General features: G+C 40.1%; 2 protein-coding genes across 2 annotated transcripts; both read left to right on the forward strand.

Moving 5' to 3' along the window:
• The first annotated feature begins 29,567 nt into the window (after positions 1 to 29,567).
• On the forward strand, positions 29,568 to 31,803 carry LOC124256985. The gene is made up of 3 exons (XM_046690951.1): positions 29,568 to 30,228; positions 30,695 to 30,860; positions 31,755 to 31,803. The coding sequence occupies exons 1-3, from the start codon at positions 29,568 to 29,570 to the stop codon at positions 31,801 to 31,803; spliced, it is 876 nt and encodes a 291-aa protein (XP_046546907.1).
• Positions 31,804 to 31,810: 7 nt separating this feature from the next.
• LOC124256995 (ephrin type-A receptor 2-like) lies at positions 31,811 to 43,780 on the forward strand. The gene is made up of 13 exons (XM_046690960.1): positions 31,811 to 31,873; positions 32,338 to 32,538; positions 34,958 to 34,994; positions 35,784 to 36,044; positions 37,057 to 37,116; positions 38,670 to 38,839; positions 39,660 to 39,855; positions 40,584 to 40,703; positions 41,129 to 41,283; positions 41,871 to 41,990; positions 42,320 to 42,434; positions 42,945 to 43,038; positions 43,552 to 43,780. Exons 4-13 carry the CDS (start codon positions 35,840 to 35,842, stop codon positions 43,763 to 43,765), a joined length of 1,449 nt encoding a protein of 482 aa, XP_046546916.1. The 5' UTR covers positions 31,811 to 31,873; positions 32,338 to 32,538; positions 34,958 to 34,994; positions 35,784 to 35,839; the 3' UTR covers positions 43,766 to 43,780.
• The last annotated feature ends 9,365 nt before the right edge of the window (positions 43,781 to 53,145 follow it).

The raw sequence follows: 53,145 nt of genomic DNA on the forward strand, positions 1-53,145 counted from the left end.
CCGATTTGACAGGACACTTCACTTCGTTGACAGTCATTTTGCACCAATGAACAATGACATTGAGGTGGTGTCCGTCATCCCTGGCTCTTATTAAATAACTGTGGAATACCTTGGGCGTTGACTATTATTATTTTTTCCAGACATGCTCGACGAGAAAAACCCGTGAAGATCCGGGTTAGAATATTGATTTTCAGTAATCTATGCTTGTCGTAAGAGGCGACTAACGGGATCGGGTGGTCAGGCTCTCTGACTTGGTTGACACATGTCATCGTATTCCAATTGCGTAGATCCTCATGATGTTGATCACTGGCCATGGAGTCCAGTATTTACAGACTGCAGCTGGAATATATTGCTGAGTGCTGTGTTATACATCAAACAAACAAAACCATGTCTGTATGTTTTAGCACGATTACCTCGTTTGACACCCTTCACTGGCTCTGAACAACGGGATCGGGTTGTCAGGCTCGCTGAGTTGGCTGACACATGCCATCGGTTCCCAGTTGCGCAGATCAATGTTCATGCTGTTGATCATTGGATTGTCTGGTCCAGACTTGATTATTTACAGACCGCCACTATATAGCTGGAATATTGCTGAGTGCGGCGTAAAACTCAACTCATTCACTCACTCGACGAGAAAAATATTTCTCTGATGGCGGCCAAGACCAAAGCTGCTACCAAAAAGCTTCAATGTTACACACAGTAACAACACATTTTATTATCTTACCTCACACTTAAACGTCGTTTTCTCAGCGCTCTTCTATTATTTTTCAGTATACCCTGCTTAGAAGCGAGTAACATTTTGTGTTACCCGCAGGGAATGCCGAACTGTGGGAATTCATTTGGTACTTCGTGTTAGTAACTCTGTACCTTGAATAATTAAGTCACGTATGATCTACGGAAATTACCGATGTTATGCGAATGCAGATCTATGGATCTCCCCCCCCCCCCCAATCATGAACGGTGTACAAGTTCTCATGTCAAATAGATTAGAAGTTAGCGGATCTGTTCAGTCTACTTGGCGGGACTGAGATAAAAAACAGTGGTATTGTGCTTCCTTGTTAGAGGGTATATAGTCTCGATCCAGTCACTCATGCGGTCATTCAGTATGGCAGCGTTTGTATTGGCAGTTTTCATTGTGGTTCTCGCTGTGGAAGACTCTGTTCAATGGAGCGGGTAAGATTTATGGTTTTTACGAAAACTGAAACCAGCAGAATTCGAAAAGCAGAAATCATTTTAACTTTTTTTCTGCTGATACAAACCATAGTGTTATTTTGGTTATTGCTAGTGTTTAAAGATAGATTGCTCTCGACTGTCCAAAGAAATGTTTTCATATATGCCATATATATGAATATGACTGTGACTGCTACGGCCAATTCAAAGTTGTTTAAGATTAAATATTAAAGTCAGCCGCCTAACCCGCTCGGCCACCGCGACATCCACAAAACTGGTAGTCTAGACTGCGGACTTTCTGTACCCCTCCTATAATGGTGCTAACGTAGAACATGCTGAAACTGTCCACAAACACCTGGTGTCTTGAAAGCCTTATCCCCCCGCTTCGGCTGATATTGAGGTTGTGTTTTCGCAAGTGTTGATGTTTTAAATGAAATGTTTTATTAGCCGTGTGTACTTGCTATTGTGTACATTTCAGTGTCTGTTGTAATTAACCAACTTCCGTGAAACAGTATCAAAACTGGCATTAGGAAAACAAGGTTTCCACGCAGAGAAATGTTGATGTCAACAGAAAAATTGACGTTTCGGTTGCTGTACATGCCTTAGTATCTACACCATTATCGGCACCATTATCAGTATCGGTAGCTGTATGAATTAAGAAATACCATTTTGTGACGGAACTGACACTGTAATGTGAAATCCAAAAATCATCCAGTCACTGTTTAGCACTTGCCTTCAGCGTAATAAGATATACTAGTGATAATATTTATAACGCGCCTTTCCAGACTTCATATCCTGCTCAAAGCGCACAATCTGATTTTTATTACCCTTGATAACCCAAGTTGTCTGTGAGGAGCTAGAAGGTTAATGACAAACTCACTTGACTAAGGTGAGGCCAAATGTACTCTGTTATGTGGCAGGACTGGAGTCCAAGAACCTGTCAGGAGTTAAGCTGTCACACACGGTCACCCATCCAAATACTCTCCACATGCAACGTTGCCTAACTTCAACTGATTTGTGACCTGAGCTCTATGCACAGGTCCACACACCACCACAAGACATATGGGCGTGCACATTATTATATCTTTGTAAAGCGACAGCTAAGTACACAGATAAGAAGCAGTGGGGATGGGACACGGTTGGAGGAGCGTCATGTCCCATGTGCGTGATATATCAGGAAACACAAAGGAAGGGTATTGTCCCGCTTTTGATGGCAGCTTGGATAAAATACTTTGCCCGAAATTTCGTATTGCGATATATTGCGATACACTCTTCTGTATTGCGATACGTATTGCAATATATTGTGAAAGAACAGTTTTGAGATCTGTCCACTTGGTAATATTCTTTTACCTTCAAATTGAATCACAGTATATGTTAGTAACCATTGTGCATTGTATAGCTTCTTTCAAAGTGAAAAAGAAAATCCAGAACATTCTTCTGCAATATTTTTATTATAAAACAACAGGAATCGACACTCACTAAAGATTTTAACTGGCTCTCCGGGCTCGTGGATTTTGTATGTCACTAGTCCTTTCCCAAATAATTACTAGCCCTACGCTTTACTATAAAAAAACCCCTTTCAACAAGTGTTTCTTTTAATTGTAGCTGCTGTCCAAAGGAAAGTTAACGCAGATAAATGTATGATATCTCATTTCATATATATGACAAATTCAGCTGAAACTAGCTCTTTAAACAGCAAAGGATGTTGAATTTCAAATAATTTAGAGAGTTAAAGAATGTACTGTACACCTCTCTTTATTACTCAAGAAAAATTTAATTGAAGTCACAATCATGTGACATGATCTTGAAGTGCCCATTCTAAGCAAAACGTTTAATTTTAACATTACCTATTTCATGAATGACGTTTGGTACACATTGACATAAAGATATTATTTAACAAAACACTCACGATGGGCAAAAGTCACTCTGTATCAGGTAAAGTACACTTTCTTTAGACTGAATAGAATAATGAAAAAAAAATGAAACATGAGAAACATAACCTTTTAATAAGATAGAAGCCTACGTTTATCAAGGAAAATATCAGCTCGTGAAACATTATTGCTATGTCATACACCATCTAATTTTTTTATGTCTAATCCAACTGTCGATAAATACCAAAGGTATGTTGATCATATTATTCAGATAATACAACTTCAACTTAAATAAGTTTATTTCCAATAGTAATACATATTTACACACTTAAAATGTCCATATAAACCACGAAGGAGACGTTAACTACCGCTACTTTAATCCATTTGTAAGATGCCATAATATCCTCTTACCTATTTCTTTTATATTTTCATTTTTACGTAATCAGAATATTATTATATCAAGATTAATTAAATATTATGTATTGTCGCCTTTTTCCCGATAACTGTGGCTTTTCACCCGGTAACCTGACACAACATTGGGAATTGCCTCCGTTTTCGAAGCTCCGTATGAACAACACTCTAGAAGATTCATTTGATGGCGGGTATTGTTCCAAAGCTCTAATCATCAATTATATCACAGTAACCTTGCCAGGAGTATTTTCGCAGTTGTAAGAAGCGATTTTATTGGATAAAGGTTGGTTTCTAATGACGGTTTTTCCCCACAGTCTGCTATAAGGTTCGTGATTGGTAAAAATCATGCCCGTAAGCCGATCATATTACAGCAATGGATAACGTCCTCATAAATGAAAACTTTTAGACATAAGTTTTTGGTACAATAATGCTTTTCTGAACGTGTTAAGCAACAAATCGCCATATACGTAAATTATAGAACTTATTGGACGTGTCGTGCTAGGTGGCGACCTGTGACAAATATTCTTTAAGCAAATATTTTCTCATTAAACATCGTGTCCAAGCATGAAGATCGAGGTGACGAAAGCCGAGATGTCACTTGACTTGCATAACATGATCAAACGAAAGATGGAAATAGTAACTCAGATGTACGTTTGACAACTTTTATGAAAACTGTTGATTTTATTCATTAGTTTATTCAATTGTAATGATTTCCTCGAAACGTCCATACTTTGCTCTTTGACAATTTTTAAGTGGACCCGTTGCCAAACTTTTGGAAAGACTTCCGCCAATCACCACCCACCACCACCGCCACCGCCACCGCCACCTATATTACCTGAATATACATATATATATTTTTCCTCACCATTAAAATTTAGGGGGTATACGGGCGGAAGTCTTATGTGCGGTGTTGAATGGGTTAACATTAAACAAATAAATCTTTGGCGGTATACGTCATAAAAGTATCGCTAAACCTAATTGTTACAATTTCGTATTGCGGTTTACCGGTATACCGGTAATATCGTGCAGCCCTATAAAATACAACGTGTTTGTAGCATACATTGCATACTACTTGTATTACATACTAGACATAATACTCGACGCCTGGGAGACATTTAATCGAACCAGAAAAAAACCCGTATACACTTCCGATTAAGGTAATCTTAGACATGAGATTAAGGCTAAGACTCTAGGTCATCAAGACAGAAGGGTTCATACCATTCTAGAGAGAGGAATTGGGTTCTCCGTTTCCAAGTTACATTTTGATTGATATATATATATATTTTTCCAATGTGTTTAATGTATACTATCCCAAAAAAGAAACGCATATGCGTTTTGTATTTTTAAAAATCTCTTAATTACCAGTTATGTTCAAACAATCGTCAAAATATGTAACGAAAGTGTTGATAACATGCTCTTACATTCTTGTACAAGTTAAAAATCGATTTAACCTGAAAATGTTGATTTTGATAAGATTCTCACCAGAATTAAAAAGGCATCGCCAAAACGCAACCTTCCTTTTGAAATTGTGCAGCAAAGGGCATGCACTGTCTGGCTCTAAACATCCAGATTAATTTCGGAAATCGGCATTCGTTTTGAAGGAGTTTCAAGGTGAAATCACTACGTCACGTCTTGACGCTGCGACACGGAACATCGCCATTGAAAGAATGCACGCTGGAGATTACCAATCTTCTGTTGCCAGGCGTCTGAATGTTAGTCTGAGCAGGATATCACTGCTTGCAACTCGTGACAACCAAACAGGTATATCAAATGACCGCCCCCATACAGGCAGACCTCGAGTCACCACTGCAACTCAAGATCGGTAAATCCGGGAAGTACATTTGCGTCATCGTACTGTCATGGGCTGAGAGCACAGCAGCTAGGGTACCTGGACTTCGAAGGATATCCGGTCAAACTGTACGGAACAGAATGAGAGAGATTGGACTGAGAGCCAGGAGACCCGGCGTCGGGACCATGCTATGTGGCCACCCTCGCGCTCAACCTCCCCGTTATCTAAAATTATCCACTTGGTTGTATATACATTACCTTTTTTGGAACTTATGTAAAAATGCATGTACTAAAGTTTATTTGTTGACGAGTTATACATGTTTGAAAATACAACATTTTCGGAACATAATTCTGGGGTATGCGTTTCTTTTTGGGAATAGTATATTTAACTTCACATATATTGTATATGTTTTTATTCAGAAATGAAGGCAAAATTCCTACATTACATGTACAGGTATATACAGTGTTCAACAGCAGAGTGGATTTCTATGCTAAAAGCTTGATACATGAACGGAGTTATATTTTTAATTAATACATGGCTAGCAGTAGACAATATCTGGCATAAATTTTGTTTTGACGTTTATTTCGTAACATAGCTAGATATATATTGCTTCGACCTTTTACTGTATTGATCACAAATTAGTAGATCATGGTACTCATCTTCAATGATATGTTTGTTGTTGACAAAGACCGTGATATTACAGCTTTAAGGCCGCGGTCTGTAAATTATCGACTCAAACCAGTAATCGACATCGATCCAGAATACGATGACATGTGTCAACCAAGTCAGCGAGCCTAACAACCCGATCCCGTTTTTCGCCTCTATCGACAAGCATGGGTTGCTGAAGACCATTTCTAACCTGCATCTTCACAGACATATAATTTGTATTGTCTGCACATTGAGGGGTTTGTTTTCGTTATAACACATTTAAACTGAGCGAAACTGGGGTAGAGCTATTCATATATTCTTGAAATTGACATAACGCACGTATGGGTCATTCATGCAAATTTTTTCAAACAAGGAATAAGTAAAAGTACAGGAACTATTTTAAAGTTTTGTTGCCATTCTTGTATAGAATTATCTTTCCTTCTTATTACAAGTAAATCTAATAAATGCTGTTTGTCGCCAATTGCCATATTCCCACATAGCCAAGCCCAAGTCAAAATAGAACCGTTTTCACTTTTAATTCCTATTAAACCGACTCATGCATTTAGTCCAGATTATGTAACATTTTATACGCTTTTGTCGAGTTTAGATTGCATGGACAATAGGTTTAACCAAACAACAATTCAAGTTTAAAGAGTCAATATATGAATAGGATATCTACCAGTTTCTCCAAGGACAATATTATTGGGTGTAGACATTCGCAAACTTGGAAATCGTTTACGTGCATAAATTTTACCCCTTTCAAACAATCGTGCTTATAGGACCCCCATAATGTTGACCAGTACAGTAATATGAGCATTATCTTAAAATATTTTAAAATGAATATCATAAAAGAGGTATAGAATAATTACTAAAAGTTTCTTGGCATAAATTAAATGGTTTGGGGAGATAGGGACAATTCAGAGTTTTACTTAATAATACACCCAGATGTTGGTAGGAAGTGACAGCTTCAATGGTAGTTGATTTATAGGTCCATGTTTTGACAGTTTAGATCCATCTTTAAACATAATATTTTTTGCTTTATCGAGGTTGACGCGTATTGGATTAGTTTCTAATGTATTAATTGGCCTTTGTAGCCCTATGACCGATGACCATTTCATCAGCAAACAGTAAAATATAGATACCAGTAAGATCTTGTTATAACTGAACACGATTCACACATAAACAGTTAATCTCAACCGCTATTTCGTTAATGATAAAAGAATACACAAAGGCTTAGGACACAACCTTGCCTAACATCAACGGGACTATCAAATACTCACTTAAGAACATTGTTATTTGTACGAACACAAGCTTTAACATTATCATGAATTTATTTTAAGCTTTTATCCATTTTTGAATGGAGACGATGCAATTCAAAAACACACCATAGTTTGTGTCTCTGCACTGAATGAAATGCGTATGGGAAATCTACAAAACATGTATATAATGTATCGACTTTTTTATACATATGGGCTAAATACTTCTTGAGTATATTGTCTGTGGTAGAATAGCCAGTTCTAAAACCCTCTTTTTTTTTCATTTACCATTTGTTCACGGCTGATGACGAAAGACTGGAAGCAAAACAGGGCGTAGAATACAATCTCTGTATAGTACGGCATTTAACCATCAGTTATGACAATGGCATTCTCTCGTCACCACAAATGCCTCCCCACACCATGGCACTCCTACACCCAAAGGGGACGAACAACGAGGAGCACGTTCTCCACCTCGACGATAAACACGGTGTCTGTCATTAGAAAGGAACATGCAGAACGTGCTCTATTCGGTGAAGAGGACGCGCTGTCCAATATGACGTCGCCAACGCCTCGCTGTTTTTGCCCGTCACAGTCGTTTATATATTCAAAATTGATGACCCTACCTCCCTAGGAACAAAATGAGTGACACCTCCCCTTCCATAAGTCATCATCACAACAACCACCACCTCCCTCAGGGTATAAACGGTCCCTAACAGTTGCGGAAAGTCTGCAAACTAAAGGCCAAACACAACTATAAAATCTGAATGAAAAACATTATTATTATATACAATCTTTTGTTTAAGATATAGTCACCATCACTTACATTTTCTTTTTTTGTCTTTGGCTGTTTACTTTTTTAGTTGCATGGATTGTTTCTACCCTTGCAGTACTTCATTCTGCACTATCCACTACTGTTGAAATAGTCTGTCGCAACTAATTCTTGTGTCAATTAGCGTCAAGTCCCATCAAATTATTGAAGTTTTAAACAATAACATAAAAACTTCATGACAAACAATAATCTTAAAATTATTGAAACACATCCTTTGGCAAGAAGATACTTATATATGCCTTGAGAAGGAAAGCATTAAAAGATAACAAGAAGAGAATATTTGGTTCAAGGTCAGAGGTGAGGCTGATCTGTGGGCTGCCCTAATAAACAATGAGTATGTTAGGGTGGGCAACTACAGTTGCCAGCAGCAGCAGCAGCAGCAGCAGCAATGGGCAACAATGTTGCCAGCAGCAGCAATGGGCAACAATGTTGCCAGCAGCAAATAGAGCAATCGCATTTCTGCTGAAAAGCAGACAATAATAAGGCAAAGCCAAAAGATTCCTATCCGCTGAGAAGCAGAAGGGTTAAACAGATTCCGGCTGAAGAGCCGTCCTGCCATAATTTTGAATATTGCCTAAGTATTAATGATTGCAGCCCACAAGATCCAGGCCACACCTAACATTTATTGACAAAGGCATATATACATAGACATTACAAGCCCTTTGCCAATAATGTACAATCTGTTAACAGAAAGAAGAAAGAGATGGCTAGCAAGGGAAGGGTCGGAGGGAAGCGAAAATATAACTGAATGCAGGATACAAAGAGGATAGACTAACTGTGTGAATCTAAAAGAAATCAATGGATGAACAAAAGATGACGTCATCAGAAGTCGACACATGACGTCATAGGAATTAACATAACTGGAAGTGACGTAAGCAAACATAAAAGAGCGGGAAGAATGAACTGAAAGTAAGTGTGAATGGTTTCAATAAACGCATTGAGTGTTAAGCACTAAATGAGAATATTGAAACACATCCTTTGGCAAGAAGATACTTATATATGCCTTGAGAAGGTTAGCATTAAAAGATAACAAGAAGAGAATATTTGGTTCAAGGTCAGAGGTGAGGCTGATCTGTGGGCTGCCCTAATAAACAATGAGTATGTTAGGGTGGGCAACTACAGTTGCCAGCAGCAGCAGCAGCAATGGGCAACAATGTTGCCAGCAGCAGCAATGGGCAACAATGTTGCCAGCAGCAAATAGAGCAATCGCATTTCTGCTGAAAAGCAGACAATAATAAAGGCAAAGCCAAAGATTCCTATCAGCTGAGAAGCAGAAGGGTTAAACAGATTCCGGCTGAAGAGCCGTCCTGCCATAATTTTGAATATTGCCTAAGTATTTATGATTGCAGCCCACAAGATCCAGGCCAAAAGCACTAATGTGCTAAGCCCACCTAAGACCATGAACCAGGAATCAACATTCCTTCCCTCACCAGCCATTTAATAATGGAAATGTAATACTTACGCTAATGCTGTACTTACGTTATTAGTTAGGATGCATTACAGATAGGGACACAAGAGCTTCGCGGATGGCCAGAGAAACTTACACAGACCTTCATGGGAGAGGTGGACACCATCCCAACAATACATATTAGGACTACTGGGTGTAATGTCCGGGTGTTTCACGACTTCACCCCCATCTCAAGCACTCTGTTAGAGATCCTCCTGTTGAGCTTCTTTCTTGACATTTCCACCGCGTCGAAGCAGCGTGCCTGTGCCAATGCCTCCTCGGCAACATGTTAGACCACACGATTGTGGTCTTTGGCATCAATAATTTGGCCAGCCAACAGATCAGCATGGATGTCAAGGTAGAGCTGGCTGGCCTTTACCGATCCCAGGTTGTTCGAGCCAAGGTGGAATAGGATGGCCCTGGGATGCTGCGTGGATTTAAGTTGTTGCTCTCTGATGGGAAGAAGTTCCTGCCACTTCATTCCTCCCTGGCCAGCCACAGACAGGATGTCCGCCCCTCCCCTTGAGACAAACTGCTGAGCCCTCGCCAGGTAGCGAGACCCCCCACAAGCCATGCTGAAACATAATTGTACAACGCAGAAAAATTTTGATTGAAGTCAAATAGATATTTGTGGCAAACGTATATATGACTTAAATGAATCTGACCCCAATCTATCAAATTTTTGAATAACTTGCTGACTCAGTCCATTTGCAGCTGCTGGAGGTTGCGGCACCTATCCCTGAAAGAATGAGATGTATAATTATTGGTGGGTAAGCCACTGAAGGCTAAAGCCTTCTTAATGACTACCTGAAATTGATATCTGGTCAGATTAGATTGGTCAAAATGAACAAAGCTGACTCTGCCTGTGCGCGGGATGTATGTTGAGATATTGCTCCATACCGCTGACAGGACACAATGGATGCTGTGGAATTGCCGTAGAAGTGTAACCGCTACCCCCTGGTGGGAATCTGTCTCCTTTTTGAGTGTCGCAGCGTCAAGGTTATGGCCAAGCTCTTTCTGTAATATGACATCTTTCCTTGAAATACCTGCTTGGCCTGTCTTACTCTGTACTAATTCACCTACCCTGAAAAATCAAAGAAGGCAGCGGAAAACTGCTGAGAAAAGGCGTGCTTGAAGGATGATGTACAGACAAATGGCAAATTTGAAATGACGACTTGTAAAAGATCAAGTGTAATGGGCTGGCGAATATCCGTTGTAGTGTTTCCTTTACTCATGCCAGCAAGGAGCTTATGTATCAGGAAATGCTCTGTACAATGTACTATCCCCTTAAGTTTATGATAAGTGGATAAAGCTGATATATATGTCTTTACAATACGTACTGAAAATTGCCTCAAAGACATGTAAGCAATGAAGTGTACCATGTGGTCAATTGGTAACGGCCAAACCTGATCCAGATTATGCGCTGCCCGGAAGGTGTGCAAGGTGTTTATGGCAGTTTCATAAGTTGCCCATGTGTTGCAGGAAAGTGACCGCTGAAGAAGCCTCTGTGCCTCCTGGTCTAGATCTGCCAGATGTCTTGTGGTACTGGTGTTGGTGTTAGATCTGCTGCTGGTGCTACTTTCCGAAAACATGCCCACTGAAATCTCGAAAGAGCATCAGCAATAACATTTTCATTTGTGCTAATGTACTTAGCTTTGAAGAGGATGTTATAATTGAGGCACTACTGGGACTAGTTTTCTCACCAGAGCCATCACTCTCGGGGGTCTGCAAGACTGTTTGTTAATAATGTGAACTACAGCCTGATTGTCACAGTTGAATAGCACCTTCCTATTTGCAATGGACCTGCCCCAAAGTCTGATTGATAAAACAATAGGAAACAACTCCAGAAATGTTAGATCCCTGGTCACGCTTGAGCTCCACCCACTCCTTTGGCCAGGGACTATATGCCCAATGGCCCTGAAAGTATGCTCCGAAACCTGCACTGCCTGCTGCATCTGTGAAAACTGCAATGTACCATTGTCATCCCAATGTGATCTCTGAAAGATCGAAATTCCATTAAAATTAGAAATAAATTCCAACCAGATGTTAAGATCTTCTTTCACTGAGCGTGTGAGCCGAATGCGATGAAATGCTGCTTTCACTGTACTAATTTGGTCAATCAATCTACGGCAAAATGCTCGTCCCATAGGAATGGCTCTGCAAATGAAGTTGAGTCTACCAACAAGTGACTGCAATTCTCTCTTTGTTACCTTCTTTGCATCTGAGGCCAACATCTCCAATATCTGTTGCCTCACTTCCTGAATCTTGTTGTGAGGTACTCTCGCCTCCCCTGCCACTGTGTCGATAACCAACCCCAAGAACGTAATGCAAGTTGTTGGTTGGACAGTCTTTTCAGGCGCTACTGGTACACCTGAGTCCTGAAGGAGGTGTAAACAGTGTGACAGATTGTCACTGCACTCTTGTGTATCCGCTCGGCCACCCGTAAGAAAATCATCTAGATAGTGCATCATTTGTTTGTTTGCAAGTGTCTGCAATAAGCACCACTGCAGAAATGTACTGAACATTTCAAAAATGGAACATGAAATTGAACAACCAAAAGGTAAACATTTGACTTGATGTCAAACTTGGACAGTAATGCACCTGGACCTAGTCTCTGTGCCATTTGCACCGCTTCGTCGAATCGTGCATAGGTAACGCTGGAATCCTGTTGAGAAATATGATCATTAATGGAATTCCCCTGTGGATAAGAGAGATGGTGAATTAATCTAAAGTCATCAGGTGATTTTTCCATTATTACTTTAGAGGTTGCCAACTCCTGTTTCTTCGGCACAAGCCCAATAGGTGATACCTGTATGTTCTTAAAGGGTGGGTTGATAAATGGCCCTGCAATTCTTCCCAAATTCAACTCCTTATCCAGTTTTGCTTGAACAACATGTAGACCATCTGGAGCCTTGGCTGATTTTAAGTTGTCTGCCCACCATACCTGACGCACTTTTGATCCGGTTTTGTTGTGGTATTATGTAGCGTAGCCACAACTCACCATCAATTCTGCCCCATTGTCTCAGTGGATCACGAGCCATTCTGCAACGAAACTGCTTATCATACATGATCCAGCCATCACCCCCAAATGTGACAGCCGCATTTCGTACTGCTTCCATATACGACAGCATTCCCTGCACTGTGGAAGGCGAAGAATGTTTTTCAAGGTAAACAGACATGTAAACATGAAAGCCGGAAGTCCAAGCCCCAATGCCGAGTGGCTTTCGTGACGACAATTTTGCCTGCATCGGAGTAAGTACTACGTTACCTTTGCTGTCAGTCACCATTCGAAAACCTTCCTCCTCGCCGTCGATGTGTTTTGTCAGTCAGCAGAGCCAGGTCCACGTATTCACCATTCCATACCCTCTCCTTCAGTGACTGTTTCACGTGTACGCCAATGTTGTCGGCAGCATAAGGGAGAGGGATTCCCAAATTGACCAATGGGCGAACCCATGAAGTCAGAGGGAACTCCAGCATTGCCAACCTGAATAAGACTAGAGCTAGCGGCATGGTTAGAATTGGCGGGCGTACGAGAAATGCCTGTGAGGAAGACGTTTGAGGCAAATTCGATTTGTTAATTAACTCCAAAATTGCACCAAAATGAGCAGACAATTTATCTGCTGCGTTTTCCTGAAAATTAGTATCGGGAGTGCTATTTGGAACAACATCATCCGGTTCGTGCACCGGGAGAAGGAGTGAAGATTCAACATGAACCCGAGGAACCGTAGACAGGGGTCTATGAAAACATTCTGTGTTTCGTAACTCACCCGACGCATTTGTTGATGAAGCCTTCGTCGAAGACTCAGTTGTTTTCTGACTTTTCCGCCGTTCCGCACCAACCTTCCTTGATTTGTTGCCGCTCTTCGTTTTGGAGGCATACCGAGAGTGTGTAGTCGCAAATTCGTAGTATTCCAAACAATAACGCCAAGAATCCCCACGCTTGAACGATATCAAAGCCTAACACTAACTGCTCGACGAGAAAGCGGAAATATAACTTTTTTGCAAGCGAAAATATAACTGAATGCAGGATACAAAGAGGATAGACTAACTGTGTGAATCTAAAAGAAATCAATGGATGAACAAAAGATGACGTCATCAGAAGTCGATCGTTTCTACCCTTGCAGTACTTCATTCTGCACTATCCACTACTGTTGAAATAGTCTGTCGCAACTAATTCTCGTGTCAATTAGCGTCAAGTCCAATCAAATTATTGAAGTTTTAAACAATAACATAAAAACTTCAAGACAAACAATAATCTTACAATTATAGTATTTACATGAGGGAAATAATACATTTTGTATTTCTTTCAGCAATATATGTCCCTACACGAAGGTCATCTACACATCAAGCTATATCTGCATTTTTCTTGTTGGTGGACGTAAGTCTTTGCTTCCATATTTAACTCTTACATACAATCAAACACCGTTGTGTCGAACATCAGTGTGTCGAACATCAGTGTATGGAACTTCCGGTTGTCTCGAAGTATAAAATACACTACCCCTGCGTATCCCTTATATAGTCATCATTAACTCGAAGTATTTACGTAGATCCTTTCAATTTCAACAATGTTTGACTAAATTGCGGACGGTGACACTCATAGTTTCCAAAGGAGACAGTTCATCCTTTGACATTTTGTATCAGTTGTGCAGAACACAGTCACCGTTAAGCAAACCACACTATGCAATATTGAACACAATAAACATAACATTTTTTTAGCCTGTGTCTATAATATAGTAGGAATTGTAAACATAAGTATGCTTTCAGCAGAAACTATTCCGTTTTCTTTATGGTTTTAACGCTTGTTTATTAGCTTGCAATAATGAGAATCCCTCGACTTTATGCATACCTTGATGTTTATGTGAGGTAGTGTTTATAATATAGTCGGAACCTAAAGCGGGGTATGCGTTCAGCAGAAACCATCCCTTTTTCATTACGGAAATATGTTTTGACGTATTCTTTGATATATTGCAGTAAGGGGCCGTTCATAAGTTATCACTAGGGGGGATGATGATGACTCTAAGAGGGGTCACCAACTTTGTTCTAGGGAGGCGGGGGCATCAATTTTGTACGCATGCATAAGGGGGGAGCAGCAATTTTGTACATAGACATAGTAAAAAATTAGGCTTAAGAATTATGGGAATGGAGGGGTGTCATTGATTTTGTACATGATACGCAAGGCTGGGTCACTTACTTTGTATATAAATTTTAGGGGGGGGAGGGGCATTCAAATTGTACATGCTCCTTCATGAAACTCATCATCAACCCCCCACCCCTAGCTATAAATTCTGAACGGTCCCTAATGAGAATCCCTCGACTTGTGCGTATAAAGCATACTTTGATGTTTGTGAAATCAATATTTCATGTTTCAGTTGCTGTGCTCACGCACTTACACACGTGCCCCTTTATACTACGGCTTACAAGTGTTGTCCCGGGTGGGCTGAAAACGGAGATGGAAATTGCAATATCGGTGAGTATTGTTCTATAGAAAATGTGAATAAGTCAGATATATGCATATTTGCAGTGAATATGGGCTTGACTTCATGACGATTATGTGGAATCTGTACTCCTAAAATATTTTAAGAAGACTAGTTACTCTTATCTTGCTTTTCTTTCCGATTCTTTTGTTATATACTCAATACAGATAGGCATACTGTCTCGAAAATGTCAGCTTGTTCAAAGACTGGAAAAGAGCAAGAGGGAAGAAAACAATTTTTAAATTGATTTTTAAGAAAATGTTGGAAAATTCATAATCATTTTCGTCATGAATTGTATTGTGGTTTTCCACTGGTAATTCCACAACAGACTCTCTTCTGAACTGCTTTCAGCACTGTGTTACCCCTCTTGTGCTAATGGTGGAACATGCTCGTCCCCAGGTAGATGTAGTTGCAGGAATGGATATACTGGAGCGACATGTACTGGACGTAAGCTGCTTCGTGGTTCGTTTAGAATAGGTCTTCAGCAACCATGCTTGTCGTAAGAGGCTTCTGGTGGAAAGGCATGTAATCGCATGTTACAAGTTTAGACGTTGATCACTGGATTGTCTGGTCCTGACTCGATCATTTGCAGACCTCTGACATATATGTGGAATACTGCTGAGTGGGGCGTTAAAGAACTTAAACAAACGTTTATAGCAAATCAACATCTTATTGTGTAAGAATGCATTGATTACTCAAAACGTTATTATATAATATCGTTTAATGTTGTGTTATTGTAAGGGGAAATGTTGATTAACAAAGAGTCACTCGAATAATTGTCCATGTTTTTGGACACGTACCAATTTCACCATAAGAGGCACATGGATTTGTAGGATCTGGTATTTGATCCACAGCATTATGTTCCCTCAAGGAAACATTATACACACTGACCTGAAAGTAACTGTTTCTAGATGACTGTAATACGGAGCGACCATGCTACCCAGGGGACTGTCAAGAGAATGGTGCCAGCGTTGTTTGCAACTGTATGGATGACTTCGATGGGGATTTTTGCATACATCGTAAGTCAACTAAACGTTTTCCAACATTTTAGCTCCTCTTTCTTATTGATAAATGTTCATTGTTGTGAGTGTTTTAAACTAAACAGTCTCAGTTTCAATTAAACTATAATATAGTTATACATGTATGTAACAAGTACAATACAAGTGTGTAACAAATACAAGTATCTAACAAGTACAAAATATACAAATATTAAAATGTTCTGGAAAAGCAATCTATTTTAATATGTCTTGTCTTATGTTCCTGTTTGGAATCAATTAATAACACCTTAAACAATAATACAATTGTCAGTGAAAAGGTTTACACTTTCACAAGTCCATGATTTATTTATAGTCACCACTGGGTCATGGGTCAGAAGTAGTTCCTATGCAAATTAGCCAAGTCTTAATGAGGTCAGGGCTGCTGTCTTGTCCTTGGTTTTTATTGGCTGAAGATGTGCAGCATCTTGATTGGTTGTTGAATTTAGTTGCATTTGGAAAGTGTGAAGTTTGTTCACTTGCTGTCTTTCTCCCAACCTGGCAAGGTGGTTTGAAAGTCATTGGTGGTGGATTGTGACTTTGGTGAATTACAGGTTAGTTACATTTGGCTTTATATAAAAGGAATAAACTATAAAAATATGTTTAATTGTTGAAAGGTTAATTCAGTATTTATTGAAACTGAATTTATGCATTTGGTGGAGGTATATTTGACCTATGGTTAGAAATTGTTGGTGTCAATAATTTCACTTACAATTGATTCAGATTAATGTTTGAGTCCAAACAGTTTGTACGTTTACTTTGCTGGTGAGAATTAGCATTTCAATGCGAATTAAAACATACATATTTTAGGTTCTTGGTGTTTTGTTGGTGCCTCACAACATGTGGCCAGTTTGAAGCAAGTTGTCCCATAGATGGTAAGACACGTTGAAGTTTCACTGTTTTGAAGATGCCCAATGTGTTCCATAAATCATAAGGATCTTAATATGAAACTGAACCATTAATTTTGTGATGTCAATTTGTTTTGAGTTATTTTTTATATGTTCAGTGATAGAGCTGTGATTGTTAATTATCTGAACAATGTGCAATGAAATGAATGAATGTGATAAAATAGGTATTTTGATGGAATGTTATATATTCATATACATTGTTTCAGACTTGTATTATTATATACAAACTACAGTAATAAAAAGGAACTTGCAGCCTCAACGGAGTTGTGTCATTGTAAAAGAGCCACCCCCGTTACAAATTTAGAGCTCCAGTGAGGAATGCTGTGAGCACCTTGTCAACCACCTTGGACCACCGCTGCAGAGTCACCATGTGAACTACCACCAGAGACTGTGAGACCATGACATAACCATGAACTTGATATAATGTGATTGCCACCCGTACTGCCTTTAATTCAGTTGTATTCTGAGTACATTGGTTGAGAGAGACAGTAAGTTTCCAGGCTACCGACATGTTATGCCTGTGAGCTATTTATTGCTCCTGACTGTTTCAGGCATGTGGCCTGGTACCGAATTTTATTCATGTATTAGTGGTATGCTGTATGTGATTTCTTGAAATTGTGATTGCATTTTGAGGCTGTATGTATTGATGTGTTTTTGCCTTGATTTTGTTATATTTTAGTTGTTGTCATGTGAAATCTGTGTCATTCATTTTAGAAAAAAAATCAGACTAAGACACTACTTTGACATGCTTAACTGATTTGCACCATACATTTGTCTAGACACTGCCACTTGCTAGTACTTCTAGTGTGTAGACAAGGTTGACACTCAAGATGTAGGTTATCACTTAAAGTAACGATTAGACTTAGGTATTGCTTAGGTTTTTGGGTAACTTCATGGGGTTTAGTATTATTCTGGTCTTCCTTGCTGCAATATTTTGGCTAGGGTCTGGTGTGTGGTCTAGAAATATGGCATCAATGGAAGAGGAAGATGTTAAAATTCTAGTAAAACCATAGAGATGGGTGTTAAACCTAAGGCTGATAATCCTGATGTATTTAAACGTTGGATGACAGATTATCTGGCAGCTCAGGGAGAGTCTCCTGCTCCATCAGCATCAGTAGTCCCTTCTATCACAGTTAACCAGCCGCCTAAGATCTCGACATTTATGGGTGAGACAGGCAAGGGTGAGGTGTCATATGCTGTTTGGCGGTATGAAGTTGATCGGTTATTACATGACAAAGGTATTCTCCTTCTGTACTTAAGAATGCTATTATTCGGTCGCTAAAAGGAAGCGAAAGTAACATCATGCTTTGTATGAGTACTGATTCCAGTGTGGATGAGCTGTTGTCAAAAGGTTCACAGTATATATGGGACTGTACAGAGAAAACCTCTTTGGTTGGTGCCTTTTATAGTGCAAAACAGAGGAGGGAGAGTCTGTTCAGGAATGGGGTTGTCGTGAGGAAGAGCTGTATGCTCGAGCCATCGTGGCTGGTGCATTGCATCAGAGTCAAGAAGCACTATGCTCTGTATTTTGGGAAGGTATGTTGCAACCTCTTAAAGATGCTTCTGGTCATAAGTTTGATTCTGTTAAATCTTTTGATGATTTGAGAGCCGAGATGCGACGTATCAGCGAAGCACGCTCCTCCACGATGGTTAACACTGACATTCCTAAAGTAAAGCAAACTGCTAAAGCTGCTACATCTTCAGACACTTCCGAACTGGTTGGTGTTGTGAAACAACTTGCTGCTGAGGTTAAATCACTGCGTGATTATGTTTCCACTTCAGGTAAACCCAGTTCTAGGTCACGAGGTTGTTGGTCTCAGGGTCGAAGTTATTCTTCACAACAAAATACAGGCAATGTTACTGTTCAGGGTGATGTTGTTGAGGATGATGATCAGGGTGTTAAGTGTTATCGTTGTGGACAATATGGTCATGTGCAGTATGGGTGCAGAGTGAAGTTGGATCATTTCAGGGGAAGAGGTTTAAACAGGAGAGGGTTTATGAGAAGGGGACGTCCGTAAACCCACATAGTAATCACTGTCCCCACCCGGTTTTTGGTTTGCCAACAGGTCTTTGTGGAGAGCCAACTGAAGGGAGCATTTCTGTTGAGGGAGTTTATAGTAAGGCTTTGTTAGACACAGGCTCTACAGTTTCCACTATGAGTGAAAGTCATTACAATTCACACTTCCGTCATATTCCGCTTCATCCACTTAAGACAATTCTTGAGATAGAATGTGCAGATGGTCAAAGTTTACCTTATTTGGGATATGTCATCACAGATATAGTGGCTCATGGTGTAGACAATATGACTCCATTACCTTGTGTGTTCTTGGTAGTACCTGATAGCAGATATAACCATACTGTTCCTATTCTGTTGGGTACCAACATACTACAGACTATTATAGACATTGGGTGTAGAAATGATAGGGGTCCGAGGTTTTGCAGGATGCAAATATTCATACCTCTTGGTACATCACTTTCCGTACTATTGTAATTCGGAATAAGGAACTGCAGAAACGGAACTACAGATTAGCTCTGGTGAAAAGTGCCGAGTCAAAGTCTATTGTTATACCTGCTAACAGTAGTGTGATCATTGAAGGTTTTATTGATAAAGCGCATTAGTTGTGCTCAGACATGTGTACTGTTGCAGGCTACACCCGTTCAGTCATTCCTAGTGATTTGGACATTGAACCAACTGTGTTTATCTATTCTCAGAACCATCATGTGCCAGTTAAAGTGGGTATTAACAATGTTACAACAAGGACAGTGGTTGTTCCTCCAAAGTCTGTTTTGTGTGAGTTGCATCCAGTTACTGTAGAGGATATTCAGTCTCCCCACTTGTAATACAAGTGAGGAGGTAGTTGGACTTAATGGTGTAGATGGCTTGTCTGTTCCACTTCCTGAGGGCATTGAGATTGAGACAGAGACACTATCACCTGAGGAGTTACGGTTAGGCCAAAATCTCATCTCAAGTTATTGTGACATTTTCTCGAAAGATGATTTAGACTTGGGTCATTCATCTGCAGTGAAACATAGGATAGAGTTGACTGATGATGTCCCTTTTAAGCAGAGGTGTAGACGCATTCCGCCTTCCATGTTTGATGAGGTTAAGTCACATTTGAATCAGTAGTTAGCTTGTGACGTTATCCGCCCTTCTCATAGTCCATGGTCTTCCAATGTTGTCTTGTGTAGGCGTAAAGATGGTAGACTTAGGATGTGTACCGACTATAGACAATTGAACCTTCGGACATTGAAAGATTCCTATGCTCTGCCGAGAATTGAGGAAATTCTGGATAATTTGGGTGGAAATAGTTTCTTTAGCAAACTGGACATGAAATCTGGATATTACCAAGTTGAAATCACAGAGGAGCACAAAGAAAGAACTGCATTTGCAGTTTGGACCATTAGGGTTTTCGAATATAACCGTCTCCCATTTGGCTTTGTAATAGTCCTGCGACGTATCAACGTCTCATGGAGCAGTGTTTAGGGGATTTGCATCTCAGTATTTGCCTGGTGTATATTGATGACATTGTTGTGTTTTCCAAGACATTAGATGAGCATCTTGACAGGCTGGTAAAAGTTTTCCAGAGAATCAGGGATAGCAACTTGAAATTAGCTCCCAAGAAATGCCATTTTTTCAAACGGAAAGTCTCTTATGTTGGTCACATTGTGTCTGAAAGAGGAGTAGAACCGGATCCTGGGAAAGTTGAGGCTATTCGGAATTGGCCGACACCATCATCGCCTGAGGAGGTAAGACGTTTCCTTGGTTTCGCAGGTTACTACCGTCGGTTTGTTCGCAATTTCTCCCAGACCATTGTGTGATGTTCTTCCAAATCCCATTCCAAACAAGAGACGAAAGAATTCTGCTAATACGGTATGGAAATGGGACACAGCACAGGAGCACGCATTTCAGGAATTGAAGCACAGATTAACATCGCCTCCAATCCTTGGTTTCTGTGATTTTTCTTTGCCGTTTGAATTGCATATTGATGCTAGCACAAAAGGTCTCGGTGCTGTTCTTTATCAGTTTCAGGATGGAGAGAAACGGGTCATTAGTTACGCTAGTCGTGGTCTCAAGAAATCAGAACAACATTATTCTGCTCATAAGTTGGAGTTTTTTGTGTCTCAAATGGTCAATAAGTGAAAAGTTTCATGATTACCTTTATGGGCACAACTTTGTGTAGTTTTCACAGATAACAACCCGTTATCCTATGTTTTGACAAGTGCTAAACTTGATGCGACTGGTCATAGGTGGCTTACAACACTTGCAGTTTATGATTTCAGCATTAGGTATCGCCTGGCAAGAGCCAATGGGGATGCGGATGCGTTATCGAGGGTTCAGGACAGGTGGAAGAGTTGGGACAAGTTCACACAGAACGGATTTCGACAGAATCTGTACAGGCAATTTGTGGGATTGTGGATGCTCGGCCTTATGTTGAGTGTCTAAGCTCTTCAAATGTTGTCATTGACACATTGTGTGTTTCTGGTTCCAGTTTAAGTGATGATATGACCAGCGGGACTGGCGGAAAGCACAGTCTGAGGATAGGAGTTCTCCAATGGGTTATCAAACAGGTTCGGTCTGGTTCTAAACCAAAGGTGCAGAAGTTTCATGGTTCTTTTGAGGAGATTGCTTTCTGTAAGACTTTTTGATCACCTTCATTTTGATTTGAGTGTTGTATAGGAAATGTGAGAAAGATGGAAAACCAATCAACCAACTTGTTCTTCCAGCTTTGTATCATGAGAAGTCTTTGGAGTATTTGCATAATGACATGGGGCATCTTGGTAGAAATCGCACTTTATCTCTTTACAGGACAGGTTTTACTGGCCAGGCATGGTAAGGGATGTGCAGGATTGGATTGGTGGTTGTCCCAGGTGTTTGCGTCGAAAAACTCCTACTGGTTCTAAAACATCGCTGGTTAGTATACAGACTACACAGCCATTGAGTTGGTTTGTTTGGATTTTCTGAGTCTTCAATCATCAAAAGGTGGTTTTCAGCATATTTTGGTCATTACGGACCATTTCACGAAGTATGCACAGGCCGTGCCGACGCGAAATATGACAGCAAAAACAACAGCTGAAGCTCTTTTCAATCAGTTCATTGTGCATTATGGCATTCCAGCCCGTATTCATAGCGACCAAGGAGCGAATTTTGAGAGCAAGATCATTCGGGAATTGTGTTCTCTCACAGGTATGAACAAATCCCACACCACACCCTATCACCGAATGGGTAATGGTCTTACTGAACGTTTCAATCGCACTTTGTTGGATATGCTGGGTACCTTGCAACCGTCTCAAAAGTCTGATTGGAAATCTCATGTCAATCCACTCGTTCATGCATACAATTGCACACGTCATGAAACTACAGGTTATTCTCCACATTTTCTAATGTTTGGTCACCATCCTCGTTTGCCAATAGATTTAGCGTTCGGGTTAGCAACTGGTGATAAACAGTGTTCGTTGTCAAAGTATGTTGAATCTTTGAGAGGTTGTTTGAAGGAATCTTATGAGTTAGCGTCTAGTTCAACAAAGAAAGCTCAGGAGCGTCAAAAGCGAAATTATGACGAGAAAGCTCGTTTAGCCACTCTTCATGTTGGAGACAGGGTTTTGGTTCGTGCTTTTGACTTTGAGGGTAAACATAAGATCTCTGATAAGTGGGAACAACAGGTGTATGTGGTGCTTGAGCAACCTAATGTTGGAATTCCAGTATTTCGGGTGCAACGGGAGGATGGAGTTGGTAGGCAAAGGTGTCTTCACAGGAATCATCTGCTACCCATAGGGTTTCTTCCGTGTTTAGAGGAAAAGGTTGCACCAGTTCCAAAGCCAAGAACACGAACTTCGTTGCCACAGCATGCTCCTGAAGAGGTTCAAGAGGTTTCTGTTGAGGATGTAATTGATGGAGTTGTCGATGAGGTAGGTTCTGATGATGAGGTTGTGGTAACAATGGACCCACCGTGTGTTGTATCACCTACTTTAGAGGATATCATAGATATTAAAACCAGTGATGCTGAATCAGCAACAACCGAGTCCTCAATGACAGATGATTCCTCTGCTCAGGAGGTTCAGGCAGAGCAGTTGCCTCGTCGTTCTGGTAGAATACGACGTCAACCAGATTGGTTAACATCAGGTCAGTTTATTTCGCAAAGTGTTTCAACGCCACAATGGCTTGAAAAAGCAATTGTTCTGTGTGATTTAGCACAATCTGATTTCTTTCAAACTGTTCCTTCTGAAGTCAAACAAACAATCTTGTCTGTAATAAAAGACTGATGGAAATGACGAGGACGTCATTTTCCCCTGGGGAGGAAGTGTGTAACAAGTACAATACAAGTGTGTAACAAATACAAGTATCTAACAAGTACAAAATATACAAATATTAAAATGTTCTGGAAAAGCAATCTATTTTAATATGTCTTGTCTTATGTTCCTGTTTGGAATCAATTAATAACACCTTAAACAATAATACAATTGTCAGTGAAAAGGTTTACACTTTCACAAGTCCATGATTTATTTATAGTCACCACTGGGTCATGGGTCAGAAGTAGTTCCTATGCAAATTAGCCAAGTCTTAATGAGGTCAGGGCTGCTGTCTTGTCCTTGGTTTTTATTGGCTGAAGATGTGCAGCATCTTGATTGGTTGTTGAATTTAGTTGCATTTGGAAAGTGTGAAGTTTGTTCACTTGCTGTCTTTCTCCCAACCTGGCAAGGTGGTTTGAAAGTCATTGGTGGTGGATTGTGACTTTGGTGAATTACAGGTTAGTTACATTTGGTTTTATATAAAAGGAATAAACTATAAAAAATATGTTTAATTGTTGAAAGGTTAATTCAGTATTTATTGAAACTGAATTTATGCATTTGGTGGAGGTATATTTGACCTATGGTTAGAAATTGTTGGTGTCAATAATTTCACTTACAATTGATTCAGATTAATGTTTGAGTCCAAACAGTTTGTACGTTTACTTTGCTGGTGAGAATTAGCATTTCAATGCGAATTAAAACATACATATTTTAGGTTCTTGGTGTTTTGTTGGTGCCTCACAACATGTGGCCAGTTTGAAGCAAGTTGTCCCATAGATGGTAAGACACGTTGAAGTTTCACTGTTTTGAAGATGCCCAATGTGTTCCATAAATCATAAGGATCTTAATATGAAACTGAACCATTAATTTTGTGATGTCAATTTGTTTTGAGTTATTTTTATATGTTCAGTGATAGAGCTGTGATTGTTAATTATCTGAACAATGTGCAATGAAATGAATGAATGTGATAAAATAGGTATTTTGATGGAATGTTCATATTCATATACATTGTTTCACACTTGTATTATTATATACAAACTACAGTAATAAAAAGGAACTTGCAGCCTCAACGGAGTTGTGTCATTGTAAAAGAGCCACCCCCGTTACATGTATATACACAGGAGTAATATATTCTGTTGAACCATGGACTTGAATGGCATTTCACCAAACATATGATGGAAGTTTGATACGTGAATATATGTACATCCATTTTCGTTTTGTTCACTTTAAGTATTTACAAGAACCATTGTTGAAGGTGTGAATTGACACATAACAGAGGTTGTGATCATCTATTTGGAGTAAGTGAGTTAAGATTTTAAGTCACATCGGCAGTATTTCAGCAATATCGTGACTATAATAGTGAGTTAAGATTTAAAGTCACATAGGCAATATTTCAGCCATATCGTGACTAAAACTAGTTCTAAATGCATAATACATACATATAATATATAAAACCCTGTCAACGAAGGACAGTGAAACCATTAGATTATCACAGATTGACTTAAAACTAGCTAGCATATATCTTTAAAAGTAGAAAATAATTTCTCGACAATATAATGTAAAAATGGAATATATAAATCGCCAACAACTGAAGGTAGATCACCATACTAAGGACCACGGGGACTTACAGTGCCTTTGCTACCCGTGACTATAATAAGTAGTAGATCTATAATAATTAAAACCAAGTTATAAAACCCTGCCAACGAGGGACAGTAAAACAACTAGATGATCACAGATAAAGATATAAAACTAGTATAAAAATCTAAAACCGTTTAAATATGGAAGACAATACAATATAAAACCGGCTGTAGATCACTAACAACTGAGGGTAGATCCCCATACTAGACATCATGGGGACTTAGATTTGCTTTCTGCATGGACCTCAGCTGAATTTAGCCCATCCCTTCAGCTGTTAGCAATTTAGAGAAATCTAGCCATTCATTAAAAGCACACATATTCTACGACTAAAACATTGGTTACATTAAATGTACTTGACTATTTTGGGTGAGTGAGTTTTTATTAAACGTCACATCGGCAATTTTGCAGCCATATTGTGACGAGAACAAATTGGACGTTTATATATAACCAATACGTATATATTATAACACCTGTCGGCAAAAGACAATAAAACGACTAGATTATCACAGTCAGAATTGAAACTAGCATGTGAAGTTAAAGTTAATAGCACTATTTGGACAATACATAATATCAAAACAGGCTAGAGATCGCCAACAGCTGAAGATAGATCACCATACTAGGGCCCATGGGGACTTACAGTACTTTTGCTACCTGCATGGACCCTAGCTGGATTTACACCACCCCCTCAGCCGCTGGCGAATGTACTGAGGTTTAGCCATTATTAAAAATAACAAATATACTTTGATTATAATTCTGGTAAGTTGAAATGGACTTTGAAGTTTTGGGACTTATGTATCCTCTCGGGCGATATATTTGGATTCATTTGAACATTCCACCAAACAGTCAAGAAGACACAAGTGCCAGAGGTGACGCAGATACAGGCACAGTTTTCATACATTGAGGATGGCAAGCACGTCTATAGTCTCATAGCAGACGGTACAGAGCAAGCTGAACAAGTCATTGTATGGACAAATCAAGAGCGACTCAACAACATCAACGTAACGGCCAGTGCTATATTTAAAGGCAGAGCTCTGCCACATCCCCCATCTTATATCATCGAAGCCAAGACTGGAATTGCCAGAGCATTTGTCAAGATGAGTAAGTAATTGGTAGTGATCGTATTCCTTTTTAGTGATACATTCGTATAAATTCCATCGCTGCTTTGCCATTTACTCTCAGTGGAATCTGTTTCCTTGGATTACCATGTTATTGTCGGACACAAATCGTTCGTCAAAAATGTAAGGATGGAAACTAAGTGAAACTACCCATTGAGTCGGGGGGCTGTGGGGAAGCTTAGTTGCTAAAGTGTTCCCTCGTCCAGCCGAAGACCCGAGTTCAATTCCCCACATGGGTAAATTGTATGAAGTCCATTTCTGGTGCCCCCCCCCACCGTGATACTGCTGGAATAGTGCTAAAAGCGGCGTAAAACTAAACTCAATTAGTAATTTTCAGACCTTGTAAATATAAGTGGTGTGTCTACATGTGTGTCATTCTTCGTTGTGTTGTTCTGTAGTGGAAGTGTGAAGTTTTGGTGTTTATCAATCTCCAGTGTCTTCAAGCATTTTTGGGGTTCTGTGGAAGTGTGCAGTTTTGGTGTTTGTGAATCTCCAATGTCCTCAGGCACTTCATTTTTGTTCTGTATTGGACGTGTGCAGTTTGGGGGTTTGTCATTCTTCAATGTCTCCAAGCATTAAATTTTCTCTTTTGTTCTGTATTGGACGTGTGCAGTTTTGGTGTTCAGAGATGTGTTTTGTTGTTTAATGTCGCACTCCAGTTGTAAGGCCGCGGTCTGTATTACAATATATATATAATTATGTTAATAGTATAATTAGGATATTGTTTGTCATGGAGTTGTTATATTATTCTTCAAAGTTTCATTCATTTTAAGGTATTATGACTTTAATTCACATAAGAAGTAGTTTTTACAATTGGTTAGTAGGTTGGTTAGTTAACTTAACGCCGCACGCACGTGAATATTCCACTTATATGGCAGCGGTCTGTAAATAATCGAACCTGGAACACACAATCCACTGATCAACAGCATGAGCTTCGGTCTACATAACTGGGATACGATGACATGTGTCAACCAAGTGAGCGGGCCTAACCACACGATCCCATTAGTCGCTCGTAAAAAGAGTACAAATGTATGGGATGCTGAAGACCAATTCTAACACGGATATCTCACGGTTCTCAAATATATAGCCAAGGCACAAAGTTCTTATATACTAGATAGGATGGGCCTTCTAGAAACGATTCAATTGGAAACCTCACTAACCATAAGACATGTTACATGTGTAAACATTAGAGGCAGTAACTCTAATTTCATTCGCTGCTGCCAAAGGTAAAATATATTTTACTAGCCCTTCAACCATTCGCTGCCAATTCTTTAATATTAAATGTAACGTACTGCTTTATGAACGATTGAGTGAGTTATGTTTTACGCGGTGGTCTGCAAATAATGGAGTCTCAACCAGACAATCCAGTGATCAACAGCATGAACAATGATCTACGCAACTGGGATATTGTGACATGTGTCAACCAAGGTCAACCTGACCACCCAATCCCGTTAGTCGACTCTTACGACAAGCATGGGTTAATGAAGATCAATTCTAACCAGGACCTTCACGGGTCTACTCCCACATGATGATTGTTATCTAAAATGATGCAGATCCATGTAAATTATACGTTTTACCAAGGTGGACCTGACATTGCTTCGCCGGACAAGGAATACGCTTGTGGTGAAACAGTCAGCTCCGAAAACCCAAAGAACACGGTCAGCTGTTCCTTTGGGACAAAGTACTATAACCTTTTGGTTGATGGTGACAAGTAAGTTACATACGTACATTTACTTTTGTCTTGCTTTATGCTATATTTTCAACCAACGAATGAACACTTTTGAATATTGTCACCAAATTTGTGAATACCACCCACAATGGTATAAAATGTTGTTATGCTTAAAAATATTTTTGGTTCCACAAATGTACCAAATTAGTTCCTCATTAGTACCAGGTTACGTCTGTAGCGTAACATATCACGTCCTTCAAGAAACGATTCAACTTGAAAGCCTCTCGAACGATCAGACCTGCTATTTTTGTCAGTCAGGGGCAGCAGTAACTCTATATTTCATTCGCTGCTGCCAAAGGTAACAGATAGTTTACTAGCTCTTCAACCATTCGTCTGTAGCTTAACATATCGCGGTCGTTCCGCACGCATTTCCTGAAGTGTGGTGCAGTAAGGCTAGGAAACAGACTATTGTGAGAGGTGGTGTAGTTCATTGCACACAGCTTGTAAATCATGCTTGGAAACTGATGATTTGATAAATGTATATGATATGTAAATATAATCATGGATAAAATAAGGTCCAAATCGAGGATTCCAACCCATTATCAAAGTGTTCCGGTATGCTTAAGGGTTGCCACTACGTAGTAAGTGAGTGAGTGAGTGAGTTTAATCTTAGGCACGTCAGCAGTATTTCAGCCACATTGTGACTTGGTCAAGTTAGTTATACAGTTATACGATAATATACATACTACCATCGATAGACAGAAAAATAGTACCAACTAGCAATATATGACTAGCAGTCCAATTACATTTGTCATTAGTTACTGGCGATTGTCACAGCTTTAGTCGGATGATAAAAATAAGCAATTATTATTAAAATTCAGATAAATAGATAATACCACTTTGTCTTATATACTGCAACTAACAACAATGGATTGTGGTGAAGACGACATTTTCTCGGATTATAAAAGTCCTTCATAAACCGACTTTACGTTAATCTAGGTTGACCTTGACATTCCGAGTTTCAAGTGGTGGCTACCGGAGTCTGAGCGGAGGAGCCACACAACACTATACCGGGGAGGACGCTGTCAGCATTTTAGCATTCCACGTTGACATGGTTAAACCCGTGTACAACAACCCCAGTGACGGTTTTCAGATTCACCCAGAATTCACAAAGGTAACCCCGTTTACCATACTCTTAGCTTCATAGTTTGTATGAGGAGACATCTCAGGTATATTTCCAACAAAAACATATTGGTATGGGTATAGTATGACGATTACAAAGTCAAATATACACTGAAACGATAAAACTGTTGGCATTGAAATGTATTTTAAAATGTTGGATCTAAATTGGGGAGATTGTATGACACTGAAGAAGTTACAATGTACTACTGATGTTTCGAATCTACTCATGATCACAAACAGACGCATAGTGCTCTCAGCAATATTCTAGTTATATGCCGGTGGTCTTTAAATAAATCCAGGCTGCACCAGACAATCTAGTGATCAGCAACATGAGAATCGATCTTAGCTATTGGGATACGATGGCATGTGCCAGCCAAGTGAGCGAACCACCCGATCCCGTTAGTCCCCTCTTACGACAAGCCTGGGTTACTTGAAGATCAATTCAAACTCTGATCTTCACTGCTTACGATGTCATCATTTCGATGGTGGCCGTCTCACTCGACATTGTGGCATTGCAAAAGTTATAATTGCGACATAATTGTCAAACGCTGACACAAAAAATCAACTGTATTAACCTTTGTTGAAGAGTACATAGTATTAAGTAGATAGAAATGACTGTTACACAAAGTGCAATTTCATTCAGATTCCAATTACTTGACTTGACAACAGAAAGTTTCATTATCATTCACTCTGATAATTGTAAATTGTGAAATTACGAGAGTGGCGAGCATTATTTCCTATTATCCAGTTTCGGAGGAGAAGTTTGATGACAATTTTCTCAACCTCCTCGGATAAAGAAAAAAAAATCAGTCTTTACATTACATAGCAACCAATCGTCATGAAGTGGGAGGGTTGGACCGACACTAAATCTGGAATGGACAAGTACACATGGGAAGCATTCAAACTTGAACCAAGTCAGAACGGAAGCTTGACGGAAGTAGACAAACTGAGACCTGTTGTTCACAGAGAAGTTGACCATACCGATCCAATCTCCTATGCTCTTCCCTATGTCCCAGCCACACCAGGGATGTATTCTTTTGTCCTTGAAGCTGCCGACAAGGCCAATAACTCTGTATACATGAGAAGGTTTGCACTGTATGACAAGGAGTCGGCAGTGACCACGGATCCAGCCAATGCCCTGTACATACCGTCAGCTGTGCAAGACAATGGCTTCCAGTGGATGACCGATGCTTCCACGCCACTAGTCATTAACTGGCAAGATCATTTTCTGAACTACGTCCATGAAAGTGGTAAATTCCTGAACAGCATCCTCCCCTTCCGTGTGAAGGTTGTAGAAGACCCACCAATCTACAAGGAAGTACCTCATACAAATGATGATCATTATGGAAGAAGAACTACAGCGGCTATCCCCAATGTACGGGGCATTGTGAGGTTTGAGTGGACGCATGCCGTCAACAAGAGTGGAGGCAGAGCGCTTCACACACCAGTAAATTGGAATGATATCTCCTGTCTGAACACAACAAACCAAACAACAGTTGGTTGGTAGTATTCTGTAATGTTATTGTTTGTGAACTTCAAAACAGAATATTTTCACTTTTGCGTCAAGTGTAATTTTTTTGTTTAAGCTGACACTGATAAAATAACTTTGTCTCGGCACGACAGAACATCAACCTGTTTTCTGACGAAAAATGACCCATTTTTTGTTTTGTTTTTAATTGTATGACTGAAAGTAGTTGAGGACATGTAAGGAGGCCATAGGTTGTCCGAGTTAGCAGTGTCCAGTGTATGTGGACACACGGAATCGGACATAGAATATAGAGATAATAACACAATTCATTAAACAGAAACAAAATGTTCCCTTTCGGATTTCATGACAAAAATACAACAAAAAGTTATGAGCTTCATTTCGTTGATGAAAGAATAAGGTTCAGCAGGAAATTTCTTTACACATTATGCATATTCTCGACACGTTTACCTTATCACTACGTGTTCTCGACCCTTCAGCTGGTGTTACAAGCGGAACCACCGTTACTGTGTGGGTAAGAGCCTGGGACATCCTTTACAACAGGAAAGTGGACTCGACAAGTGTAACCTACGACTTCACCGAACCAGAGTACAGTGTGATGACATTCAACAAAAATGAAAAATCCAACATTCCCTTCAGTTCCGGGTAAGAAAAGGAGATTGTAAATTGGCCTGACTGCAGAGTAACCCTATGTTGAGCATTTTTAAATGAAAAATATTGTTCACTTGTTCATTCAAAATGTATTGTTTCCATATTTATTTATTTAATTAATTTAAATCTTCAAATAGTATAAGCTTAATTTCGTCAGATATTATAGGACTTTCTTGTCAAAACTGTAACTGGCTTGTTATCACTAATTACTCGTTGTTTTTGTACAACTATTCTGTGTTGATTTCTGTTTCTTGGCCCGTGTTTTTCGTCATGAAATCAACTGATGTTTTTATGATAATTTGTATTCTTATTGCGAAACACGTCTGTTTCACACATGCAACGAGCTACTAAATCTAAGGGGAAATGGGCACCAGAGCGTGCATCATGGTCCCTCTTTGTCTGTTTGTTGTTCACAGTTGTCTAAATGTACTATAATCGATTCCGTGACTGACAAACCAATGACTGAAAGAAGAAACAATGTGCTTCGTCTTACGATGACACGCGATCACCCAACACGTTAAGACCAACAGTATAATGTTCGGAATGAATTCCAATGTGGATTCCCACCAGAACATCCACATTGAAATGATATTGATTCTAGGGGTGTGGCCAATGCTTGTCGTTAGAGGCGACTAAGGCGATCGGGTGGTCAGGCTCGCTGACTTGGTTGACACATGTCATCGTATCCCAATTGCGTAGATATAGGCTCATGATGTTGATCACTGGATTATCTGGTCCAGACTCGATTATTTACAGACTGAAGTGATATAGCTGAGTATGGCGTCAAACAACAACCATATAGTAACACGGTAATACATATGTTTTTACTTTCCATAACGATATATCTAATTTCTAATGAACTATTTAATTCTCTGTTCCTGGTCTTAGTTTAACGGTGACCGCACACGATGCAGAGAGTGGACTCGACCATTGTTGAGGTCAAGGTCTTCAATACAGAAGATGGCGACCTACTCAGGGCAAAGAATGTATCCATTCCATCTATCCACGTGAGTCATACGTTTCTGTGTCATTGTCTAAAGTGCAAAATGGTAATGCCAAGATGATTTTGTTAAAAGTTTTATTAGTATTTCCAAGACGAAAATATCATTAATAATGACATAACTTTTGTTTTGTTTTGTTTATTTGTTGTTTAATGCCGCACTCAGCGATAATCCAGGTGTATTGCAGCGGTCTTTAAGTCAACATCATGAGCATCGATCTACGCAATTGGGATATGATGACATGTTTCCATGTCAGCGAACCTGACCATCCGATCCCGTTAGTCGCCTCTGACGACGGGTCACACCACTGGAATCAATATCATTCCTGCGTGAATATTCCCGTGGGGATGAACACTCCGAACATGTCTCAAAGACAAGAATGGGCTGCTGAAGACCAATTAATGGCATACATTAGTCTGATAGGCATGGGGATACATGGGACTGACTACAACATGATGTTATGATTTCAGCCGCTTTACTGTACAGACAGGGTACACGACTGCTACTGCCCCAACGCCCTGAGCGTGTGTTACAAACGGATCAACAAAGTCTACATCAGCAACTGCTGGCTGACGGTGGCCAAGAACGCCCTAGCGACTGCCCAGGTTCGGCTGCAGGTGCGCGTTGTCAACAGGGCGGGGCTGAAGAGCTCCACATATGAGGAAGAAGTGGTGAGTAACTATACGACGTTACTCGAAATTGGCATTCTTTGGGAGTGAGTGAGTGAGTTTAGCTTTACGCCGCACTCAGCAATATTCCAGCTGTATGGCGGCGGTCTGTAAATAATCGAGTCTGGACCAGACAAGCTAGTGATCAACAGCAGGAGCATCGATCTGCGCAATTGGGAACCGATGACATGTGTCCACCAAGTCAGCGAGCCTTAGTCGCCTCTTAGGACAAGCATGTTACTGAAGATCAATATGCTAACCCGGACCTTCACGGGTCTCTTCGAGAATTACACGGGTGTTATTTATACGCCAGTCAGCAATATCTTATTTTTCCATAGTGATCTGTAAATAACCAGCATCTTCGCGAGAGAAGGGACCTAACAGACTATAAAAGTCTCGAGAGAATGGACGTAACTGACTTTAAAAGTCTCGAGGGAAGGGAGGTAACTGACTTTAAAAGTCGCGAGGGAAGGGAGGTAACTGACTTTAAATGTCTCGCGAGAAGGGACCTAACAGACTTTAAAAGTCCTGAGGGAAGGGAGGTAACTGACTTTAAAATGTCGCGAAGGAAAGGAAGTAACTGACTTCAAGAAACTCGAGAGAAGGTGAACTGATAGTCTCGAGAGAAGGGAGGTAACTCATTTTAAATGTCTTGAGAGACGGGACGTAAATAACTTTAAATGTCAAGTTCCCATACAAGACGAAGTAGACTGGAATTTCGGAATTACGTTTTAGCTTTTACCAACCAACATCTCTTAATCTCTAAATGCCTGAAAGCACTCGAATTATTGAAAGTCGTTTCTAATTCAAAGTGGAGAGGGGATCAAGCTACCCTCCTTCACCCATATAGATCACTGGTCCGCACCAAGCATGATAATGGCTCCAGTGTATATGGTGGAGCCTGTAACAGCAACCTCAAACTATTAGATGATGTCCACCACCAAGGTCTGTCTTTGGTCCTTTAGAACCTTTCCTATTGATGGTCTCTATGTCGAAGCTGATCTGCTATCTCTTACACAACGCCGTATATAATTTCCTTAACAATATATTACAAAAATATATTCCAACAGGTCTAACCCTGCATATAATTGTATCTTCAATCCCCTCCATGAGGATTTATACGACAAAAAATCTTCTCTTGTCTGCTGCCGGCATTGAGCTGGAAAATATAGCTCCTTCCCGTCTTCTTTCTTCTCCTCCTTGACAATCGGTTAGGCCACAAGTTGACCTAACACTGACAACCTTTAAAAAATCTGAAACTAATGAATTACAATATAAACAAGAATTTAATCAATTAAAAACTAAATATAATACATATTATAGTATTATAGATATACATAGTCCTTATTTACAGATGGGTCCAAGGATAGTGGTGCAGTGGCTTGTGCCACTGTCATTGGATCCAGAACAATATCTTCTAGATTACCGGGCGATAGTTCTATTTTCACAGTCGAAGCAAATAAATCAATAAATTACATGACATAAAACCCTATATCGGTTGCACCTACTTGGGTTGTCAGTCCAGATTTGAAGAGGTCACCATACGACGATGTCGTATTGGCCACACAAGATCTACTCATGAGTACCTATTGAAAGGTGAGGATGCTCCGTTTTGTATCCCTTGTGATGAAAAATCACGGTGAAGCATGTCCTGCTTGACTCTATTGAATATTCCATCACAAGGGATATCTTTTTCAAATCACGAACTATGAAGGATCGTTTTAATAATATAGGTTATCATTTAATTATTGCATTTTTAAAAGAATAGATCTGTTAGCTGATTTGTAAATAGATAAATATTTTATGATTGGAAGTTTAAATTAATAATTGTTAGTGGCTGTACCCTCAAGGGGGTTTAAAGTATTGTAACATTATTGTCCTCCTGAGAGGGTACGCAAGTCCCAAAATTTTCACAGTCAATTTAAACTTACCAGGATTATTAAACGTAGTATTCTTGCTATTTTAATTTTGGCTAACATTTCTTAAACTCGCCAGCAGCTGAAGGGATGGTGTTAATCCAACTAGGGTCCATGCAGGTAACAAAGGTACTGTAAGTCCCCATGGTCCCAAGTATGGTGATCTACCTTCAGTTGTTGGCGATCTATAGCCTGTTTTCATATTGTATTGTCCAAATAGTGCTAATAGTTTTAACTACCAGGCCAGGTTTTCTTCTAATTGTGATGTTCTTGTTGTTTTACTGTCCTTTGACGAAAGGGACATAACTCGTAATTTCTTCTGGTGGCGCTACGATGGAGCAGAGAAATTTCGGTAAACCTGGTAACTGGATTTTTATAATCAGTTATCTCCCTTTACAGCAACAACAACAATACCGAATTGATATACAATATCCATTGAGTTATATACCAACGAAATCACTCGTATTCCAAACTGTTGTTATTATTTTGACAATTTCTGTTCATAGGTGACGAACCTGTTGGAACTAAACGGCACCACGACCTGTAAGTAGTGAAAAATGCTAAATTCTACTCCCTAATCCCAATATATATCTTGCTAAAAGATTGTAATATATAATAATATTAAATCATTGTATTGCCCACGTGCACCCCGTCTTCCATTCTCTTCCAACAGAGGTTACTCGTCATGTCTTTCTACGAACCTCTGTTCTAATAGGGCCATGTTTCCCGGTTCTCGTAAAATCCACTAGCGGCAAAACATCGCAGTACGAATTATCTCCCTTCTTTCTATCCAATCAGAACACGTGTTACATCGACTTAGATCCAACTTGATTAGTAGAAGCAAATGTGGGGCCATACATATCCCTCCTCAGACGGGGACTTGTGTTGATGTGAAACACAAGACATTTAATGGCAAGCTTGTACGTTGTCATCGAAGACGATGGAGACGCCATTGATCCGCCATTTACATGATTGAGTTCTGTCTTTAAGAAACGTTTGCGCATCGCGCAGGGGAAGAGGTTCTAGTTTTCCCGAAGCCTACGGAAGTTACCGAGGCCTTGCGAATGATCACTTATGAAACAACGTCGCTGACTGCACAACTAAAGCTGATTGCAACCAATCACGAATCCTGAACACTCGCACCATGAAAGGACCGTATTAGAACAGAGATTCGTAGGAAGATATGACAAATAACCTCAATGGAAAGAGAATGCCCATCTTCATAAATTTGGTATAGGCTGATTTGAAGTGCTTAATAAATCGTTTTGTAAATTGAGGCAAAACTTGATCTCTCAGTCAAGCTGTTTCAGAACTGATTTGATCTTTCACCAGACTTGCCACCCTCAAACCTGAGAACCAAACGATTGTCTTCAACATCTATCCGTGTTATGTGGGACCACGCCCCTGCTTGCCACGAACGCACAGTCATAATAATCAGCTACCAGACGGATTCAGGGCAGGTCTATGAGGTCTCCGTGCCCAAAGATGACACATCATATAACCTCACTGGCCTTGAACCCAACAAAAAATACAAGGTTATGGTGTCAGCAGGCTACGGGGCACAACGCAGTAAAGAGACAGTCTTAGCCATAGGTAAGTACAAGCATAATTGTTTGACTTAGTGTCCGTTTTTCATAAAAAATATTCTAAGAATGTCCTGAAGTTGCATATGTTACGGTTTACGAATTACTGAGATAAAATGCTCGTGAGTCCTCTTTAAACTGCTCGTGAGTCCTCTTTAAACAAGCAAAATAGAATACAAACAAGTGTATTATGCTCAGTTATATACAATGTTACAATGAATGACAGTACAGATATATAATACAATACTACTGGATCACAAATCTAAAATATTAGGTCCAGTAAAATACAGATGCATTGATTGAAGATTGTTGACAGTTGCGAAAGTTCAATGTAGTCGAGGCCTCTTTAGTGGGGGTCTTGAAATGTTGCTGTTAGCAGACAGATGAGCGTAAGTCCAAAGCAGTAGTCCCGTACATCTCATCAACAATCCCTTATATACCTATTAACAGTTTCGGAGAATTCTAGCAAACACCATGCCATACTATGATCATTTAGAAATTACTGGAATCCCCTCATAGCTTACAGCATCCTACCGAAAACAAAGGGAAACATAGGGAAGGTAACTCTAACTTAAGCATAACAGGTGAAATTACATAGCGTAAGTTTAAGATGCGAGTTCTAATCCACACTCAGCGGTTTATACTTTGAGACTAAAAGTTAATCAATGCGAAATAATTAACAAAACATATCCCTCATAACACATAAAAGAAAGTTTTGACTCATAAAAGTTCAAACAGTAACTTAGGCGACACTCTGAGAGGGTATATCAACAGTATTTTATGACAATGCCTGTGCTATAACAAACATATTGGAACTCTTTGACTTTCATGCGATATGTCATGTAACACAATGACGATCACATTTCAAAAACTGAGAGTTTAGACAAGAGCATAAATGCGGAAAGACTCGTGATCACTTTAGAGCGAATCAAAAAGTCGATTCCACAATCAAGGAGTTCTGGAGCCCTTAAGCACTTCTTAACTCAAAGTAGTAATTACGTTCATATCTGCTTGACTTCCAGCGGCGGACGACACGACTGCTGAAACTCTAGGCGCGGGGGCTGTAGCTGGAATCATTATAAGTGAGTAGAAAGGAATTTCTCGTTGGTCATATTCACCTGGATGGATTCATGGTCCAACCTTCATGCATCCTTTTAGATGGTGATTACATGTAAATTGGGACGGTGGGGTAGCTTAGAGGCTTTAAAGCGTTCGCTCGTCACGAAGACCCGGGTTCGATTCCCTACATGTACATGATGTGTGAAGCCCATTACTTGTGTCTCCCGCCGTGATATTGCTGGAATATTGCTAAAGAGCCGTGAAACTAAACTCACACGAATACATGTATCAGCCAGTCAGAGCCTGGTGATCTGGTTGATGACGTGACCCCACACCCGATGCTTATAATATCATTCACTGGTTTGTCTCGTCCTGCTTCTTACAGGCCGCTGTTGCATATGTTGAATGGGGTCTTATCAACAATAAAACTGACAAATACTTTCGTCTTATATGCATGTACATACTCATCATAGTCACGATATGGCTGAAATATTGCCGATGTGACTTTAAATCTTAACTCACTCACTCACACACTCATCTGCAAACTGCGTGTTCATATTTTGCATTCTCGGTTTGCCAGATGGCCAAAACTACCATCTTTAAGAATCCAGGTGTATTGGTGTTAATTACCTTGTGGACACTGATATGAAATTGGATTCAAACATGCCACATAGTTTATAATTCGAATCGTGTTTAATATTGTAACTAGTTCTATACGCACAGGTAAATGTCTTTTACAAACTTTCTATTTCATTGACCCCGATTGGGATCAAACTGTGATTGTTTATCTTGAAAAGTGGTTTAATGTACTTTAAAATCAATATGCTTGTGGTTAGGAACATGATCAAATATTTTCATGTTACAGTAAATTATACAATGATGTATGATTTTTGGAGATCTGGCCTTTGGTTCGATTCCCATTTTGGTTCTGTGATAAAGTTGATATTTTCACACATGATATCGCCACTCATGCACATATCGATCGATCAAATAAACAATTTGCCAAATATCATCGATGTAATTGAGACCCGTGGAGATCCGGGTTAGATTTGGTCTTCAGCAAACAATGTAGTAAGAGACGGCTAATTGGATGGGGTGGGGCAGGCTCTCGGACTTGGTGGACACAAGTATCCCAGTTGAGTAGATGGATGCTCATGATATCAATCACTGGATTGTGTGGTCCAGATTAGTTACATGTTAAACATCAAAATAGTTGAGTTCAGTGTTAAACAACAAACATGCTTCGGAATTACAGTTAATGTAGGTGCAAGTTTCATATGCAGGACTAAACGCTGCCATTGATCACGAAGAAGACCTGGGTTTGATTCCCCACATGTGTACAGATATAGAAATCCATTTCTGGTGTCTCCTGGACACTGCCGGAATAAACGGTTCTGAGCAATTCTCACTCACACACTCACTCACTCACTCACTCGATTATGTACAGACCGCAGCCATATAGTTGTATTATTGCTGAGAACGGAGTGCAGCAACAAACAAACAAACAAACAAACTAACAAACGATATATTTTCTAGTCTGATACCCTCATTATGATCAATTCTGGTCTCTTGCTAGTAATCCTGATAGTGCTGGCAGTTGCTGGAGTCGGATTCTTTTTGTGGAGGACTGGAAGAATGCAGAAACTGATCAGAGGACGCCAGAAGAGATATGGTGAACCCGAGGCTCCCGCGACAGGAAGGACGACCAATAACATTCGCCCTCCAAAGAACACAGCGTGTTACGACGTAGGTATCGGTAATCACGCATGCTGTGCAACAGTGTAATAATGTCATAGATGTATATGAGGGGACAAGCTGATAAATATGTTTTTTTGTATTGAGTTAGTGAGTGGTCGAGGCAACTCTATTGGGTATTATGGCGTTGCGTATTACCTGTCCTGGACCCGTGAAGATCCGGGTTAGAATTGATCTTCAGTAGCCCATGCTTGTAGTAAGAGGCGACTAAAGGGATTGGGTGGTCAGACTCGCTGACTTGTTTGACACATGTCATCATATCCCAGTTGCGTAGATCGATGCTCATGATGTTGATCATGGGATTGTCTGGCCCAGACTCGATTATTTACAGACCAACGTGAGCTGACTATCGACAGACAGCGCCGTTGTATTCCAATCGCTCCCACAGACAGAGAAACCATCAAACTCGTACAACTCATTTTGGTCTTCACAAGGCTCAAACATTCGTGTTTTACTGTGCGATGCAGTGAGACAGCGAAGCGAGGGCGTGGAACCTCCCGGGTGCTCATGCTTTCAGGGGGCAGTGGGATAGCCTAGTGGTTAAAGCGTTGGCTCGTCACAACGAAGAGCCGGGTTCGATTCCCTACATGGGTACATTGTCTGAAGTCCATTTCTGGTGTCCCCGCCGTGATATTGCTTGAATATTGCTAAAAGAGGCGTAAGACTAAACTCACTCACTCATGCTTTCAGTCACTGTTTATATGGTATCGTAATGCTTTGCTTCGGGATGTAGCTGGAATAGTGCTCACGCCTGCGCAGCATTCCCAGATTATATCATTCTTTCACCCAGTGTGTGCACTGTTTATTCCAGAACATGACGTACACACCTGAAGATGACATCTACGTCTACGGCGGCATGAGCTTCACTGCGAAGCAGCCAGGGTACATGTCGAAAGATCAGCTGTCACTACTGGAGGAGATTCAAACTGGAAGATTTGCACGAATTTTCAAGGCTTCTTACAAGACTGGCAAAAAGTCACACGAGGCGGCGGCAAAGGTCCTCAAAGGTAACCCTCTGAAAGAAATTGCTCTCTTGATAATATATATACCTAAGTGTAGTTTCGGGTGCAACACGGTACATTTGAGAACTATTATCCTTTACACCATCGTTCTTGAAGCTGGAGGGGCGATGGATTAGTCTAGTGGTTAAAGCGTTCGTTCGTCACGCTGAAGTCGCGGGTTCGATTCCCCACATGTGTACAATGGGTGAAGCCCATTTCTGGTGTCCGCCGCCGTGATGTTTCTGGAATATTGCTACTAGTTGGCGACTAACGGGATCGGGTGGTCAGGCTCGCTGATCCTAATTGCGTAAAACGGTGCTCATGATGTTGATCACTGGATCCGACTTATTTACAGACAGCCGCCATATAGTTGGAATATTGCTGAGTGCAGTGTCAAACTAAACTCACCCACTCACTCATCAACCAAACCATCATGTCGCTTAAGATACTGTCTTAATGCCAGTGATGGGTATCCACTGACAAGGTGCTGGTCAGTCTCATGAACTTCATTGCATAATTTACAATCTGATACAAAAACACACACAGCATCGAGTGGAAAGTACTGGACCTGAGCAGCACAGAGAAAGCCTTCTGTTTCACTTTTCAGGCCAAGCGACTTCCTGTTCTTCTCAACGCACTACAACTTCTCAACTTATTCTCAAGTCGATGCAGCCAAGCCATTAAAATCTGAACTTATTGTTGTTGTTATTATTGTTATCATATATTATTTGCAGGCACGCCTGACGAGGATAGTAATTTACTGATGATGGCCAAAATCAACTTCGCTGCAACAAGGGTCGGGGAACATTCCAACGTGCTGAAATTCATCGGCGCAGTCGTTGATAATGATGCGTGTAAGTGATGCCCATTTCTTGCGTTCACCTTCTGATATTGCTGGAATATTGCAAAAAGCGGCGTAAAACCACACTCATTCACTACTCACGTAGGAAATGCAGGATGTAAGATCCTGAACCTCCTTGCCAATATCATGACTACGGCTACCTCTGGCGTCTTTTTCAGTCATCTTAATATTACCACACTTTAACACTCTGTTTCTGGTCTGAAACCAGGATCTTGGTTGTTTGGAGAGAAAACAATGGAAAGTATGAATTGCCCTCATGGTGTTTACTCAGAAGATTAGGTTGCTCGATATCATGAAAAGAAATGTGTTAACAAAATATATTTTTTGCTTCCTCCGTTCCAGCGCACACATCCCCTGAATACGTGTGATCTTGTAGAACCTGTCATTGCCATATCTGATATATACCTTCTTCTTCAGTGGGGCCGGTGTTGGTGTTGGAGTACTGTGAAAATGGTCCGCTGGACAAGTGGCTGACCTCTAGACAGGACAAAGTGAATCTTGAAGTTCTGGAGCAGATTCAGACATTTGTCTTAGGCATTGCTCGGGGTATGGAGTATCTCGTTAGTAAAGAGGTATGTATTTACTGGACACTCTCTGTGTTGTGGCAAGTGTAAAGTGCATGTATTGACTTTCAGGAGGTGGAGTTAGGAAAAAGTTGGTTGGTTCCCTTAGGCATTGGTTGGGTGGGCTTTCTTTTTATTGTTTACTCGTTATTTTGGTCCATATATTTTAAAAAATGTGAGACGGTAAACGTTTTTGTTCGTAATCTTATGTTTGAAAAACAAGTATATTCAAGGTATAAAAATTTTGTTACAAAGGTACATTAAGTCTTGACTTGAGTGTTTTTGTTAGTTTGTTTGTTTGTTTGTTGTTTAACGCCGCATTCAGCAATAATCATCTATAGGCCACCGGTCTCTTAATAATCGAGTCTGGACCATGCAATCCAGTGATTGACATCATGAGCATCAATATACCCAATTGGGACACGATGACATGTGTCAACCAAATAAGAGACCCTGACCACCCGATCGCGATAGTTACCTATTACGACAATCATGGTTTGATGAGGACCAAGAATGGGACACATGTAGCGATATGTCCTGTTCTCATGGAAAACAAAGACTGTACCAGTTTAGCTCAATACAATGTCCTTCTCCAGGTTGTCCATCGCAAACTGGCTGCTCGCAACTGCCTCTTGACAAGCACAAATGAAGTGAAGGTCAGTGGATTCGGACCAAGTCGCATGGAAGACGCCAGTGCGGATGATGCCTCCAAAGGGGTAAGAAGGGAAATATGTAACATATATCTTGCGGCCAGCAATCGGGTCTGAACAGGGCCCTCTTTTCATAAACAACTGTAACGCAAAGAAATACGGAAGCTTCATATTTTAACAAAGGCTTACAGCAGACGTTATGCTTGTGGAACATTGCCAAGGCAAATCAGTTGTAGACCAACGGTAAATCCGGGCTCATTGACACATAAACAGTAAAGGAACATAGATTGCCCATTCGGCCCTTCAAATAAGCCTAATGTCAGTTGTAACCATGATAAGTAGTTTTATCAAAATGGCATAAACCCTGAGTGTTGATATGTTACACATACACACAGGATCGAATCCCTGTGAAGTGGACGGCGCCAGAATGTCTTCAATCTCTGAAGGGAGCCAATGAGAAGAGTGACATCTGGTCCTTTGGGGTGACTATGTGGGAAATCCTCAGCATGGGTAGGTGTGACAAATATATTCTTGGAAGTGCATTGAAATGTTTAATTTAATTAGTTAAGTACCTAGGTATACATGTATGTCTGTGAGAACGTGGACGTAGATTGTGATGGATGTGTATGTGAATGTGAACTAAGGCATTTTTGTGTTACGTTGTTGTAACAATTCTTGATTAATATCAATGATATTCTGAATTGGTAAGGTATAGATATTGTTTGGTATAGTTTTCGTCACTAAATAGAAGTATTTGAGAATATGGTTTCTATTATTTTTTGTGTATGTGGGAATTTTTTGTCTGATGTTTAACGCTGCCAATACGCTACCTATGCGAGGCATATAAATAATCGCATCTGAGCCAGACAGTCAACCAAGCAAGCGAGTTTGATCACTTGCTCCCGTTAGTTGCGTCTTACGACAAGCATAAGGTGCTGAAGACCATTTCTAGCCCGGATCTTCACGTATGAGCTCATGGAGGTAGTTTTAGTATACACCCTGTGTTTTATCTCTCAACAGGCCAGATCCCTTACGGTGAAATGAGGAGCCGAGACCTGCCGACCCAGCTTAAGAATGGTTACAGACTCTCGAAGCCGGAATACGCTGAAGACGTGTAAGTGGTTAGATGCATGTATACTAACACCAGTGATGTTTCATACGGTACTTCGTGACCAGGGCGATTAATGACAATTTTAAAAAAGTGGCTTAAAGCGTTTAGCGTTAGCATGACCACCTGTTATAGTCGGGTCAGGGTCAAATAAGCAGTGGTCGAATGCATGAAGAGCGATTCAGGCCGATAACAGGCTAATCGTATAATCATTAATTGACTTACGAAATCTGAAGTACACTCGTGTGTGTGCGTATGTGCGTGTGTGTGCGCACGTGCGCGTGTGCTACGTAATAGGCGTGAAGCAATGTAATAAATGAATAAAAAAAAGCGTCAGAATACCCAGAAGATATGGACCCTGCTTCACAAAGCAATCTGAGCGACTATTCTGAATCTCAAAGAAAGTTTTACGAGAGTAGCGCTTAGAATACATTGTGAACGGTGCTCTGTAAATCATGTAAAATAATTAGGTAATTATTGTATAACAAAAGCAAAATGTCTCGTGTTTATTTTATCCAGCCACTACAGTCTGATGCAAAGCTGCTGGAAAGAGAAACCAGAGGCCCGGACTACTTTCGCGGATGCAGTGGGGGAAACTGGAGGCCTCATTCGGTCTGAGACCCACTTCCGGAATGATGTATTACTACTCGAAATAGTCGACCTCTTGGGCAGCGTTTTGACTACAGTGTTTCGTTCGCAAACAATGCTTGTATCCATTTGGAGAACAGAATGATCTTTTCTATTTTTCCATTTTCCACAAATGTATTAGTAATTAAGATAGTATTACTTATATTTTATTTACAGTAATTTTACGTCATTTTAGTTTCAGTCTGTTGAATTTCTTTCAGCATTTCCACATATGGAACAGGAACCCAACTGTTTGGCCAAAATGTAAACAACAAGCACGCAAGATTAAACCGTGATACAATAACACTTGTCATCAAAATATTCCAAAATGCTCAATTTCTTTATCAACCATTTTTATACTGATTAGTCCAAATTCCCCTTTGATATAACAAATTGCTCAAATATTAACGCCTGTTCCATGTTTTATGTTTTTACGAAATATGTATCACCTATGCACATACACACGATCATTACTAGATAGAAATGTAACTTACCTCCCTTTTCCGTGTCAGGATCTGATCGTGGGTTCGATTCTCCATGACCATTTACTAAGGTCTTTCCTGAAAGCTTAACTACTGAACTGAAATTCTGTTCAAAGCATCCTAATATAAATCACCTGTTTGGTATCATTAATATCCAGCAACATCATCACACGCATCTGGCTGTAACAGAATCAAGTCATATATATGTTTTATATGTCTTTTGTTTTCACGGAGGGCATAGATCTTCGTTGACACACACATATGAAAATAACAATAGTATGGCAACAACTGTACCTGAATTCTGCGTACTTAATGTTTCGGTATTACTTGTATACTTCATAATTCAACATACATATATAATCTCTGGAACGTTTCAACACTTATTATTTTTAATGTCATATTAAACATGTCCGCCACGTCAGCCATATTGAATAGTCGTTCTGGTAAAATAAACTCTGTCAAAAAAGAAACGCAACCCCTGTCCTCAGATATGAAAAATTCGTTTGAATGAAGTTATTGCTTCCAAACTAAATGTTATTCGAATGTATTGAAATTATACACGTAATTAATGAAGATTACCATCCAAACAACTGCATTTGTACGCATAAGTGTATTTTATTGCTTATTCCGTCACAACGCATGAAATGACCCTCATGGTGACTTCGCACAAAAAAACCACATGCAAATCATGAAAATGGCAGTTAATGTAGGGGTGTATAAAAGCCCATGTGCTTTCGTATTATATTCATTCATTTGTCGCATGAAAAGCTGTGTGAAAAATGCCACGATTGAGTGCTGCCGACCGAAATATCGCCATTGGTCGTGTTCAAGCCGGAGAAAGTTTTGGAACTGTTGCACGGCACCTAAATGTTCACAAAACAACGATATCCCGACTTTGGAGCCGCTACAACAACTTCAATTTGAACAACGATCGCCCGAGAAGTGGAAGGCCAAGAATCACGACCCCCCTTCAAGATCGGTACATCCGGGTCCATCACCTGCGTAATCGGCATGCCCTACCAACCGTGACTGCCACACAAATACCAGGTTTGAGGAGAGTGTCAGCTCAAACGATTAGGAACCGTCTGAAAGAAGCGGGTTTACGTGCCTGTAGACCAGTTGTTGGACCTGTACTACGCCCCTACATCTCCGCCGACGACTCAGGTGGTGCAACAACGTAAGGATATGGACTTTACAAAACTGGAGGCGCATCTGGTTTTCTGATGAATCCGTTTTCTTTGCAACATCACGACGGAAGAAAACGTGTGTATAGGAGACGTCATGAACGTTTTGCGCCCATCTGCGTCCGACAGGGGACAGATTTGGCGGAGAAAGCGTTATGGTTTGGGGATCCATCTCATACAACCAGAAATCAGACTTGGTGATCGTTGAAGGAACCTGACAGCCCAACGTTACATCAACCACGTATTACAGCCTCACCTTCTCCCGATTATTGACCAACAGACACAGATTTTTCAACCAGACAACGCCCGGCCTCATACTGCACGTGCAACAATGAACTTTCTGCAGAATTCCAACGTCAATGTCTTGCCATAGCCCTCTAAATCACCAGACCTCAACCCTATTGAACACCTGTGGATACTCTGGATCGACGCGTACGTCAACGTCAGCCGCCGCCACAGACGCTGCAACAGCTCGGCGTTGCACTGCAGGAGGAGTGGAGAGCCATTCCCCAGGAAAGAATCCGGCGTCTTATCCGTTCTTGTCCAAGGAGATGCCGTGCAGTGATTGCAGCTCGTGGTGCTCATACGAGATACTGAGAAAGACGCCCCCCTGGTGACAAACTGGTGTCTGTGAGATGACTTTTGAAATGACAATTTTAAACATGCCCATCTTGGTTATTATTCTGCCAAATTTCAGACTTCTGTCTTAAATAATAAAAATGCTGTGTCGTCTTAAAACTTCAGATCAAAATCTCTAAAATACAGGGGTTGCGTTTCTTTTTTGACAGAGTTTATATTGTCATTTATTTAAAATGTATCAAGTGTACTTCTGTCGATATGTGTAATTTCAATAGTATTTTGCTAATGGCAATTGGGGCGATGGGGTAGCCTTGTGGTTTCACACCGAAGACCCGGGTTCGATTCCCCGCATGGGTACAATGTGTGAAACCCATTTCTGGTGTTCCCCGCGGTGATAATGTTGGAATATTGCTAAAAGAGGCGTAAAACTAAACTCACTCACTCACTCTAATGGCAATTCGGTTTTGGCATCTCCTGAAAGCACGAACAAATTAGTTTAATCACATTTTCTGACAGAATGCTCCTTTTGCTATATTTTATAACAATTATTTATATTTCTCGTTTATAGTGATAGACTGATCCAGTTTTCTTATGTATGAATAATTACAGCACTTGCAATATATTCATTTGTTATCTCTGGTTTATTGTTTATCTCGACTATATTACCTCATGTAATGAACGAAGATGCTTAGTAACTAATCATTCAGTGTAGTGCATTTGATTTGTAGGCGATAACTGAAAAGAAAGATGGCATAATTGATCTGTCCTTCCGTCCATTTACCTACATCTGTCAATGTCTGTCTAGTGGCGGTGGGGTAGCCTTGTAGTTAATGGTTAAAGCTTTTGCTCGTTGCGCCGAAGATCCGGGTTCGATTCCCCACAGGGGTACAATGTGTGAAGCCCATTTCTGGTGTCCTCCACCGTGATAGTGTTGGAATATTGCTAAAAGCGGCGTAAAACTAAACTCACCCCCATGTCTATGTCTGTATTCTTTATGAAATGTGATCTACGAAAATACCCAATAACCTGTCTTTCAGTTACCATTATTTCATTTTGTGTTGTTCCCATCTGAATAAGGGCAACATCAATGGTCAGTCCCTTCCGTCTGTCTGTCTGTCTGTCAGTCAGTGTTTATCGTTGAATACAAAATGTGTTACAAAAGTGCTCATCTTGTATGAGAGGGTTTTTTTTCAACACTAATGTGAACACATTCAACGCAATATATTGTATTTTGTGTCGTACATAGTTGAATAAAGATGTCATCAGATATTATAGTTCTTACTCTTTTAAACTAAGACAAGATCAGGGGCCCGAGTCTGATGAGTTTCATTTCTGCAACCCGTCAATATCCGGGTTAGAATTGGTCTTCAGCAGCCCGTGCTTGTCGTAAGAGGCGACTAACGGGACCGGGTGGTCAGGTTCTCTGACTTGGTTGACACATGTAATCGTATGAATCTGTCTTGATTTCAGTAAATATGTATAATGAATCAGTGTAGATTTCAGTAAATATGTAGATTTCAGTAAATATGTACAATGAATCTGTCTAGATTTCAGTAAATATGTATAATGAGTCAGTGTAGATTTCAGTAAGTATGTATAATGAATCAGTGTAGATTTCAGTAAATATTTATAACGAATCAGTGTAGATTTCAGTAAATATGTATAATGAATCAGTGTAGATTTCAGTAAATATGTAGATTTCAGTAAATATGTACAATGAATCTGTCTAGATTTCAGTAAATATGTATAATGAGTCAGTGTAGATTTCAGTAAGTATGTATAATGAATCAGTGTAGATTTCAGTAAATATGTAGATTTCAGTAAATATGTACAATGAATCTGTCTAGATTTCAGTAAATATGTATAATGAGTCAGTGTAGATTTCAGTAAGTATGTATAATGAATCAGTGTAGATTTCAGTAAATATTTATAACGAATCAGTGTAGATTTCAGTAAATATGTATAATGAATCAGTGTAGATTTCAGTAAATATGTAGATTTCAGTAAATATGTACAATGAATCTGTCTAGATTTCAGTAAATATGTATAATGAGTCAGTGTAGATTTCAGTAAGTATGTATAATGAATCAGTGTAGATTTCAGTAAATATGTATAATGAATCAGTGTAGATTTCAGTAATTATGTATAATGAATCAGTGTAGATTTCAGTAAATATGTATAATAAGTCAGTGTAGATTTCAGTAAATATGTATAATGAATCAGTGTAGATTTCAGTAAATATGTATAATGAATCAGTGTAGATTTCGGTAAATATGTATAATAAATCAGTGTAGATTGTCCTGGCTGGAGGCGAGATCAGACAGGTGGCACCAGAACCACAGAGGTCTATTGTTTAATGCCGCGCCCAGCAATGTTCCAGCTATATGGCGGCGTATGAAAATAATCTAGTCGGAACTAGACAATCCAGTGACTGACATCATGAGCATTGATATACGCAATAGGGATACAGTGGCATGGCAATAGGGATACGATGACATGTGTCAGCCAGCCGATCTCAGTGGTCGGGCTGCTGAAGACCAGCTCCAAGATCTTCACGTGTATGACATAACAAATTGTTTTTGAAATTACGTTAAAGGTTACAAAACACAGATACTGTCATGAGGCAGTCTGCCAAAAGAGGGAATCTACATGAATATATGACTAAATGGTGCCTTGGCCGTCATGATCAGCAAACTTGACCAACTTACCCGTTAGTCGCCTCTTACCACAAACATGGGTTGCTGAAGACCAGTTCTAACCCAAATCGTCACAGGTAACTTCTGAGTCGATAAATGTGTTAACATTCTACAAGGCAACTGCCATTCAAAACCCGACCACTAACGTACTTGTAATTACCAACAGTAACGTTCGATCTCCAACAACGATTCTGGCTTCCTACTGACACTATTGTCTGGGGATGTCCTTGACTGTTACTTGATTGAATGACGAGTACTTTCGGTCGGACAGGAAGCCAACACCCAATTTGGTTGTAGGGTTGGGTATTGCCAAAAGTTTCGTTTTGCGATAGATTGTGGTATGTCTTGGCGTATTGTAGTATGTATTGCAATATATTGTGAAAGTGTAACACGTGGTTTAAGGCAATGAAATGATTGTTTCCTTTCTCTTGAAACAATGCCACTGGTCACTGTCAGGACTACGATGGCATTGTAAAAGACATCAATTGAAAATGTTTCCAAATTGAAGACTTTTTTCTGTAAAGTTTGGAACGCGAGAAAAAGCGTTTGCAGCGGCGTCCATCATTTTGGTTTGACATTCTCAAAACTATTACTGTATGATAATATAAAGGAAACAGAAAAGTTATTGGCATTTGTGACTACATCACGACATTTACCAATCATGGTCACGGAAATTGGCGATCGTATCCGGTGAACCGGTTCGCGAAAAATGTGCCTCAGTATATCGGATTGTGAAGTTCGAATTGCAAATACCGGTTAACCGGTATTATCGCCCATATCGGTTGTGGTGAACAGCTGGTTATCAGTGACCCAGTTATATTCACCATTAGTCTGTCTTATAAGCTGATTGGAATCTGTGAATCTGAGGATAATCGAGACTGGTTATTCTCTGGCGTTGACTTTTTATGCTTAGATCTGTCAAACGTCCCTTTCTGGGATAACTTATAGACTGAGTCATACAGTGTACAGTTTAAAATGCAATTATAACCCAATATAGGCACAATCGGAATAACGTACGTCTACGTGTACGTTTCACGTGGTGTCTATTAGATTGATCTGCTTCGAATTCGTACAGCTAGATCGCGAGGAAGAAACCGTTAACAGTTCGGGTCTAACGTTCATCTAACAAATAACAGACGTCTCTTAGGTCAAAACAAAAGTACATGTTCAAACAAGAGGTTATCAGCTGATCATCCCACGTTCCACCCGTAGTTGGAAGGACATTTGACAACTGCTGACCCGTTAAACAGTTTTTGAGTATCCGCTCTGTGACTAAAGGTGTTGAGCTAAAAAAACAATTTCCAAATAAAGCACATAACAGTTTTCGAGTGAGTGAGTGAGTGAGTTTAGTTTTGTGCCGCTTTTAGCAATATTCCAGCAATATCACGGCGGGGGACACCAGAAATGGGCTTCACACATTGTACCCATGTAAGGAATCGAACCCTGGCCTTCGGCGTGACGAGCGAACGCTTTAACAACTAGGCTACCCCACCGCCCCGACAGCTGAAGCCACTAGAAGCATATGTAAACAAGTGCTTGAACTGTCTTGATGTTGATATCGGCAGTTGTTGCATCATTTTGGCTTAAGGTCCAGTTACACAGTCCCGTCTTGCCCAGGCAAACCAGTGTTTCAATGAAAAACTGTCGACCAGAAGAAACTTTGCAACGTCATTCAAACGAAACGTATTGCAATGGGTTTTTCTCAGAACTGGTATACTGGGTGATAAAATTAGATGAGGTTTTGTGAGTGAGTGAGTTTTACGCCGCTTTTAGCAATATTCCATCACTATCACGGCGGGGGACACCTAAAATGGGCTTCACACATTGTACCCATACCCAGGTCTTCGGCGTGACGAGTGAACGCTTTACGGAGAGGGTGTTCTAAGTTGTACCCAATCCTTTTCTCATGAATATATATGTTTAAAACAAACAAAACAACACTTTAACCACGAGGCCACCCCACCACCCTGAAATTTTGTGATTATCTCTTTGGTTTAAATTAAAATGTACATAGATTTTCATTCACACTGAAATTTTCCATTGTAATTAATTGACTAAACAACATACGTTACATACAATATATTTTATAAAAGAGAAAATCGAGATTCCGGTTATCACAACCATAACATATATTTTAGGGATTTAGTATGTAGAAAATAAGCTCTGTAGGTACAGTGTCACTCACGGACTAAAAATGAAGCTCACAATATATCGAAATACGTATTGGAAGAAGGGTACCCGAATCGCAGTATATTGCAATGCAATATTTTTAATTTATTTGCCCCAGTTATATAATAGCACCACACCCGTGTTGTTTTTGTTCCCAAGCGGAAAACGTGCTTCACCTTGGGCTTTCCTTAGTCCGTGAAGGTTACAGTTGGTCTTCAGCAATCCATGCTTGTCGTAAGAGGCGTCTAACGGCATCGGTTGGTAAGGCTCGCTGACATCGTATCCCAATTGCATAGATCGATGCTCATGACGTTGATCACTGGATTGTCTGGTCCAGACTTGCCGCTATACAGCTGGAATATTGCCGAGTGCGGCGTTAAACAACAAACTAAACTCTGTGAAGGAATAAAAATACTTTCCAAAAAGGCAATTTTTCATGGAGACAGGTGATGTGCGATCCCTGCACCAAAACAAGTGATAATTAACTTCGAAAAAAATTGACATTTTAAATTTTAAATTCAATTAATAAAATATATTTGCATTGCACCCTGTCCATATACACTTGAGAAACATAAACTGATTTTCAGAATACATTTATATTGTAGGGCTAGTCCAGTTGAAAAAGCGTTCGCTCGTCACGCCGGAAGCCAATGTTCACTTCCCCACATGCGCACAGTGTGTGAAGCCCATTTGGTGTCCTCCGCCGTGATATTGCTGGAAGATTGCTTAAAACTTAACTCACTCACTCACTCACATCGTAATTTCGGGACTGGAACGGCATTGACTGAACTCCGTGCGATATAGATTCCTGTAATATATATGGGTGACTACTGAGGGGGAAGCAACTACTGCGATAGCGATAGTCTATTGCAACATACTATTGCGATAGCGATAGTCTATTGTGACCAATCTCCTTGATTTGTCTCATTTGAAGTCATTTCCCAAATTAATATATAGTATATATGAAATAAAAACAAGTTGAAGTAGTTTAAATCTCAGTTAATAACTGACCAGAAACTTGAAACCCAGATCAAGTAAACAGTTAAACATAACATGGGCGGATAACTCTAAATCAAAGTGAACTAATATGATACTTCCTGTATTTTATTTCAATTATTCAATGTTTCTACCAATATATATATGCATTCTATAATATTACTCACCTGTTTGGGAACCGACATCCTCGTTCAGCGGAAAGTTCCCGAGTAGTTATCGGTCCTGTCTGTGACTAAAGGTGATTGATTACGTCACGGAACTCCGCCTATACATTTTACAGTTGTGAGGCAAGTTTCCCAAATTAATAAAACACATGAATGTATGGGAGTTGAAGCCAATCGGTGTATATGTGAGTGAGTGAGTATGGTTTTACACCGTCTTTAGCAATATTCCAGCAATATGACGCTGGGGACACCAGAACTGTGCTTCACACATTGTACCCATGTTGGGAATCGAACCCGGGTCTTCCGTGTGACGAGCGAACGCAATAACCACTAGGCTATCTCACTGCCCCTCAACATAGAGGACATTACCTCGTTGCAAAGTTTGATGCAAAGTGAATCTGTGCCGATTTGACAGGACACTTCACTTCGTTGACAGTCATTTTGTACCAATCAACAATGACATTGAGGTGGTGTCCGTCACCCCTGGCTCTTATTAGATAACTGTGGAATACCTTGGGCGTTGACTATTATTATTTTTTCCAGACATGCTCGACGTGAAAAACCCGTGAAGATCCGGGTTAGAATATTGATTTTCAGTAATCTATGCTTGTCGTAAGAGGCGACTAACGGGATCGGGTGGTCAGGATCGCTGACTTGGTTGATGTTGATCACTGGCCGTGGAGTCCAGTATTTACAGACTGCAGCTGGAATATATTGCTGAGTGCTGTGTTATACATCAAACAAACAAAGCCATGTCTGCATGTTTTAGCACGATTACCGTGTTTGACACCCTTCACTGGCTCTGACCAACGGGATCGGATGGTCAGGCTCGCTGACTTGGTTGACACATGCCATCGGTTCCCAGTTGCGCAGATCAATGCTCATGCTGTTGATCATTGGATTGTCTGGTCCAGACTTGATTATTTACAGACCGCCACTATATAGCTGGAATATTGCTGAGTGCGGCGTAAAACTCAACTCACTCACTCACTCGACGAGAAAAATATTCCACTGATGGCGGCCAAGATCAAAGCTGCTACCACAACGCTTCAATGTTACACACAGTAACAACACATTTTATTATCATACCTCACACTTAAACGTCGTTTTTCTCAGCGCTCTTCCATTATTTTCAGTATACCCTGCTTAGAAGCGAGTAACATTTTGTGTTACCCGCTGGGAATGCGGAACTGTTGGAATTCATTTGGTACTTCGT

The sequence above is a fragment of the Haliotis rubra genome, unplaced genomic scaffold (genome assembly GCF_003918875.1).
Source record: "Haliotis rubra isolate DU_JTF1 unplaced genomic scaffold, ASM391887v1 Scf647, whole genome shotgun sequence".
Lineage (NCBI taxonomy): Eukaryota > Metazoa > Mollusca > Gastropoda > Lepetellida > Haliotidae > Haliotis > Haliotis rubra.

Excerpts from the sequence above, each read along its gene's own strand:
- LOC124256995 (XM_046690960.1), top strand. The coding sequence starts at position 35,840 with ATGTGGGACCACGCCCCTGCTTGCCACGAACGCACAGTCATAATAATC. Across the intron at positions 39,856-40,583 it reads GGCGGCAAAGGTCCTCAAAG|GCACGCCTGACGAGGATAGT; the intron begins GTAACCCTCTGA and ends TATTATTTGCAG. Across the intron at positions 43,039-43,551 it reads CCGGAATACGCTGAAGACGT|CCACTACAGTCTGATGCAAA; the intron begins GTAAGTGGTTAG and ends TATTTTATCCAG.
- LOC124256985 (XM_046690951.1), top strand. The coding sequence starts at position 29,568 with ATGAAGTGGGAGGGTTGGACCGACACTAAATCTGGAATGGACAAGTAC. Across the intron at positions 30,229-30,694 it reads AACAAACCAAACAACAGTTG|CTGGTGTTACAAGCGGAACC; the intron begins GTTGGTAGTATT and ends TCGACCCTTCAG. Across the intron at positions 30,861-31,754 it reads AACATTCCCTTCAGTTCCGG|TTTAACGGTGACCGCACACG; the intron begins GTAAGAAAAGGA and ends TCCTGGTCTTAG.